This window comes from Notechis scutatus, chromosome 1 (assembly GCF_049901735.1).
Source record: "Notechis scutatus isolate UNSWTSFEM ecotype Mainland chromosome 1, rNotScu1.2, whole genome shotgun sequence".
NCBI classification, from domain to species: Eukaryota; Metazoa; Chordata; class Lepidosauria; order Squamata; family Elapidae; genus Notechis; species Notechis scutatus.
Window position 1 is genome coordinate 41,822,617 of NC_142009.1, and position 67,086 is coordinate 41,889,702.

General features: G+C 37.5%; 3 protein-coding genes across 4 annotated transcripts; all 3 read right to left on the reverse strand.

Annotated features, from left to right (window-relative positions):
• Positions 1 to 4,304: 4,304 nt before the first annotated feature.
• Positions 4,305 to 25,259, reverse strand: MALL (mal, T cell differentiation protein like). Its single transcript, XM_087961976.1, has 5 exons — positions 24,841 to 25,259; positions 20,085 to 20,676; positions 8,039 to 8,206; positions 7,697 to 7,834; positions 4,305 to 5,813 (listed from the first exon to the last, which is right to left on the reverse strand). Exons 2-5 carry the CDS (start codon positions 20,193 to 20,195, stop codon positions 5,751 to 5,753), a joined length of 480 nt encoding a protein of 159 aa, XP_087818102.1. The 5' UTR covers positions 20,196 to 20,676; positions 24,841 to 25,259; the 3' UTR covers positions 4,305 to 5,750.
• A 3,790-nt stretch (positions 25,260 to 29,049) lies between these two features.
• On the reverse strand, positions 29,050 to 60,747 carry NPHP1 (nephrocystin 1). Of its 2 annotated transcripts, none has more exons than XM_087961983.1 (20): positions 60,587 to 60,747; positions 58,965 to 59,038; positions 57,466 to 57,526; positions 55,920 to 56,056; positions 55,002 to 55,237; positions 54,343 to 54,440; positions 53,428 to 53,525; positions 52,952 to 52,994; positions 52,127 to 52,211; positions 51,532 to 51,626; positions 49,562 to 49,690; positions 47,778 to 47,852; positions 45,884 to 45,991; positions 44,811 to 44,893; positions 39,675 to 39,751; positions 39,038 to 39,137; positions 37,096 to 37,208; positions 35,184 to 35,257; positions 34,080 to 34,124; positions 29,050 to 29,548 (listed from the first exon to the last, which is right to left on the reverse strand). In XM_087961983.1, exons 1-20 carry the CDS (start codon positions 60,668 to 60,670, stop codon positions 29,270 to 29,272), a joined length of 2,094 nt encoding a protein of 697 aa, XP_087818109.1. In that variant the 5' UTR covers positions 60,671 to 60,747; the 3' UTR covers positions 29,050 to 29,269. The 2 variants fall into 2 exon arrangements, with proteins under 2 accessions (XP_087818109.1, XP_026540036.1); XM_026684251.2 differs by having other exon boundaries at positions 54,343 to 54,444; positions 55,006 to 55,237; positions 60,587 to 60,746.
• A 1,382-nt stretch (positions 60,748 to 62,129) lies between these two features.
• On the reverse strand, positions 62,130 to 63,486 carry MTLN (mitoregulin). The gene is made up of 2 exons (XM_087961991.1): positions 63,257 to 63,486; positions 62,130 to 62,269 (listed from the first exon to the last, which is right to left on the reverse strand). Exon 1 carries the CDS (start codon positions 63,447 to 63,449, stop codon positions 63,261 to 63,263), a length of 189 nt encoding a protein of 62 aa, XP_087818117.1. The 5' UTR covers positions 63,450 to 63,486; the 3' UTR covers positions 62,130 to 62,269; positions 63,257 to 63,260.
• Between the last annotated feature and the right edge of the window lie 3,600 nt (positions 63,487 to 67,086).

The window sequence follows — 67,086 nt, forward strand, 5'->3', positions numbered from 1 at the left end:
GGAGAAAGCTGAAAGAAAAGTGAAAGTTGCTTCTAACTGGGACAAGACGGGAGAAAGTTATTTGGAACCTTGAAAGCTGTTAAGTATCTATTGTTCCTTGCGAGAGTTACAAGCTGCGAATACCCTAAAGGAAAAGGTTTTTTTTTCTTTGTTCGACTCTCCTTCCTAAAGTGACACCGGAAAAAAAATCCTTTTGGCTGTGAGTGGGAAGGGAGAGTGAAAAAAATCTGAGCAAAATTTGAAAATAAGGAGAAGATTGCCTAGAATTGCAAAGAGTTTAAAAACTTCCAAAAATATATTTGAAAAGGATTTGTGATTACTTTAACCCCAGAAAGAGAAAGTCAAGAAGAAGAAGGTATCTAAAAGAAACAGTCTGTTTGGATTGTTTGGTGATTTTGGAACCTTTGGAAATTATTTCTGATTAAATCATCTGGGTGGTTGTTTGGAAAAACTTTTTCTCTATACAATGGCATCATCTATGGATGAATTGGAACTTATATATCAAAAATTTGAAAGAGAAAAACAAGGAGGTGAAGATGGACTTGGCACTATTTTCCAATACTTAGAAATGGCGGTTTATATTTATGTGAAGCAGAATGAGGATGATGGGGATAAAGAAGAAGGAGAAGCCATCTTTGAGGAGAAAAGGACTTTGATTGGAGAAAGGAAAAAGCGGAGGTCTTTAAGATCTGGAAAAACAGCCCAAAAAGAGAAGAAAAAGGTGGAAAAGGGACATTATGTTAAGAAACAACAGAAAGGGGGAAAGCAGAATAAAAGGGAGGTGGGGAGACAAGGGGTTAAAGAGAACAAGGAGAAGAAGAAGCAAGGGAGAAAGGATGGTGGGGAGCAAGATATTAAGAAGCAAAAGTTTTTCAGAGATAATGGATAAGTCTTATTGTTAATGGGATTCTAGAAGGTACATAAGATTGCATTTTTATATCTGTATTTAGAAGTAATTATAGAAAATTAGAAATAATATGTAGTTTAAAATGTGATAAAATATTTAACATCAAACAAGTGAAATTTTTGTTAAGAAAAAGGGAGTATTGTAATGAAATATGATCCAAGATTGTGATGTGGGGGGTGTAATAATTGTGGAAAGCATAAGTGTTCCCACAAAGGCATGACATTCAATCGAAATGGATAAAATGTTTAAGATATAAATGATTTTCAATATTAATAATTAGAAGATGGTATATTAGCAAACCTTTTGTGAAATGAGATTTGAAGTAGAAGAAGGAGGAACATTTCAATGAAATATTGAGCTATAATATGTGATGTGGGGGGAATAATTTTGAAAAATAGGGCTCTCATAAAAGCATGCAATTTAATTGAAAAGTAATGAGTTAAATATCTAAGATATGAATGAATATCAATATTAATGGATAGATTTGTATTATTTTGATAATATAGTATAATTTTAGAATGTACCAGACAGAATCCCATTGTAGGTTATGTATTTTATATTAAGTACTATAAATATAGGGAAAAAGACAAAGGCATCATACTCCATATAGTGTATAGGAGAAGTATTTCTTCTTTTTTTTAAAGAAGAAAAATAAATGATTGGCTGGAATAGAACAGACAAAGAATAATAAATATTACGATATGAATTGAGAGGAGATAAAAATAAAAATGAAATAAAATTGAGAAAATTTAAAGGAGAGGAGAAGTTATATAGAAAATTGAAAATGTTAAGAAGATATGAAATGGTATGTAAAATGAATATGAAATTGAACTTGTGTCTGTACCAAGAGTTTTAACCCGGACTAAGCAACTTTCAGAAAAGAGATTTTTATACTTTTATGTTTTGTGTTTATGTGTATTTATGTATTGTTTGTCTTGAAAATAAAACTAAAAAAATAAAAATAAAACAGTAGCATTTGTACTGTTTTTATAGATTTATAATACTACAGATATTGGTACTGGCAATTTGGTCATTAAGTGAAGTGGTCTTTAAGTGAAACCATGGTTGTGCTCATGATCTTACTTCAGTGTTCCTTTGCTTTACAGAGAACATTGTAAATGCACGGACTGGTTTCAATATTACTTATTTTAATCACTGTCAAAACTGAAAATAGTCACTGTACAAGACAGTCAATAAACAAGGACTACCTACATTCACAGACAAGGCAATGCATACTAATGTTCTCTTACTAGCCCAATGAAGGTAGAGGTATTCCTCACTTAATGACACTACTTGGGACCCACAACTCCATTGCAAAGCAAAGTAGTCCTTAAACAAGACATCATATGACTGCAACCTGTGACTGTCAACTCATAAAACATTTTGTATACACATTTTATAGTTGTCAACAGAAAGAAGGGGGGAGTTTCAAAGAGCAGGCAGCAGTGTGGAATCAAAAGTATATTCCATTCATATTTTCTTCAGAGACTGATTAGATTTTTTTTTTTTTTTTTTTTTTTTTGTTTTTTGGTTTGTTGTGTTTTTTTTTTGTTTGGTTTGTTGTTTTTTTTTTTTTTTTTTGTTTTTTTTTTTGTTTTTTTTTTTTTTTTGTGTTTTTTTTTTTATAAGATGTATTTTGTTTTTTTTTTTTTTTTTTTTTTTTTTTTTTTTTAATAAAAAAAAAAAAAATAAAAAGTTTTTTTTTTTTTTTTTTTTTTTTTTTTTAATTATTTTATTTTAAAAAAAATTATTAATATTTTTAAAAAAAAGTTTGGCCAAAAAAAAGGGGGGGGGGGGAAAATTTTTTTTTTTGGTTGTTTGGTGGGGGGGTGGGTTGTTGGGAGCTTAAATTAGATGACTGAAGCTTCTGCCCCCAAAAAATCTAATTGGAGAGTATGATTGATGACTCTTGGCTATGGACATGTTTCGTTGTATGATACGCCCAGAGGGGTGGGGGGAAAAGCAGGATCAAGGGTGACAGAGACATATCTCAGAGTTGGCTACGCCCAGACAAATGCCAGCATGTTAACTGCTAAAAATTCCTTTGTAGTTTTGGGAGTGTGGCTCGAGGCTCATGATTTAATTGGAGTAACTGCTGGAATCCTGACAGTGACTACCTGCCAGTTTTCTCATTGACTTTGCTTGCCAGCTAGGAAGACTGCAAATGGTGATCACATGACCGCATGCAACCACAAATGCTGGTAGTGGCCAAGCTCTCAAAATTGCAACTGTAACCACTGGGAGACTTTGTTGGTTGTTAGTCCAAGGACCAGTCATAAGTCGTTTTTTTCAGCGCCATCATAACTTTAGTCAGGTGTAACTTGGAAGAGTCGAACGGTTTACCACTTCAGAAATCAGCAACCCATTCCTCTCGGAAAGAAAGTTGCTTGAAACCTCACTTCAACACTTAATTGCATGTGTTAATGCTAATTTTTCATGGAAAGTATTGATGTAGCGCATGAACTATTATGTTGATTTTGTAAAATTTTGGTAACTTAAAAATATATGTTCTAATTTGAGGGGGGTAGGCATTTTCCACATCAGAAAATATTTTGTAATGTTGATATCATGATGAGAGACTTCATCAGTTGGTGGTATAGCAAAATAAATAAAAAATATCACAACACTTCAAAGCCATAAGCCCAAATTAACTCTTAATTACCTTTAAAAATCTATAAAAGTAATTTCAGTGCTTACATTTCTCCATGTGCAGATATAGAAGGAATCCTCAGTATTCCTCGTGAGCTTAAGGATAAGTTAAACATGTTTTATCTCATAAATCTTGGTGTGCTTGATAAACAGATCCCATGAAAAGGAGGAAGCCCAAACTGAGATTAAGACTTCGCTTGTGCTATCAGACCAAACAGAAGGGCCATCAGGATTGGTGTTAGCATTACTTGTCAGGGAGTAGCAAGGTCTTTGAAGCAGTGGCACCACAGATAGGTCCAAGAGGGCTCCAACTGAAGTCAGAAGCATCTTGACATATTGCAATAGAAGTCACATCCCCAACACATTAACATATATCTCAGAGGAGCAGAATTTGTGGCCCAGTGCTGTTTTAGCCTTCTGACAAAAGTTGGAAGGAACTATTGGACACTGTTATTTTGAATCCAGAGAAAGTTGGGTGAAGTTAAAAATAAATTATGGCCTATGTATTCTGTAACCCCTAACAGTCACACATATTTTCAAATGGGGCAGGAGTGCAGTTTACAGCAAAGTTTTGGCGGGAGTTCCTAAAGCTCCTAAACGTTCAATCTTGACATGTACATCTTCTATAGTTCCTACATTATAGTTTAAAGATTCCTAAAATTATTGATAAATTATGGGCTTAATACATTTTTTGCATCTGCAATGGCACAACCCCACTCATAAAGCAGCAATTAAAACACTTGCATGATTTGGGCAAAGGAGGAAAGTCAGTTATATTCATTGGCAAAAGATAGTTAACTGAAACATCAGTATAAAATAGAAATAAAAATACACAAGTTCACCAATAAGTTACTTCATGTTTTTACATCAAAACAAACATTTTATATATTGTAATAACAAAGAGCAGAATACCTTTACATATATTAACATTACCGAAAGACATACTATTTGCACAGCATCTTCAAATTTAGTTAACATCAGGACAGGATGAGTCGTCTTCAATTCACAGGAGGAATTTTACTTTTTGTGTGCGAGTGTGCACCTCAATAGGTAAACAGATCAGAGGTGGTATTCAGCGGGTTGTGACCAGTTCTGGAGAACCGGTAGCGGAAATTTTGAGTAGTTCGGAGAACTGGAAAATATCACCTCTGACTGGACATTTTACAATATCCTTCCCCTGCCACGCCCACCAAGCCACGCCCACAGAACCAGTAGTAAAAAAATTTGAATGCCACCACTGAAACAGATGGTATTTTGTATTATGTTGCCACTTTAACTTCATACTTACCTAAGCTAGAAATCACACATAAAATTAATGAGATAAAAAATTATTTATATCACAGCTACCATAATGTGTGTGAATTTCTCTTCCCAGACATCTTGATAATTATTCCACAGGCCATTTGGAGGCAACAGATTATTTGCTGTAGCCTAAATGAATAATCTGTTGCCTCCAAATGGGAAATAGTTTTCAAGCAATGTTGTAGAGGAATTCGAAATTCTCTGGAAGCTTTATCGATTAGAAAACAGACACACTTCCCAAGGTTGCCAACCGCTACACAATCTTTCCTGGTTGTGCAAGTACAAGAAATTGGATGATGGGTTTTTAAGGCATACACTGAGTCATGTAGCATTATAATATATACTATACATCAGTGTTTCTCAGTCTTAGCAGCTTAACAATTGTGTGGACTTCAACTTCCAGAATTCCTCAGGCAGTCCACATATCTCCAAATTGCCAATGTTGAGAAACACTGCTATATGCTATTTCATTTATGGTTTGTGTGAATTGGAAACTGGTCACCTCAATATATGAACCGAGAATCTTCTGCCACATGCAAGATACCATAGCAAACCAACAAGAATTCCTTCACAGAAGAGGAAATGTGAAGATAGTTCACTGAAAACAGAAAGTTCAAAAATCCCCCCTATTTTATGTACATTATTTATGAAGGCTTTGATATGAGGGGGGAAAGTAATGATTTGGGATAATTACAAGCATGAGAAAGATTACAGTAAGTTGAGTAGTTTTACATACAGAACTCAGCAGCATGCTACAATACAGGTTTTAAAAAACATGTATTTGCTTCACCTAAAATGAGATGGTGCCAGATGATGGGTGAATTCAGTTGCAACTGAATTATCTTCTTTAAATGTTAACTGTTTGGGGATACAAATTCCAGCTCATGTCATTTCAGTGGTAGTAGTTGCTGAAGGCATGCAAAATATACAGCAGTGTAGTGATGAAGGCAAAGAACTGAAAAAGGGGGAAAATAGCAACGTTATTATTCCCATTCCCAATGCAAGTTAGCATATCAGACTAGGAATAGTTCTAAATTCAGTTTCAAAATGAGTCAAGAACTAACTTTACACTTGTTTCTCTTTCAGCTACCCAGCTTGCGGTGAAGAAAATCTGAGCAAACACAGTAGAAACCAGTTTTGTCACATAGTTTCTAATTTTCCAGGCTCCTGGCCTTCAAAGGTGTTAGCATCATACAACTTCTATTTTTTGTAGTGACATGTAAGCTGTAGTCCCTCCCTCCAAAGAACCCAGATGTCAAAGAGCAGACCTTCCTAATGAACCATGAGTTTCTTTGTATATCTGTTTGGCCTGGGAAGCACATTAAATTTACCATTAACCAAAAGGAACATGTGGGATGAACAAACCATATTATGTTGGAAATGCTTCTCTGATGCTCAGGGCTTTGTCCTCTCCAACATTCAGACTCCTAGTTCTCTTGTTGAGTTAAATTCCTACAGTCTAATGGAGTAGTTTAGCTTGCAAGTCCCTTTCACTGTTTACACTCAAAACCTCCTAATCCCTATCCTGAATTAATTACTTTGTTTATCAGTTTGAGAAGTTATAGAACATCTGACAAGTCTGTATATTTTATCAACTCTTGCTCTGTATTTTCTTGCCTTGTTTAGCCTACAGCCCTATGCTGAAACCCTAGAAACCCTAGGCTTCTTCCCTAGATAAGTGATTATTATAAATCCAATACTAAATAGGTAGAGTTAGACATGCTTAACCCATAAAGCAGGCCATGTGCTATGTAAAAGTTAATACTGCTTTACAACAGGACTTTGTGCATACTTGAGCCATTAAGAGTCACATTTGGCCTTTGATATGCTGGGTCCATATTCCAAAAGATAATAGCTGGAGCCAAACCAAAAGTTGTAATGTAGTTTAATTTAATTTACTCAAATTAGGCTGGGGGGGCCCTCACAGTATAACAAAGATGTTTTTTAAAAATCAACAAAAACAGATGAGAAGAAAGAAAGAAAGAAAGAAAGAAAGAAAGAAAGAAAGAAAGAAAGAAAGAAAGAAAGAAAGAAAGAAAGAAAGAGAAAGAGAGAGGGGGGAGGGAGGGAGGGAGGGAGGGAGGGAGGGAGGGAGGGAGGGAGGGAAGGAAGGAAGGAAAGAAAGAAAGAAAGAAAGAAAGAAAGAAAGAAAGAAAGAAAGAAAGAAAGAAAGAAAGAAAGAAAGACAGGGAGGGAGGGAGGGAGGGAGGGAGGGAGGGAGGAAGGAAGGGACATGTACATATATTCTGACACACGTATTATAAAAATAATATCATTAAGTTTAACTTTTTTTCATTTCAACAAAATTTCATTGATAATTTCATCAACTTTCATCTTAAGGAATATTTTGGGAGATTTACAAATACTTTTTGATACATGTGGAAATCTTTAAGTCAATTTAAATGTCCCTGTTGTGATGGGTAGTGGATTTGTGTGTTGTTTCCCAAAGAAAAAACATTTTTTACCCAGTTTTGGGTAATTTATCCAGCCTCAGGAAGCACTGATTTAATGCAAACAACAGTTCAGAACAAAGATTATCTAGCTTGTGGCCTATGAGTTGACTTGTGTCTATTAGGAGCTTCCTTACAATGGCTGGACTTAAGACTTAGTACTTCCTTCATAAAAACAGCATAGCATGCATTTAAATGAAAGAGTATTAGGATGGGAAACAGATGAAGCATCTGAGTAGATAAAGGAAGACTTTTTGAAATGTTGAGCCTAGCAGGGGCTGCCCTGCTGTTTTCATTCTGGTTCCAGCAATAAAATGTCACCAGCAAGAACTGAAATGTGAGCTTTCAAACAGAAGAGGTAGTTGCTCAGGTGATGTGAGGTTCTTACCGTGGCTGCAACATTGAGCTGATAATAGAGAGGGATATGTTCAGATGGCACTTCAGTCTCTGAATGGATTGTTGCATTTGCCTGCAACACAGCAGCGCTCAGATAAAAAATGCCTGTGGCTCCATGATAAAGACTATCCTAAAAGAAGAGAGAAGTAGATACGGACAGTGTTAAAAAAAAAAACAAGAAGGAAAAGTGGAATTCTTCAAACTCTATTCATTATTATGCAGTAATTGCACATGAAGTACGGACCAAAGCATCCTTGTAAGCAGCCCATTCATGATCTGAGAGTATTTACCCACTTCAAATCTCTTTAAGCTACAGGAGTTGTTGCCACCTTACCAGAATTCTCCAGGATTTAAACTGTTTATGGAAGCCAAATAAGTAACTCAGGAGGAGGAGAAAGGAGATGACAAAGGAGCTGATCGAGACGTACATGACCCATCCTTGCAGCAAAGGGAAATAGACTGTGGTAGCTGCTACAAGGATCCAAACCCAGCAGCCAAAGATCTGTCAGGGTGAAAAATGTTGAAATACAAATGATTAGCATTAAACTTTTTTTTACCCTTCAGAATGGTTTAGTATCTGATTTATGCTTGCATTTATTTATTTGATTGATTGGTTGATTTATACATTTCATTAAAATGTCCTCTGGAGCAAAAGGCTAAAGTAACAAATAATACCACCATGTAAAATGATCTATCTTAAAACAGCACAGTAAACACACTGACAGCAACACATCCATGCACAAAATATCTAACTGAAACTTAATTGGACAAGTGTTGCATATGTAATCTTAAAACAGACGTCTCCAAAGTTAGCAACTTTAAGACTTATCGACTTTAACTCCCAGGCTGGAGAATTCTGGGAGTTGAAATCCACAAGTCTTAAAGTTGCTAAGTTTGGGGACCCCCGTCTTAAAAGTTAGCAGGATGTTGCACCAATCATTGTTGAACCATCTCAGGGTCTGAAAACTGAACGTATATGAAACCAATTCCAGTTGGGCACCTTTCTATATCCTTTTCCAGTATTATATTGGCTACATAAGGAATGGTCCTCAGGAAGAATAAGCATTTATATTATTTAAATAATGAATTGAAAACATGTTTGCAACATCAGCAGGTTCCCCCCCCCCTAAGAAACTTCTAGTCAAAATTAAAAATAATTCCCTTGGGTGAATAATATGTGCATATACTGTGGTTTACATGAAGTGGACAAAGTGCAAAACCACCAATAATTTTTCAAAGAGGGCACAAAAGAGAATCAGTCCTCATCTCTTTCTTTGTTTTTTTTTTCTTTGAACAAAAAAACAACAGAGCAAAAACCTTTTTTTAAGCTAATTCAAGAACAAAATAAAAACAAATGCACGAGAGAGGAGGAAAAATAAACTAGAGAATGACCACAGTGTATTTATATTATATGACTGCACATCCTAAGGAGGAATACGAATATTTTAAACAATGATGTTCAATATTTCCATCCTGAACAACATATAGTACAAACTAAAATAATCCATTAAGAAAACTGTTGTTAAAAAAGTAAAACCTGAAGAAACTACTTTGGGAAAACCCAAAGGTGCTTTTTCAAGAAGCAACAGGATTTTCTAGTTTTTCTTTGAAGAGGTTTCCCCACCATCCAGTCAGAGCTGTAGAAACTTCTTGTATGAGGAGCAAAACGTCTTCAAAGAAAAAAAAGGAAGTCCAGTTGAAAATGCACCTTTGAAAAAACCATGACCTGGATGACTGAGAATCTCCATAGACACTTGGGGAGAAGGGATTGTCCGTTAAATCAGAATGTCTGTTAAATCCAATTTTAAATAAATAAATGTCACTAATTTATGTCACTTGTGCCACTGAGTCATCATTTACACAAGTGACATAAATGGATGCAAATTCCATTGAAACATCAATTATGGAATGGTATTGCATATCAATAGTCCAGTCTGCTTTGGAAATTAAAATGTGAAATAAAACTGAAGAAATGTGCAAAGTAAAATTTTGTCGTTTACATTCAAATTTCCCTAAATGGAAGTCTGAGGACTTGAGACTTTTGGCCTATAGCTAATATTTGGTGACCAACCTGGACTATATGTATTCTTCATTGAAAGGTTTTATCAGTGTTCTGTGCTGTGCTATGTTACCTGCACAACATTCGTTGTTGTGCTTTTTTGATGATATTTTTGATGTTAGGTGTCCATTTTAGGTCTTCAGATATGATAGAATCTAGAAATGTGAAGGTCTCTACTGATGATACTGTGTTGTCTAATATTGTAAGAGGTGGTGATATGGGAGGTTTCTCCTAACGTCTACCACCATTTCTACAGTTTTGAGTGCGTTCAGTTCCAGATTGTTCCAGTCACACCACGAGGCAAATTGTACAACCTCCTGTCTGTATGTGGATTTGTCATCTCGAATGAGATCAATCACTGTTATATCATCTGCAAACTTCAGTATTTTAACAGATGGATCATTTGAGATGGAGTCATTGGTATATAGGGAGAAGTGGAGAAAGCACACAGTCTTGGTGGGGTGAGGGGCTGTGCTAATTGTACAGGTATCAGATCACTGGTGGTATGCTACCAGTTCGGCCCGATTTGGCTGAACCAGTAGTAAAAAAGCCTCCAATGATCAGCTGAGAGAAGGATCAGCTAAGAGGAGAAAGAAGAGAAAAGCACAGGATCGGCACTCCCACCCACCCCTGTGCTTTTCTCTTCTTTTTCTCTAGTGATCCTCTCAGCCAATTGGCGCTGCAGGCCTCAGCTGGTATGTGGAAAGCTGCGTACACACATTAGGTGCACATGCACGTGATCACCGAACCAGTAGTGGAACAGGTAGGATCCCACTGCTGTATCACATGTGATTCTGTCTAGCTTCACCTGCTGCTTCCTGTCTGTTAGGAAGCTTATGATCCACTTACAAGTGTGTTCAGGTACTGCTAGCTGCTTTAGTTGAGTTAGAAGAATGTCTGAAATGATGTGCCAGGGTATATTCATGAACTGGAATAGAGCTTAGTAACAAAGTCAGCCAATGAGTAAGCATGGCAACAGACCAGCCAATGGGAGCTGACAGCCTGGGTGTCTTTAGCTCTGTGTGCTTTGCTGAGAATTGAAAGTGAAACTAGGCTTGCTTGCTAAAAGTGATACCTGCTCTGAGCTGCTGCTGCTTGCTGTTGTGTTATGTTACATTGAAAGTATCTATAAATGATACTGTAAACTTTATTCATATTATTATCTTTATAAATAAGTTAATGATCCTGATGAATTAGTCATCTGTGTGTTTTCTGGACTTGAATTTCTGCTGCAAACTCTAACATGATGGTATTGAATGCTGAACTAAAGTCTACAAAGAGAACCCTTGTGTAGGTTTTTGAGATTCAAGATGTTGTAGGATGTGGTGCAGAGCCCTATTAACAGCATCATCTGTTGATCTATTTGCTCGGTATGCAAACTGCATGGGATCTAACAGCGGATTCGTGATGGTTTCAGGTGGGACAGCACTAGCCTTTCAGAGGTTTTCATAACTACAGATGTTAGAGCAACTGGTCTGCAGTCAATCAGTTCCTTGATGGAGGGCTTCTTTGGCACTGGGATGATAGTAGAGCGTTTGAAGCAAGAAGGAACACATCTCTAGTGATCTATATAAAGATTCAGGTGAAGATGAGGACCAATTGGTCAGCACAGACTTTTAAGCAAGAAGGAGTTCTCTTGTCTGGGCCTGGTGTTTTTCCTGGCTTCTGTCTGTGAAATAGATCTTGCACTTCTTTTTCTGTGATCACTAGTGGTTGTAAACCCAATTGATTGGGGTCAGTTGTGGAGGTCTGGATGTTGTTGGTGTGTCTGAGATGGGAGTTGTGGAGATAGGTGCAGGGGTGGAATTCAAATTTTGTAACAACCAGTTCCATGGGTGTGGCTAGGTGGGCATGGCTAGGTGGGCATGGCCATGTGACTGGGTGGGTGTGGCTTTTTTGCAGCCTCCCCCCAGTTTTTTGGGCCTTCTGGGTCTCAGAGGAGCCTCCTGGGGAGCGTTTTTGCTCCCAGAAGGCTTCCCTGGGGCTCAGGAAGGAAAAAAAAAACAGAGCATGGGGGGGGGGCATGCAGCACCACGCTGTGCTCCATTTTGGGGCCTTCTGGGCCGCAAGGAAGCCTCCTGGGGGGTGTTTTTGCTCCCAGGAAACTTCCCTGGAGCCCAGAAGGCAAAAAAATGGAGGGGGAGCAGGGGGCGTGCTGCGACACCCCCCCTCTCCATTTTTTGCCTTCCTGGACCTTAGGGAAGCACCCTGGGTGAAGCAGTATGTAAGCGAAGGGAATCCTGGCACAGCTGGTCATAGGAACAGCTGATCGTTGGGAGGGGGGGGGAAAGAAATACCTGTCAACTAAAAAGATACTCCTTTGGTCTTTTTAGCTGCCAGAAAAGGGAGTGGGGAAAAACAAGGCGTTCTTGAAATGCCTACATAATCACCCTAGTAGCCCAAATTTGTCCGAGCATAAGAAGGTTATTGGAGAACATGATGGATGACTCTTGGAGATGGATGTGTCCCATTGGAGAAGTCTCATCCAGGGGGAAAGACCAGGGTCAATGAGGAAATGTATGGTGTAATTTAGTATCGGCTGCACCCAGCTATGAGCCAACATGGCAACCTCTAATAAATCGATTTTATTTTCTCTGAGATGCAGCTAGAGGCTTTTGATTTGAAGGAGGGTGGATTTGTTGGAGGCCTGACAATACCTTAAGGAGTGACTGGGTGGGGAAGAATGCAGTCAGCTATGTCGGGCATGCACTCAATGTTGCACATGCACGATAAGGACTGACTGGGTGAGGAGGGGAGGGGTGGGTGGAGAGGAGCGGAGCCCAGCCAGGGGCATGATTTGCCAGTTCTCCAAACTGCACAGAATCATAACAACCAGTTCTATAGAACTGGTCCAAACCAGTAGAATCCCACCCTTGGATAGATGGCTGTAGTTTCCTTTCAAACCTGCAGTAAAACACATTCAGGTCATCTGCTAGTTGTTGGTTTCCTTCTGCCTGGGAAGGAGGTTTGCCATAGCCGGTGATATTTTAAAGAGTTTTCCATATGCTTGCTGGTTTATTTGTTGAGAACTGATTCCTTAACTTTTCAGAGTAGCTTCTTTTTGCTGCTCTGATCTCTCTTGTTAATGCATTTCTGGCCTGATTGTACAGCATTCTATCATCTTTTCTGTGGGCTTCCTCTTTGGAATGACGTAGCTGCTTAAGTTTAGCTGTGAACCAAGGTTTATTGTTATGATATATTTTCAGAGTCCTGGTTGGCACACATAGGTCTTTACAGAAGTTGACATATGAGTTCACCTAGGTCTACAAAGGTATCTTCAAAAACATTCCAATCAGTGTAATCAAGGCAAGCTTTGCCTCCTCAGTCCAAGTCCTCCCTGGTTTAATTGTTGGTTTTGTAGTTTTAAGTCTTTGTCTGTAAGCAGGTACAAGGTGAATCATTTGTAGTAATCATGGAGTTACAACTCCAGTCACCTTTGTCCTTTGTGTGTTCGATAGAAAGTTAGCTTCATGACTAATGTCAAAATGTTTGGTTTGATCTATCTCCTTGATTATGAACAGCAAGACAAATTATGAGGGAGGGGGAAGCGGTATGTCACAAATGTATAAAAAATTGCTTAAAATTGTAATATACTTTATATTTTTTCTAAAAATGTTAAGGCATTATAAATCTTTTATTTAAAAAAATGATAAATATTTAATATGACTTATTCCATAGAGAGTAAAGCAGTCTTGCAAGTATATAAATAATTGTGCTAAACAAAGGGTGGTCTTAGCACCTTAAACAACAAAATCCATCATCCTCATCACCACCATCTTTCACCATATTCTGAGCAGCAGGACAATAGTACATTTTTAGTTCAGTTTTGTGCATATTTATTGTATTCTCCTTTTAGAATTGTGATCTAAATAATCAGCATATTTCATTATATATATATATGGATCTTTGGTTATTCGGGTTTTCTCCCGCGTAAGATTGGAAGTGGGCCAGGGGGCGCGCGCGGGGGTTGAGGGGGGGTGGCGTCGGGGGGGGGGGACGGGGGGGGGGGGGCGCCCCCTTTTTGTGGAGGGGGGGGGGGGGGGGGGGTGGGGGGGGGGTGGGGGTGGGGGCGGGTGGTGTTGGGTGTGGAGGTGTGTTTGGTATAGGGGGGGGGGGGGGGGTGGTTGTGGGGCTGTGGGTTTTGTGGGGTTTTTTCCGGGGTGGGCGGTGGGTGGGGGGGGGGGGGGTGGGTGTGCGGTGGGTGCTTTTTTTGGTTGTGGTTTTTCGTTGTTGTGTGGTGGATGTCGTGTTGTTGTGTGGTGGTTTTTTTTTTTTTTGCCCTTGTGTGGGTTTGGGGGGTGGGTTGCATCACTACCCACTTCAAACCCCTCTGAGCCATACATGAAGCGAACTGACCCCCACCACGAAGATGCAGCACTAGACCACGAACTCGAAGCCAAACAGCAAGATACTTTGAATCTTACGCCAATCAGAACATGGAGAGAACCCCAATGAGAACACAATAACCAAAGATCCACATAGCAAATACCACTCTGAGAAGCACAGAGCTGAAGACAGAGAACTCAGAAAATACATATATATATATATATATATATATATATATATATATGAATAAATTTTTGAATTCCAGTCTCACAAACAGCCTGCTTTATCCTTATTCATTTTCCACTCATCTTGATTGTGATTGGAAGGGTGGACAAATGACATCATAGGCATCAATACATCAGTGCAAATGATGCTATGTCATCATTGTGGCTTATGCTAGACCTCTGGCTGACTTAAAATTGCAATCCTGTCTCTCCGGACAACAGTTGCATGTATTTGCCTTTGTGTACAAATTCTATGTAAACATGCATAAAGTTGTGCTGTAGATGAACCTACCTATAGTTCCCTGCTAAATACACATGTTTCTAAGCTCTCATGCATAGAATTGTGTTACATAGGCACCTATACCACAAACCTAGCCAGATTTAGTATTATAGTTGTTTTGGTGGATGTCACCCATGAGTGATATTGACTGCCTACTTTCCCTTTGTGTCATCAATAAGCCATTTCAACAAATCCACATTAAAATAACGGTCAACTGCAATGGTGATCAATCAGACCAGAAGCCTACCTAGTCCAACATTTTCTTCCTGTTCCAGCATTTCCATAAGAAATAGGACACACTAACATCTTCCTTGTGATTTCCAGCAATTAATATTAAGAAACATGTCACTATTCATTTCATAGAGAGGAAGGGGGAGAGAAAATGTCGGATAAAGATTAAGTCTAGGAAGTCTTCTCCAAGAGTCATGGTGAACATGTGGCAGTCTAAATTGATTGTAGAACAGGACATAAATAACTTGTTTCCCAAAAATAAGACCTGTCCCCAAAATAAGCCTTAGCATGTTTTTAAGTGTGCACTAATATAAATCCTGCCCCCCAAATAAGCCCTACTTAAGAGCCTGCACAGCTGACCCATTCCATCTGGTTGTTCACAGTGCCATGGCCATGAGGCAAGGTGGAGGATGGAGCTGCCCCACGCACCCCAAACCAGCTTACCTCAGGCCCCCTGCAGTCAGGCTACCCATGCCCAATACCTGCCTTGCCTCATGACTGTGGCACCAGAGATGTCACTCGGCCTCCTGCTCTATGCAGCTATGAGCAAATAGAAGAAGTGGGCCAGCGGCCACATTGGGGGAGATAGGACTGCTGGAGCCACCACCGTGAGGTGGGGAAGGTGTCAGGGCATGGGTGGCCTGGCTGCGGGGCCCAGAGATAAATCAGTGTGCAGCACATGGGGCAGCTCCATCCTTTCTGGCCTCACAGCAGTGGCACCAGTGCACCGCATGACCTCCTGCCAGCCGCAAGCAAGCAGAAATGTGTCCCATATATGGAAAAAAATAAGACACCCCCCCCCAAAAAAAATAAGCCCTGGTGCTTATTTTGGGGCCCAAAAGAAAATAAGATCTGGTCTTATTTTCGGGGTAACACAAGTAGATGTGATGTCTCTTTGATCCAATCTTCCCCAATTCCAAGAGGAGATCTGAAGAAAAACTATATTTATAATGGAATTAATGCAAATGCAGTTGTCTCCCTAATACTAGATCCTAATAAAACAGATTCCTGGTATTGATAATGTCCCAAGTCCTGTCACCGGCATCTGTAGGTATAGAAAGAAGAAAAACCTTGCTTGAAATCTTGAAGAAGTCAGTATAAGCCAAATTTTGTGTTGAATAGGAGCAGTAATTTGTTATCTGATTCTGATCTGTTTTGCACAAAACATCAACTTAGAATCAAACAGAGATCCTTAAATGGGACTTCCTGAAATATTGTATGTATAAAGCTAGTCATTATTCAGAGAAAAGATTACGCATCAGACAAGGAAAAACACCTGTGATTACATTTGAAGGATATGAACAGATTGTGTACTTTAAGGGTCATTAATTCCAAAGAACATAATGGCCCTGCAATTCTCTTTGGGTGTCAGGTTCGTGCATACCTTTTTCAGCATACCTTGTAAAGGTATTTCCAGAAGTACCCAACCCTCCCACATCATTTCCAAGAAAGAAAGAAAAACAAAAACTCCATCTGAAGATGTTGAACTCTTTTGATTACCCAGCAACAGGCACACACCCACTGAATGCCAGTGAGCAAGGATCACTGTCAAGAAAGTTAATGCTCCCCCTTGCTGAGAAATTATCAAACAGGTTCTTCAAGATGGAAAGTGTAGGAATATGCACTGAAAATTAAAAGCATTCAAAATGAAACTTCCACATATTATTTTATATAAAGCCATAAAGCCAAACAGTATTATCTGTCTATGTTGTTTTGCTGTTTGTAAACTGCAAGTTCTTTGCATGGGAAGTACAGTTGCAAATATTATAATTGTGGTTTCTATGCATTCTCCCCCCCCAAAATAGCTGGTAAAATATTCACATACAACAAATACTATATTGTACAAAACTACATTATAAACTGAACCAGCCAGGTGCAGGTTTCAGTCTATGCTTAGCTATAGTACTACACTTTGTACCAGTCATTTTTCTAAAGCCAATTTTACTTCCCAGAGTTGTTAGAGTAAATCAGTGTACATAGCCTTGAGCTCCTAGAAGAAAGGTAGGATAACAATTCAATTAAGAGAAAAATCTGTCTTCATTGAGCTGCAAATAGTTTTGAGTGCAGAATATTGCTGCTCTAGTGACATCATCTGAGTTGCTTCTGGCCATACACACAAAAAAGTAAAGAAACATCTGGGATCCAGATGTACTTGAATATTTTAAGGGACAGGAAGAAATAAAAAAAGATTTGGAGTAAAGAAAATCAAAAGGCACGTTCCTGTATTTCATCCTAACTTTGATTCCCACATAAGCAGCCATATTCCAGTTTATACTTAGTTTTTGTCATGGTATCCTTCATGAATAGCCTTCCTTGCCCCAACACTCAAAGAACTACATTTTTAAAAATATACGTATCATGCAGAATTATGCAATTTAAATCAATCTCTTCCCATAAGCCTGTCATTTAAATCAATTCACCAGACTTCCATGTTGCCCTCTCATGAAAACTGTCAGTGATTGTGAAAAATAGAAACCCTCTTCCACTGAGCTGCCCATTTTTTATGCCTGATTGCAATTACTATTATATTCATTGGGTTCTCCTATGCCACCATGGATTTGAAGATGCATTGCCCACATTCAGTAATGGCTTCTGGAACAATATTGCAAAGAAGGCATTATCTAACATGTTGTTGGTTTCTTGCTTGCTTCAATCTTTATTCTAAGCCCTCAGCCCAATTAAGTAGACTAGACAAAAAAAAAAATCAACCCCACAAGAAGGCTAAAACTGCTTTTATAAGATTCACCATGATAACAGAATCTTCAAGTCTGGTTTCAGTGTATGATCCTCACTTTTATACTTCAGTGAATTAGGAAGGTATCTGACTGTGCCAGTGGTGCTAGTTTATCAGTTTGGCCCAGTCCTGGTGTACTGGTAGCGCCAAAGATCAGCTGAGACCGAACCGGTTCTCTCTGACGAGCTGCTGTTGGGCCCACCCGACCCATACTGACCTTTATTCCCAGCTTTTGAAGCACAGCTGCTTTGCGCAGCACAACAAATTGCTGTGAGTCAGCTGTTGAAGCTACAGGGATTGCAGGAGGTGAGTAGGAAAGCCTCTGCGCTTGCGCAAAGTGTGCATTTGGCATGTGCACATGTGCAAAGTGTGTGTGTGCCCACCAAGCCACGGCCACCAAACCAGTGGTAAACCTCTTTGAAACCCACCAAATGTTCCAAATGTTATCTGGGTAGTTTGGACTTAAAATATATTTTACGGCTGGTTGCCTTGGCAACCGAGATTCATATCTCCATCAAGGTAATCTTCCTTACTATTTACACAATCTTTGCTGAATAGTTTTCATATAAATAAAAAATATACGAGCACTACATGCATGCACACACACATACACAAACACACACAAAACTCCAGTTGAGTTAAAATCTATGCCTCATACAATGAGAATGCAATTAACATAAGGAACATAGTCACTCTGCCATGTTTTACAACTCTTGAATTATAACTTCCTGAAAGTTCTCCAAGTGAAGCAAAATACAAAATGGAATGCCGTTACTTCCCAGTGAATTTCATTATCGCACTATGTAATAGTGACCAGTTACTTTGATTTTCTATTTTTAAAAAACGGGACAAATCCCTGAAAGCCAAGTTCCACAGATGGATGTAACCATAGGGAATCTCCAAGACTGACAATACTCAGCACTTAACAATCTGAATTCTACTGCATTTAAACAAGGACATTCTATTAGGGTTTGTTCCCCCACTGAATATATGAAATCCAAGATACCAGCTGAATCTTCAAGAGATAACAGTTCTGCATCTTTGTTACCCAAACCTTGATCAGATTGACATAGTACAATATAATTATTTTTTTGTGGCTCAAATCTAGAAACTTACTAGGAGTAGGAATGGGTGAAAGGGCAGAAGGTCCTATTTCTCTTTCTTCCTCTTTTCGCTTCCCCTCAGCCCTATACAAAGTCTGGAGAATCCTGTTTAATGAACTACACTGAAAGTGGCAATGCTTCCATCTCTCTTCTTTAGGCATGCTATTATTTGGGGTTTTTTTTTTAATGAACTCTTGAATTAATAAATTACTGAATATTCTAAGTTGCTATATAGACCTTCTTGCTGTTGTCCCTGAATTAATCAGCTCTGCTCTTTCTCCCCCGAGAAGCACTTTTAGTTGAATCAATCTTTTTCCAAGAAATCGCATGCCTAGCTACACCTAGCCTGTAAACCAATGCCTTTTGGATTATTGTCTCCACACTTCACTGTTTGAAAAATATTGACCCATATCTTCAGAGAGCAAGTCCTGTGTGAACACAGTATCTTACTCAGCTTCGCAGCAGTCAACCTGAATAATCTGAGAATAATTAGGGAGGGTGGAGGAAAACCAGACTGAATACTGTAATGCAATATTAATATCTCCAAGCTAATCATTCCTTTGCTGAAATAGTTTCTAGCTAGAGTTTTCTGAAAATTAGGAAAAAAGAGTGACACACACCCAAACCACTATCATATGATCAGCTTCATAGTTAGGGTATTATATACTTTACATATATGAATATATAAAGAAGTCTATAAATTTATACTTATGTCCTCATATCTATAAGTCCTCACACTTATGATAATCACTGCATCCCTACAGTCATGTGATCAAAGTTTGCGTGCTTGGCAATCAACATGCATTTATGATAACTGCAGTATTCTGGGGTCTTATGAGCACCGTTTATGACATTCGCAGCTAGCTTCCAACAAGCAAAGTTAATGGAGAAAGTTTGATTCATTTATCAACTGCATGATTCCCTTAACAACCATGGCCCAAAGGTCAGAGAATCAGGTGCAACTTAATACACACCTTGCTTAGCAATAGAAAATATGGTCCCCATCGTGGTTATAAGTCAAGGACTACATGTACTTTAGATTAACGCAAAGATATAACTTTGTGCAGTTAGTATGCTAACTGTGGATAGATGCTTCAACTCCTTTAAATAATTAAAGTGCACATTTTAAGAGCAATGGGAAGCAGATATATGGCATATGCTTTGATGCACAGCAGATCAAAATATGCAATTCTTGATTCATAAAATGCAGTATGGAAAGTTTACCAATCTTCAAATAAACCTTTCATTAACTATGAGCATAATTAGTATAAAAACATATGTGCATAAATCTGCATATATCATACAAGTAGTACCAGGAGTCATCATTATGACTCTATACACTACATAATGTGCAAAACTGCTCAATGTTAAATTGGAGATAAGGATTTCAAAAAATATAACAAAATTAAGTTAATTGACTTACCAGCTCTGGCAAGATTAAGGCATATGGTATTGTTTTAAAAATGGCCAGTCCCGAAGGAATATCTTCAAGTGCTGGGCAGCCAGGCGTTGGTCCTGAAGTTTTGGGATCCATTTCTATTGTCTCTGTGTCACTGTTGTTACGATCTTCTATCCACAATTACTTCTGCTGCAGAACTGTTGGCATGCGCAGCTTAAAATAGTATCCAGTGGCACACCCATACAGACGTCAAAGGTGAAATCAGTTCCAGCCTGGCAGGTAGCTGTAGTCATTGTGGAAGAATTTCATACACCACCAAGACTAAGGTAGCTCATCCATAAGAGATCAGAGGTCAAGTATCCTTGTGGATATATTTGTGTGTGATTAAATATCCTTTGGTATCGGAAGGAGATGAAGTTACAGATTCTGACTCTTTCTAAAAGTGTTCTATTTTGAGGCTCAAGTTCTCCTTTGGTTCCATTCCGAAGCATTGCAACTGGGAAATCTTACATATCCTCTAGTCCAGTGTCACTCAATCTTGGCACCTTTAGACTTCAACTCCCAGAGTTCCCCAGCCACCAGTGTCCAAGGTTGAGAAACATTGTTCTACTCCAACCTAAATGGAAGAATTTGGTAAATCATCCCCCCAAAACTGACTATCCAAGTGAGCCTCTGTTTTAAAATCTCCAGTGGAGCAAGTTGTGTTTTTTATTTTAGGAAGTTACTCCTAATATTGAGCTCATTTTTTCCTTGATTTCTCCCTACTTATGTTCTGCTGCTTCAACAGAGAACAACTTTTTTGTTTTCTCTGAGACTTACGTTTTGCACCCGAAATATGCTCAGCTCATAGAACATACTTGCAGGTCCTCATCTCATCGTATAGCTCTTCTCTCTGACTCCCTCTAACTTCTCTACATCTCTTTTGAAATACAGGACAGAGAACAATACACAGCCTACAAGTGCAATCTAGCTAGTGCTGAATAAAATCAAGCTATTGCTTTCTTACCTGTGTTCTTGTCTTGCAATGTTAAAACTCTGAATTAGTTGGGCTACGTGACCACTCCTACAGAAAAAAAGAATTAAAAATCAAGGTGTTTTTTTTAACTGCTTATTTTGGAAGGTTTTGCTGCTTAAGAGCTACTTACAAGTGAGCACACTGCTAGAAGCCAACAAGGGAGGGGGTTTACAATATTTTAACAGAACAGGCCAAAAGAGGAAGAACCTAAAACCTGCTGTGGAAATAATGCCTGATTTGCTGTTTTGTTCTCAAACCAGTACATGGGGTATGTTCTTGAGCAACTATCATATGGCTTCAGAACAGTGGTGGGATTCAATTTTTATTACTACCAGTTCTGTAGGTGTGGTTTGGTGGATGTGGCAGGGGAAGGATACTGTAAAATCTCCAGTCAGAAGTGGTATTTTCCGGTTCTCTGAACTACTCAAAATATCTGCTACTGGATCTCCAGAACTGGTCAGAACCTGCTGAATACCATCTCTGCTTCAGAAATTGATTGTCAGCACCAGCCTAGAACTCATGTACTCACTGTTGTAAAGAATGCAATTTGTCTTTGGCTCTTACATGGCCTTTCTTTTTAACGGGGAACCGGAAGTAACAGGGAAATTAATTTGTACTACATTTCAGCATCTTTCGCCAATCCTTCAACTAATGCAAAGTAAGAAAATGCCACCAAGTGGGCGTGGGAATGCATTATATAAGGATGATGAAACATACAATTTCACTTGTACAATCTTTCCCAAAGGGTGTCTTGGAAGAAATATCCATCTAGTTCAATGGTGGGATTCAAAAAAATTTACTACCGGTTCTGTGGGTGTGGTTTGGTGGGTGTGGCAGGGGAAGGTTACTGCAAAATCCCATTCCCTCCCCAACCCACTAACCTGCTTTCCAGCTCCGTCCTCCTGTGCAGGGCAATAAAAGAAGACCCAGCAGATCAGCTGGGACTCAAGAGGCAGAGAATAGATGGGGGCGGGGCCAGTTAGAGGTGGTATTTGCCAGTTCTCTGAACTACTCAAAATTTCCGCTACTGGTTCTCCAGAACTGGTCAGAACTGTTGTGGTTTGCCAGCAGCCGGCGCAGACAATAGCAGAATCAGACAGTTGGGAAGAACAGGGACCAGTCAGGGAGTCTGGAGAGGACTCGAACGAGGGTCCTGTGTCCAATGCAGAGATGGGGCCAGGACCACTGGGAGTGGGGTACTGCCTTCGGAGTCTGGCAGCAGCAAGGCAGAGGACTCAGAGGAGCCTGTTCCCAGTGTGCATGTGCACAGAGCTGCTAGAAGGTGAGAGCAGCTGAAACAAAAGGGGTGACTTAGGAGTAAGCCTGGGAGGCGATTGCCCCCTCCCATAAGGGATAAAAATCAGTCCAAGATGATGAAACCTTTGCAGGAAGCAAAGTAGTTCGATCGGTTCCGGGTCATCCTTGAAGCTCTCTGTACTTCGGTTGGTTTTTCTTGTACTTCGATTGGTGTTTTTTTTCTAATTAATTTGATACTTCTGTTTTGGCAGCACTTCACAGAACTGAAAGGTGTGCGCTTATCTTGAGGGACTGTTTGAGCTTAATTCCGGCTGGGAATGAAAACAATTTCCAGCATTGCAATAAAATAGGTTTTGTTTTTAAAACAAGTTTGTGAATAATTACGGTTTACAAAGCCTGGGTCAGAACAAGAACCTACTGAATACCACCTCTGATCTGGTTCAGTTCCAAGCCAGGAGAAAGGCACTGGAGACAAAATAGAGGCTGGAGGCTGATTGGAAAGATGGTTTAATTATGAAGTAGAACCAGATGCATTCTGGGTAACTGACCACATGGAGTTGAGAGTAGGGGGTATTAATACCTTCTCTTGGGTTTTGCACTTGAACTTCCTGTTCCTGTGCAAAAACATGTATTCTATTGGCTGTTGTACGGGTCACAAGATGGTTCAGTAGGTTGTCTGAGCTCCCAGGTTTGGTTGAAGTTTGGACTGCTGATACAATGAAGGGGCGTTGGGCCCAATTCCTATTGTGGCTGTGGGCTAATCCTACCTTTGTTCAGACCTTGCTGCAGGGAATTTTTGCCTATAAATAATTGAGCTATCTAGATACTTGGCTTCCTTCAATAAGCTCTTTATCTCTTAAGTGCTGACATCTGCTGAGGGTTATTAAGAGGGCCGCTTTAAAAAAAACATGTTTCTCCATTTCTCATCCAGGGAAATATAATATTCTGCCTTTTTTAATCTTTCTCAAAATATTTCATTCTTCAGGAGAGGGGTGAGTGCTAACTTTCTACAGGTGGGTAAATAATCACTGAACTGGTTACTGAGCCATAGTACTTTGGTAACAGAGACTTGGTTGTTTTCACCCCTAGTTACTGTCCTCATGTTGCTGATCAAAAGCTTGTTTTTAACGCCAATGCAAATGAAATTGAATCCCATGCCAAGAAGTTAAAGAGTTTAAGGTATTTTGTTTCAGCACATTCTTTCATTTTTCTGAGCATTTTCTCCTTGGGATAGTTCATAGTAAAAGCCTAATAACTGTGTACTAAATTATTCTCAACATTTTAATTATGAAGGTTTATGTTCTTTAAATGAGGATTGCTATGAGGTTTGGTTTATTGGCTGGAGCACATTAGTTCAGGTACCATTCTTCTGTATTTTTGAGAATAGTATAAATGTTTGAAATACAGATTTAACAGATAATCAGTTGGAAGGGACCTTATAGGTCATCTAGTCCAACCCCCCACCCAAGCGGGAGACCCTACACCATTTCTGACAAATGGCAGTCCAATCTCTTCTTGAAAGTCTCAAGTGATGGCGCTCCCACAACTTCCGAGGGCAAGCTGTTCCATTGGTTGATTGTTCTCACTGTCAGAAAGTTTCTCCTTATTTCCAGGTTAAATCTCTCCTTGTTCAGTTTCCATCCATTATTCCTTGTCCGGTCTACAGGCGCTTTAGAAAATAGCTTGACCCCTTCTTCTCTGTGGCAGCCCCTCAAATATTGGAACACTGCTCCCCTGGTCCTTCTCTTTACTAGACTAGCCAAGCCCAGTTCCTGCAACCGTTTTTTGTATGTTTTAGCCTCCAGTCCCCTAATCATCCTGGTTGCTCTTCTCTGTACTTTTTCTAGAGTCTCAACATCTTTTTTATAATGTGGTGAACAAAACTGGATGCAGTACTCTAGGTGTGGTCTTACTAAGGCTTTATAGAGTAGTATTAGTACCTCACTTGTATTAATGAGCAGGTGTCCTTCATTTATACTCATCAGATGTAAACACTCTATAAATCTACTTTGATGTAACTGTTTACAAGCCACTGATTTTCCATATACAAAGATACACCCAGAATAGATGTTTGTCATTAATGCATTAAAAAAGTATGCTTCCCTTCAATAAACATCTATAGATACACCCATAGAGAGAGAAAAACATGCACCTCCAAGAAATACTGTAAACCAGGGATCCCCAACCTTTTCGCGCCGGCCGGTCCGACATCAGCTGGCGCCCCTGCCGTAAGGGCGCCGCCATCTTTTATGACGAAAGCGCTTCGTGCGTCACGAGCGGCATAAAAGATGGCGGCCTACTTCTGGTGAGCTTTTCGGTAGAAATGGCTTTCTCCGGAAAAGCTCACGCCGCCGCCATCTTTTATGAGAAACAGCGCCGTGAGCTTACCGGAAAAGCTCACCAGAAGCGCTTACCAAAAAGATGGCGGCGCCAGCAACCAGCGCCCGGTAAGGCTTGTTCCGCCTGCCGGTCCGGACCGGCGGTTGGGGACCCCTGCTGTAAACCTACCTGGTCATTTTCTACATGTTCCTGCTCTGAGAGGAAGATAAATATACAGTGAAGTGTTTAGCCTAAAGTATGTTTGATTATATACCTATTTTAACTTTGTAGTTTGAGGGAAGGAATTTAAGCCTATTAAATTTAACAGTAACCTACTTTCTAACTATTTTAAGAGCAGCACTGACATGTTTGGTTGAACTGATTCCATTGTCTTGCTGTTAATTGATTGGGAACATCTCCAAAAATATGAGTACTTCTAGCTAGTCTTGTTGAACCAGTTTCTTCTCTACAACTATATTTCTGCCTCGGGATCATTATGCAAATTAAGAAAGGCAATTGTCATTTAATTTAGTGAGGTCTGTACCTGGAGATCAGGGCAAAATCCAAAGGCGAGTTTCTGAAAGAAGTAGTTTATAGGTAATGAAAATCAGCTTTACACAAATGGAAGTTCGTTGTGCATAGTGCTTCTTGTTTTTGCTTGACAGCTTAAACACATTTTTTAAAGCTGTGTCACAGAATTTGAAAGACTCAATGGAGTACATCGTGAAGCACATACTGATTGAAAGGTTTAGAGCAGCAATCCTCAACTTTTTGGCTGGGCAGCCCGGCCCCAGGTAGGGCGGGGGTGGGGGTGGGGAAGGGAATTTGTTCTGTTTGAGGGGCGGGGGTGAGCATGCCCAGCTCCATTTGTGCAAGTGATGCTGTGAGTGTAAGTGTCTGCCACTTGTGCAGCCCAGTTCTGAATGGGATGCGGCCTGGTAGTGGGCTGTGGCCTAGGGGTTGGGGACCCTTTGTGTAGAGGAGAGAGGGAGAAATCACTTCAATTCCACATCATGTGGGAGACTTTCTGAGGTGGCCCATACTGCAAACCAGTCTCATTCCATTCTCAAAAGGCTACACTAGTATCTTTCCTTATCATTCTGGAATAATAAAACGCCTGGCAACACTGAAAAAACAAAAGATGTTGATAAGCCCCACTGAAGTACTAACTTAGCAACATAGATATCAGTCAAGTCTACTTCCATCCTATCAAGCAAAAAGCAACGGAAATAGAGGTCGTTCTTGTTTACAGCCATAATTGGTATGGCAAATTGGTCATTAAAGCAGTCGCTATGTGAAACTGTGCTTATCTTACTTCAGTTTTCCTTTGCTTTACATATACGGTATATATAAAGGTCATAAATACAAGAATTGGCCACAAAGTTACTTTTTCATTATTATTGTAGTGGTGGCTATATGAGGCAGACGCTAATTTAGAACTATCTGTATCAGTTGTGGAATTGTAGATCTTTTGATCAAATCCCAAGAGAATTTTCAGTCACATGCTGGCAACTATGGCAACAAATTACCTTTGGCTCATTATTCAGGATAGCAGCACAATATGGATCTGACAAAGCTCTGAATCTGGCATGCATACCTAAATACCGTATATACTCGGTATAAGCCGAGTTTTTCAGCCCATTTTTGTGCTGAAAAAATCCCCCGGCTTATATTTGAGTCAGATTCCCCTCTGAAAAAAAATGGTGTGGAGCTCCGGAGCTGGGCAGGCGCTTCCTGCTTCCGTGTTTCCTTTGCAACTTTTAAGCATGGGGGTAATCGGAAGCAGAAAAGTTCTTGCATGAGGATATATTTTTCTTTTTTTAACTGTTTTTAGGGGGAAAGACCCACCGTCATGTGAGAATGCTCAGACACGAAATCTATCCGCCCGAAAATAAGTGTGTGTGTGTGTGGGGGGAATTTTAACAGAGGGAAGATGTAGGGAGAAGGCAAAAGCGACGGAAGATCCTTCAGGGGAAACTGAGGAGGAGACTCACCCTTGGTCCAGATGAGCCCCTTCCCCGCCCCTAAGGAAGCAGAGGCAGCCAGCAAGGGCAGGCAAGCCCCACTTCACAGACTCTGTCCGTCCTCGCTCCCACCCAAAGCCACGAAGTCCCCCAATCGCGCAGCCCAGAATCGCCCTCCCTCAGGGGCAGCAACGACAGCCGGTTTTTCCCGAGACAAGAAGCTCCGCCGTGCAATGAAAGCGCCCTGGCTCTAGGCTCGCGGGCTCAGAAAACAACGCAAGCCGAGGTCGCTTCGGCTCCGCTCGGCTTCTCCAACATCCGGCACCGCCCTGTTCTATGTACCGGGCCCGGCAAGTCCGAGCAGCCAGCGCGTGGAGCAGGACGGCGCCGGACATTGGCTGCCTCTTTCGCAGCACGGGAGGCCTCCCCGGCTGGCCAGCTGCTCTCCTCCTTCTCTGCCTGTTTGTTCTGTGTGACCGAGGAGGAGGAGACCGGCCGGCTGGTTGGGGAGGCTTTCTGCGCCGAGGAGGCGGCTGCTGGTGTCCGGCTTTGCTCCGCTTCTCCGATGGTCCGGCGCGGCCCTGTTCTTTACTTGGGCAGCCAGGCGCCGCTGTAGGCGCCCACGGCGGCAACAGGCAGTTCCGCCCGGGCTCCGCTCAGGTGTCCGGCTGGGGCTGTTGGGAGTTGCTGCCGCCGGTGCGGCCCCAGTCCCGCGTCACCTTGGGAAGGGAAGGCAAAGCGCTTTTTGTCTTTCCCTTCCTGGCTGGGGCTGTTAGGAGTTGCTGCCGCCGGTGCGGCCCCAGTCCCGCGTCGCCTCAGGAAGGGAAAGGCAAAAAGCGCTGTTAGGGATAACATTGTTTTACCCTAACTGTTTTGGGTAAAGATAATAAAATGATGAATCATGGTTTGTCAGATAAAGTGTATGTGACTTTAAACTAAAGGAATGTAATTAAGGGTGCAGCTGTAAAAGTACTATATAAGCAGCAAGGCACTCTCTGGTACTTACTGGCTGGCTTATTGAAGACTGCGTTCTTGCTGAAACGGGGAGTGAAGAAGTGTGTTGATATTTCTCAACGGAGAGAAGATTGGACAGATTTATTATATGTGTACTGACACTGGCTATTCGACACGGACTTTGCAATTAGAGTATCCTCGACAAGACTTGACTGAATTTGGTATATGACTAATGGACTGTTTATAATGACTATGCTATAATTCTTAAATGGAATAAATTATAATTTTGATAGCACAAGCGTATCTGTATTTTTACTGCGTGTTAACGAGAAGGCTTATCTCACACATTTACCTGTCTTCCTATCTGACTTCGCTGCACGTTCTGTTTAGTTTGTTTTCCTTAACACCTGTTGGGAATCCAGGCTTAACAAGCGCTTTGCCTTTCCCCTTCCGAGGCGATGCGGGACTGGGGCCGCGGGAGTTGCTGCCGCCAGTGCGGCTCGGTCCCGCTGCCTTGGGAAGGGTGGGGCAAAACCAGGAGCCGCTGAGCCTGAGCCTCCGGTGCCGCTGCTGCTGTTGCAAGCGCTGCCGCGGCTCTTCCTTTTGCCTTTCCCTTCCCGAGGCGACGCGGGACTGGGGTCGCGCCGGCGGTAGCGACTCCTGACTCAGGGGGCCTCCGAGGGAGGGGAAGAGAGTGACTCCTGCCTCCCGCTGTCATCATCATCTTCTTCTTTTGGGTTAATGAATCAATTAAACCTTTCATGATAGTGAGATCGTTTCCCAAATTAATTATTTTTATTTTTGAAATTTACCAGTAGCTGCTGCATTTCCCACCTCGGCTTATACTCGAGTCAATAAGTTTTCCCAGTTTTTGTGTAAAATTAGGTGCCTCGGCTTATATTCAGGTCGACTTATACTCGAGTATATATGGTAATTCAAATTTTAGGATAAATTGGCATTTCTTTTACAATAGATACCTTTATATCTATTCTTAACATTCCAAAAGGGTAATATTAATAAAATGCTACACTCTTGCATTTTTCAGATTTTGCCAGTGATTAAACATCATCATCTTCAGTTAAATCCATTTATAAACATCAAGGCATGTTCAGTTCATATATGTTTAGAGCAGGGCTGTCAAACTTGCAGCCTGCAGACCAAGTGTATCATGCGTTGGCCATGCCCACACCCGATTTAGCGAGGAGGGGAGAAAAGTCCCAATAGGTCACGTGACGCCGCCATGATGACATGAGTTTGATACCCCTGGTTTAGAGCAATGTCTGTAACAGATTCAACTCTCATACTTATTTAAGGTGATTCTTAAGATTTACTATAATTTCTGACATTACTTATTTGTCTCACATTCAGTGTTAGTTAATTGTTTAGATACCAGCATTTCTCAAATGAAATTTGCTTAATGTAAAGAAGTATAAAGGAAATAGGAAAATATTTGAATGAAAAAAGATAAAAACACAATAAATTATCTTTAGTATGCATTTACTTCCTTCATAAATATACAAATCAATAACCAACATGATAGTTGTTTTTTTTAAAGTTTATCAATACATTGCATTTATAAATTTGGTATAAAAGTTTTAGTCAAATGATAAAAATACAACATTTTGGAACACATTATCAGTTCTATTTAATTAGTTCGTGTTGGTTTGGCAATTGGTAGATGAATAACCACAATATGTCTTTCATATTAGAGGACTATTTTTTCTAGCCTCTCCTAAAAAGTCATATGCAGTTTCCATGACATCGAAAGCTTTGTGAGGGCTTTCCAATGATAGTAGAGAAGGTAGACTGCCCCCTTTTTCTCGATTTTTCTTTAGGAATTCAGCTATTATTCGCCAGCGAGTACCTTCAGATTCTTCTTCTGCCCACTTGTACTCTGGAAGTGACACAGACTGAAGAAGCGGATAGACGGTGTCATGGTACACCAGGACAAACACTGATTTCAGAAATTCACTGTCTCTCTAATTAGAAAGAAGAGGAAGCAGAATATTTAAAATGTACTATTCCCAGATGGCATCCTAAAACTTTATATTTTTTACATTAAAGTCATCACTCTTTATCTGATGATACTGCATTAGAAATTACCCATTTTTATATTATATATTACATAAATGTTTGAAAATCAATTGGAAACAGGTCTTGTACTTTTTTCAAGTTCACATCTATAAAAACTGACTACTTCTGACAAATGACAAAGGAAAGATAAATTATCCTTAATTACCCAGTTTCTGAAGTATGAATGGTAAAGAAGCTGAGCCTCAAAGAATTAAAGTCAAAGCTGTGGTAAATTAGATTACAATAAGACAAGAGTTTTCTCTTCCTTCATTTTCACTTGTATTAGAACCACTGGTAATTCAGCTTACCAAGATAATAGAATATTGCGAATTAAACTAATTACACAAAAACACACACTGTTGATATTGTTCTTACAATTGCTCAGCATAGAAACACTTTAACATTGCTGATGTTTTAAACAATACGTTTTGTGTCAGGTTATTGGATCAATAAAAAGAAAACTCAACTGTTTATATGGAATTGGACAAAAAAAGAAAAAGAATGTACATGACAAATAACCAGATTTAACACTGATAAAAACTTTAAGGGATTTTCTTGACAAGAAACAATGAAGATTTAGTCAAGAATAATTATTTGCCAACTGGCAAAAATATAATTAATATTCTTGGAAGGAAGAAACTAAAATTATTCCAGTTAGAAAGGACTACAGCCACTAAATGAATATTCCATCAAAATGTTACTTCCTTTTTCAAATGATTTCAATTGTCATTGAAAATAAGTTAATAAATAACTGGAATAGACATGAATTATATATGGCCTGACATAACACTAAGAACCATTAGGACTTAGGAGAACAAGGTGGAGTTGCAAACCCAAATTTCAGATATTATCATGACAGCTATTTAATATGAATTTCAGAACAGATCATGTCTTATATACTGTATTTTTTGGTGTATGAGATGCACTTCCTCCCTCCAAAAAAGTGGGTAGAAATGTCTGTGCATCTTATACAGCAAATGTTGCCGAAGCCCTTCCTACCCTTTGGCTTCTGCCTCCCAGCAATTTGCTTCCTTGTAGCAAACAACAAACAGCCTGGTCAGCTTCAGCACAGCCTGATTAGCACAAGTTTTTGGCCTCCGTGCGCCCCATTTTTGGCCTGTTCCAATCCCTGCTGCCTGGAACGGGCCCAAAACGGGATGCGGAGGCTGAAAATGGGGCACGCGGAGGCGGCAATAGGGTGATGGTGACCCCTGCAGCCTGAAACAGCTGATCATCGGGAAGCCAATCCAACCGACAATCGCTGCTTGTGCTAATCAGGCTGTGCTGAAGCTGACCAGGCTGTTTGCTGTAAGGAGGCAAATTGTTGGGAGGCAGAGGCAGATTTTTTCTTGGTTCCTCCCCGAAAGCTAAGTGCGTCTTGTACTTGCGCGTCTTATAGTCCAAAAATATGGTAGTTCTATAACCCTTATAGAAGGGCAAGTCTTTCAAAGGGGCTGAATGAATACCAACAGAAAAAATCGTCTTGCTTGCATCTTATAGTCCAAAAAATATGGTAGTTCTATAACCCTTATAGAAGGGCAAGTCTTTCAAAGGGGCTGAATGAATACCAACAGAATAAAAATTATATAATTGGATATGCAATGTTAAGTAATCTACTGAATATTTGAGATAGACACAGCAAAAGAGTAAGTCCAGGCTTTCCCCTTCTTGTGCCATTATTAAATATTTATTTTCATGAAGCTGAATATACTAAGGAATATGTTAAACTGAAAGACAATAATCTGTTTAGATGAAAAGTTTTTACAGATAGTCCTTGCTTAATTATCACAACCAAGACTGAAATCTTGGTCATTGAGTGCAGCAACTGTTAAGCAAGACTCCATCATGATTGCTTTGCTCAACAACAGCAATCCTAGCATTCCGAATCGCAGTCATTAAGCAATCTCTTTAGAAGAAAGGACAGCCTGCTGAAGGATTTGAACTCCACTTTGCTATTTATTTAAAAGATTTGTATATCTTAGAATACAACTCTGGTGTCTCACAATAACAAAAACCCCACAATTCCAAATCTGATCAAATTAAGGGCAATATGATAAATGGATGCAAAACTTGAACACTGTAACAGAGATACAACAGTGGGAAATTCAATAGAAGGAGAATACTAAATTTACTTGGAACATTATACTTACAATTGGTACATTCTACTGTTGGATATTATTCAACTCTTGATTGTTAAAATGAATGCAAATAATCCTTGACTTATGACCACAACTGGGACCAGAATTTTAGTCACTAAGAGAGGCGGTTGTTAAGAGAATCAGCATGTGACCAAACCTGAGTTAAGACCCATTTTTATTGCAGTCATTAAAGAAATCACACAGTTGTTAAGCAAATTTGGCTTTCCCAATGGATGATGTTTGTTGTAAACTGGCTGGGAAGATCACAAATTGCACCCATGGGGCCACAGGAAGTTGCAATTAGTCATAAATGCCAAGCACCCGAATTACAATCTCATGACTGCAAGGATTGTGCAACAGTCCTAAATCACTTTTACACTTTTTAGTAACTTTGAGAAGTGTTTAAATAAATGGTCTTTAAGTCAAGGACTATCTGAAATTACTTTTCTAGAAAATGCTGGAAGTGTACCCAAGATCCTTTTTTATATGTTATTGCAGTGTTGTAAAGCTGAACAATATGGAAAATCACAATTATAAAGAACAATTAAGAGAACGTCGTAATTCCATTGTAGCCTGAGATGTTATTATACAGTATTTCACTAAACCTTTAAAATACATGGAATTAGTATTGTATATGCTAATAACTGAAATAATTTTATATGCTTTTTATTGCAAACTACCTTTGACTTACTCTTCAGAAGAAGGGCTAATTAAATTGTGGAAGTTTGCTTTGATGTCCAGAGTAGCTTCTTACATAAAAAGTCAATCTGATGCGGAATTTAATTCTAATTGGAAATGATTCTTGGATTATGATACATTTGGATCTGTCGCACATATGAAATGTGGGTTTTCTTATCTATAGAATTATATATTATTCTGATTTATAACTTTCAGTGTTGATCTAATGTACTGTTACTGTTTATAATTTGTCAGTTATTAATACTGTGCTAACCAAACATGTTCAATTCAAAGTCCAACAGGAATCCGTATTTTATTTCCTGTTTTTCACATGCTCAATATTTTTCTTATTTATATTCTTCCTACTTCAATTCTTTCAAAATGTTACATCAAATTTCAAATTCAAAAATAATAAATAATGGGGGGAAAAAGAAGTGGAAGGAGCAGGACAGCCCTAACCCAAAGTGGACACACAGTCTTATCTTTATTTTTAATGATTCCTATCACACAGAGTAATATTCTGCTCTAACTTTAACTGAAGTAAAACTATAGCAGTAGATACCCTTATAAATCAGCTGAAGTTTTTCTTATTCATATACTTAATTATAGACAATTAAGTATTCAATCTTGCCTTGCCCTATTACCAAGACAGCTGGAAAAAAAGAAAGGTGTAACTTGAGCTTCAACTTCTTGGTCAGGTCCCACTATGTTCCTCCCTAAAGTAAGCAACTTTTTTCTTTTCATACCTTGTACTGTAGTTATACTTCACTTTAAAGGAGAGAAAACAAAAAAAAAAATGTAGAAAAGGAAGAAGAGATAAAGAAACTGAGAAATTTAAAAACACAGTGTAAAAATTAACAGCAATGCCATCATCACAGGTTACAATATTAGAATAGATTCTACTCTAATCAGTTTACAATAAAAACAGCTGAATGAGATGGCCAAACTAACTTTTTGGCTCACGTGATCACTGAAAATAATTTAGACCTATGCTGCAACATACTGCTGAAAAGATCCTTACATCCAGTTAAAGTCAAAGCTACTTAAACAAAAAGATTTGCTGGACAAGACACTAGAGACTTCTGGAAAAACCCTTCAACATAATGCAATTTCGGCAGGACCAGTGGGTGGATTCAAAAAAAAAATACTACTGGCTCTGTGGGCATGGCTTGGTGGGCGTGGCAGGCCTTGGTGGGCATGGCTTAGTGGGCGTGACAAGGGAAGGATACTGCAAAATCCCCATTCCCTCCCCATCCCACTGACCTGCTTTCCAACTCCGTTCTCCTGTGCAGGGCAACAAAAGGAGACCCAGCCGATCAGCTGGGACTCGGGAGGCAGAGAATAGATGGGGGCAGGGCCAGTCAGAGGTGGTATTTGCCAGTTCTTCAAACTACTCAAAATTTCCGCTACCGGTTCTCCAGAACTGGTCAGAACCTGCTGAATATCACCTCTGTGCAGGACTCTTCCTATCAAGAAGCTGTGGGGTGTGGGTTCCCTGAATGAGCACAAGACGGGACTGAAGCTGTAGTCTTCTTCATTTGAAAGTTTTCTGCACAATGAGACATAGGATCACAATTTCATTATATCTTTAAAGTATTGTCTTCCTATTGAAAAAGTTTACCTTTTCTGATCTCTTCAATGTACTCTCTTTCTCTGCCCAGGAACTCTAAAAATAATAATGTTCAAAACTTTATAGACAGTTGTCAAATTCTCAGTGTTTGTTTATTAGTACAGATGAATTAGGACTGTGGATATGTAATTTTTTTGTGGTTTGTTGTTTTTTGCATTAAACTGACAGAAAATTGGGGGTTATCACAGGAGTTTGAAATCCTGAAAGGAACATGCTATTTCAAAACCTTCTGAAAAGCTCAAAGAAAGAAAAGGCCCTAGTTTCTGATTTACTATAACAGATATGAGGTGAGTATAGTTCCTCAAAATATAATTCAAAACTGTATTTTGAATTATAATCCAGATATTTTCCTTTAAAAAAATAGAGTTAGATCTTGTCAACAAAATTCCATCAATGGGAAATATCTGTTACCTACTTCTGTTATATCCAAGTAGAAAGTATTTCTACCAGTTCCTCTATCTCTTCTGAAAAACTGCATTACAGTACTCTTCAAAAAATTTTATTAAAAAAATCAATTTCTTATTTTAGTGGTAATCTTCCTAGGCTGCATTTTTTCATTAATAAGCAAAACATTTAAAAATCTAATTGAATCACTGAGAATTGGGCAGTATATAAATAATTAAATTATTGTTTTCACATCTAGTTCACTCTTTCCAATATTTGAGCGCTATAAAAATACACCCTCTTAATCTCCTCTCCTTACTTTAGCTAGGCACATGCATATTTTTCAGGTTTTTCTCACTGGAAACAATATTTATATTCAATTTATATCATTGGAGAAGTTATCAGAAATCATTCCTGCTATAATGAAGAATTCAAAATTTAAAAAGTTTCAGAGCTTTCATTTGAACAAGCCATACCCTATCGCTAAATTCCAGCCCCTCTTAAGCCAACCTTCCTAAAGTCTTGGGGCATTTTCCTTCAACGTCTATATACTTTACTTCTATAATATTTCTTGAAATTTAACACCATAGGAGTAGTGTCTCAAAAGAATTGTTGATAGAACATGTAAAGGAACTGAAAGCTGTCATGTTGAATGATACATTTAATCTGAATTCTATTTTCAGATTTAGCAATGCAATACATTTTACCCACCCTGAGCGCATCCATAATATCAGGCTGTTCCATGAGTTTAGGAAAAGTTGACAAAATTGGATTGCTGATCAAATCTGCAGGGGGAACCAAAACATATAACCTATTCATATGGCTGCTTCAATGACATTTTACAGAATGTATGACAAAAGCAATTTAAATAAAACTATAAGCAGTCCTTCAACCCCAGCACAGGCTGTACATGAACTGAAGGAGACCAGGGAGGGCCTGGGTGGGTCAGCAGTGGCTGCATACAGGTGGAGAGATGTGCTATAAGGGGGAACGACTAACCAGAGCAATTTGTAACCTTCCCTACTTAGCTTCCCCATTGACTTTGCTTATGGGAACCTTACAAATAGCAATCATTTAACTGTAGCCACTTGCAACACTGCAATTGTAAAATGGACATCCAAACATCTGCATAGATGACCACAAGAGTGCTATGAGAGCTTGAACTTCAGGGACCAATTGTATGTCCATTTTTTCAGTGACACCATAACTTTGAACAGTTGCTGAACAAATGGACACAAGCCATTTATTACAATTACTCTACGCAAAAACAAAAGGCAATCAAACATGGGATGAAATCTCTACCTATTCGTGATTTAATTAATTGTACAGAATTAGCTGTAAAATGCAGTAGCTGTCACAGCTTTTCTTCCTCACAAGGTTAGTTAGTACATCCCATCCTCCCATTAAGCAAAAGAACCCATTGTCCAAGTGCTGACCCTATGTAAAGAATTGGTGGTACATTATAGTTGACTTTATTGCAATATAACCCGAGTTCGTTCACCAAAATAACAGCAACTGGTAAAATAAGGACAGTACTGACATATGCATTATTTCATACTTGTAGTTCTGTGATAAAATAGATGAAAGAAAAGAGTTGCTATAGAATCATAAGAAACTCTCAAACTGCAAAAACAAATCCCTCCCCTGCCAAAAATGGCACATTGCGTAATAAATGCTGAATCCATGGGCAAGAAAGACAAGCTATACAGTTTAGAAGAAGGGCGGGTATTTTATTTTATTTTATTTTTTGTCTCAGTATTTCTAACTACACTTACTTTAACAGGTCCATTTTATAAAAAAAAAGTTGATGAAATATAAATTCATTTCATTTTATTTTATCATTATCATACCAAAAATGTATTTCAAACATAAAAGAAAGAAAGAAAAAGGATTTCCAGACAGAACATCGTAATTACTAGGTGGTCATCATCCAGACTGCAAGGTGCGTATTTGGTCCAGGCACCGACTTGAAATACATGTTTGGTTTCAGCACAGACTCAAAACATTCATCTTTTAGAAAAAAATGTACTCTGGGATGGGAGACACTGGGGAAAAGGCAATGACATCCATAGCAGCTACAAGGAACAAAGATACTGAGAAGAGTGAGATGGGATGGAGAGGCCAGCCAGGTATGTTGTGCTTGAATTTTAGCAGAGTGGCAAGGCACTGGGCAGATCAAGCAGGTGAGTTGCTGCACAGATCATGCAGAGGAAAAAGTGGAAAAAGAAATGAGACACAACATTCACCCATAAGATACTCCACCCTGGCATTTTTCAAAGGAAACTCAGAACAATTTAAAAGTTCTGGGGTTGAGTTCAGCCAGAGGCCAAGACCCACTACAAGCAATCCAGTCAAAGCTCCAAGGCACAATCTGTATTATGCATAAAACCAAACAGTTTTTAACAAACACAATATATTTTGTAAATGCCTAGCTGAGTTACTGTTACAACTTTGTGTTACAACATTAAAAATAAATGACCCTAACCAACTGAAAGCAAAAGAAACATGTTTTATGAGACTATAAAATATGGGACATCTTTCTAACTTGGATGCATGTCCAATCCAAGCCCGAGTACTGAAAGTATTTCCTGCATTTTCTCCTGTTCAAAGCTCCAACTCTTACCTGCATGTTGCACATTTGGTCTGTCTTTCAGGAGTACATCACCAAGGATCTGACGATAAAACAATATGAGATGCATATAGCACATGCTGCCAATTAATACTTCTGGTAATAGGCTGGTTCAAAAAATGAAAAGAAAATGCAACATTCATTTCCGGCATAATCTCAAATGACATTTGGGCATATCATAATATAAACCATTTTTCTGACCAGATCTGAATTATTGCTCTGACAATCATTTAGTAATTTTGGCATTAAACATTAAACATAAAAACAAAAAAATTCAATTTTTAAAAAGCCCTTTTAATTTAGACAATTCCAAAGCAGTTCTATTAATCAAGATCTAATTATAGTATAACACCTTTTTCTAGACTACCTTTCAAAAAATATAAGCATACACTTATACTTATTATCTTGTAAACAATTGGCAAATCAAATAAATAAATAAATAAATAAATAAATAAATAAATAAATAAGTTAAGTAACATTAAAATTTCTTTCAAGATGTTTAATTTCTTGTGCATGAGAAAAACTGTCATTAAATCTCATCAGGCTAGTATTGTTTATTAAAAGGAATTAGATTTCCATATTTTATTTTATTTAACATATTTAGAGACCAGTCATCTCCCTCAAAGCAACACATATCATCTAATCTAAGAAAGGCATTTTGTTCTTGTACTGTACATATTTGCTTAAAAATTTAAATATGCAAACTTATTTACTAAGGACACATTTTATTAAAATGTTTTAATTATTCAATTAAATTGATTAATTAAATATTTTCTTTTCTGCATTATACTAATTTGGCCTAATTTTATCAGGGAAACTTTCTGTATTTTCTTCTGGTTCACAGTTTGAGATACTTCATTCATTTTCCACTATTGTTTGATAGCACCATTTATTAGGGCTGTACACACTTTGGAAGAAATTTGGAAGAAATATTTTACACTTAGTCAAAACATAACACTCTTCTGTTATTCATTACAGGAACATGAATAGCTGATACTGCTGTAAGATATTCCCCACTCCTAAAAGTTAATACAACTATTAAAACAACAGCACCATTTTCAGAGTTAGCAGAAACTTAAAAAATAAACAGGCTACTTTAAGAAACAGAGACTGATACTACACTCATGAATCACTTTTGAATATTTTAATTGTTTAATTTATACATTTTAATTGCTTTTGTACATTTAGTAACTTTGAGACAGTTGACATTTGAAAACAAAAAACATTTAGTATTTTATATGTAATAATAGAGACAATTACATTCATTGTAGAGCTTTACTTCAAAATTATGAGACTTTCAACATGATCTGAAAATAATCTGAAAACTGATTTTGAAGGTGTGATATTGTAGGCATAACATAGCAGGGGTGGGATTCTACCAGTTCGCACCTATTCGGTAGAACCGGTTGTTAACATTCTAAGCAGTTTGGAGAACTGGTTGTTAGAAGAAATTACTGGCCTAATCCTGTAAGGAAGGCAAGAGGGAAACATTCTGGTGTTACTTACAGAAACTGCCTCTCCATTAACCCTTATTACATTCTTGGCAGGACTAGACTTCCTGTCTCAGGAACGTCTCTGGAGTTTTTTTCCCTTCCTTTGCTGGTACTTTGCTTGTGTGGAGTGACCATTCAAAGTTACAATGGCACTGAAAAAAGTGACTCATGACCGTTTTTCACACTTACGACTGTTGCAGCATCCCCAGTCATGAGAGGCCAGGCGAGGAGATGCATGCCTCGATGTGAGTGATATTGAGTTGGCCACACCCAGCCAATAACATGACCACTAACCCATGTCCACCCAGTCACATGACCACCAAGCCACGCCTACCACCTAAGCCACGTCCACAGAAACGGTTGTTAAAAAATTTGAATCCTACCCCTGTAACATAGGTATCTATTTGCACAATAAAGCCACAAAATAACTAGTGCTCACTTACTTCAGGATGCCTTTCGATCTTGTGCTAATAGACCTCAGTTTCACTAGAAGTTGTGGCTGCTTCCTCAGTGTTATCATATGTTGAAAAACATTGCTGCTGGCTTTAGGAAAAGAAATAATATGTACAGTCAAACATACTGACATAAGAATCCTCATAAATTGGTTTTTTTCTCTGTTTTCAGCAATTTCTCAACCTAGTAACATATTTCATTCTGATTTCATTATCTTCAGGCTTGTTTTGTTTTTAAATTATTCTAGTCATGTGTTTCAGCTCATTTTATCTCTATTGATAGAATACCCTCAAAAACATATACTGCTATTCTCTTCTTTCAAGAAATGACTTTAAATCAGTATTTTCTTCATAGTTTTTGCTGCTTGACATAACTTTGCATTTTCATCTACTCTTTACAAATGGTTCTATTCATTTCAATAATAATTTTCTTTTTTTAATCACCAATATTTCTTGCTGTTAAGTTATGTACAACTGGCAGAGAGTTTGGCTTCCAATTCCCATTTAATCCATGCTTACTGCCACATTTAATGTTTCCAAAGGTCACAATAAAACACAATAGGATTTCTGACTGTGTAAACTGAGACCTTTCATTTGCTTTTTTATTTTGTTATAAAATAAATTATACCTCTCCTTGAAATTGATGGGTCCACTTTTACCCTTTTTTCATATGGAGTCCCACCATTCAAAAACAGCTCGTATGTTCTGCAAAACATTTAAATAAGTATATATGATATAGGGAAATATTAAGTAATTCTTCTATAACTTACATTTCTTCTGAATTAGCGCAGGATTGAAATTATAGGAAAAAATACTGTTTTTTTTTTCTTGCACTAGGAAGATTTAATAAATTATGTTGGCATATACCTGAAGATTCCATAAACATAATTACCGTAACCATATCAAAGATTTTTAATTTTTAAAATCTCTTGTATGTATCCATATATTATTATCTTCCTGATAATCACGCACAGAATTAAACAATATCCTTATTGCATCCTTCCCCTGGCAGACCAGAGCTTCCTTGGGGCTAGGAGAAAAAGGAGATTCCTAAAATCTAGGTAGTGCTGTCACTCACAAAAGCTATCTGATTTTCGGAAATCTCCCATGCTTCTACATCCCACTATCTTCTCTGTTTAGGAAAGGCTATACCCAAATCTAGTGTAATATTTCATTTTTAAAGCCTGTCACATTCACACTCAAAAAGGTGGATTTAAGCCATGTTTTCATTTCCAAAAGTAATTTTTACACTGACATTTCTACTTGGCATGCAATACCTATACAGTTCTCCAAATCATGCCCTGAATCACCAGTTGAATCTTGAAAGGTATATCTGATGACATATACAGACCCTTGGTGATTTATGAGTGACATTTAAGGCAAAGCTCTTTTGAACTGAATTTACTTCTGTTTTTTAATTCTAGTCTAGTCTATTTATTTATGTGCTATTTGTACCAAAATAACTAATCTTATTATCTTCTTTTTTTATAAAACATCCCTGGATTAAAAAACTAGGTATGAAAAGATCAGGTTGATTGTGATAAGGGAAACCTGTAGCTTATATTTTATAAATAGAGTATAAAAGAAGAAAGATCTTCTTTTATTAGCTTCCTAATTCAGGAAAAATTGTGCTAAGTAATCAATTGACCTCAGTAGTGAATTATCCATTTTTATTCTATTTCATCCTATTTTTTGATAAATTGTATAAACTGATTTTAAGTTTAAAAATCTTCTTAAATAATTTTTAAAGTAATTATTTAAAATAAATTAAACATGGATACATATAATATATAAATGCCAATCTAATAATGGTGACTGTGAATTATGTCAGCTTTAAAAAATCCTGTTATATCAGTGCTCCAAACGTGGTGGTAAATGGCAATGAAATCATTTTCTAGTATTCTCAAAGCCTATTTCTGGATTTAAGAGGAGCCACAAACTGAAATTTGTTTGTTAACTTCACCTTCTACTAATCACTTTCTGCTAGGTGGTAGTTAGAACTTTATGTTTAAGTTATGAGCAAGTAGAAAATTTAAAAAAATGGTCACTTTTATTGCACACACAAACATGATGTCACTGGAAATATGGTAGCACTAAATTTAAGCCAATCCCAAAAAGAAGCTTCCTCCTCACAAAAAAGCTCTTTACAGCTGTAATAACTATTATTCTGGTTTTAGGCTTCTTGTTAATATAATGACACCTTATCCAGGAGCATAAGAAAAATGAAATTATTAAAACTGGCAGATAAAAAAAGAGAAAAATATTTCCAAATTATAGAAAATCCAGAAATAAAGCATATTACACCTAACAACCTGGTTTCTCATTTTATCAACCTTGGAAGGATGGAAGGCTGAGCCAACCTTGGGCCAGTCAGGCTCGAACTCCTGGCAGTGGGAAGAGTTAGTCTGCAATACTGCATTCTAACCGCTGCATCACCATGGCTCAGTGGTATATAAAACAATACACACTTATACAGCAGTGCTTTTCTAGGAAGCACATGATCTGGAGCAAGGAAAATTCATTGATGTCATAGGTGTTGGGCATCCAGAATCCACAGGCAGAATCCTGGGTTTATATTGGACTAGGACACGGGTGTCGAATTTGCAGCATCATTTGCTGTCACGTGACATATCATGACATTTTTCCCCTTCACGGAACTGGGATGGGCATGGCCTGTGCATGATGCATCTGGTCTGTGGGTCACCAGTTTGACACCCCTGGGCAAGACTTTAGTTCTTTCTCAACCATATGGCAAACATTACTTTTAAACTCTAAATGAAAACGACAATCTCATTTTCCTAGAACAGGGATCTCCAACCTTGGCAACTTTAAGACTTGTGGACTTCAACTCCCAATTTGTGGACTTCAACTCCCAGCTTTGCTGGCGGAGGAACTCTGGGAGTTGAAGTCCACAAGTCTTAAAGTTGCCAAGGTTGGAGACACCTGTCCTAGAAACTATCAATATGGAATACAATAAAATATTACATTTATCAGCATACTGGTTTTTTTTTCAGAGAAGCCCATACCAACTAAATGTATAAAAATAAAATAATCTAAAATGTTTTATTGTAATCTAGGCTTTTTCACACCATGCACTATAATCAAAATACATAACTTCTATTGTGTGCTATCTGGAAGCAGGATCATAGAACACAGAATTTCCTTTCCCAGAAATGGGAAAATGTAATCTCTATAGCATAAGAATATAACTTAGAGGTGTCTACACTGAAGAATGTAATCAAAATTAACAAACCAGGTTTACAGACTTCAAGGCAGACCTCCCTTATTAGAATACCGTAACTGATAAGACAGATTGTTCCTGTATATCAAAAAAACATTGCTTAATACAGTTATATTTATGACTGCAGCCAATAATATTAAAAATTAGGTATAAAACAAAAATACAGGAAACATTAAAAATAAAGAAATTATTATCTATTTCCATCTGGCATGTTCTCAAACCGTATTATTTTAACATCTTTCAAGCAAGATTAGCAAGATTAACACCCTTAGAAACTATTAAAGGGCTGCAGGCCTATCACATGACATTATTAAAACCAGACCATGCAACACATGCTTAGAAAGAATGTCTTTTGCTGCAATAGCCAAGCCTAGCTCAGGGATCTCTGGTATGGCAATTTCCCTGGACTGAGTTCATGGAATGCAGAAACCATCATCATATTTGGGTGGGAAAACAAAATAATGAAGAAGAATTAGTCAGTTTTAGGGTGTGTGAATGTATGCTTTAATTATATTGAATGTAAAAGAATACTAGATCAATTTGAGTGAAGCTGATTTAATGAGGTTTGTCAGAAGAAAACATAGGACTGCATTCTGATGTATCAGTCATCTTCATACCTCTTGGCAGACGAAAATTGTATATATAAAACATAACTGAGTGAGTGACAAAGAAGAGCAAATAGAACTTGATTAAGAGTTCAGTGGAAAAGGTCAAAGAAGAAGATAAAGATGGAGGGAACTGGTCTCAAGCTGCAAAGGAATATGAACAAGGGCAATACTACGAAGAAATTACACAGGAGACAGAAAAGGTAAAGGGGGGCGGGGAGAGGGAATGGAGGAACATAACACAAAGCACCAAGTTGCCAAGTAGGACTTTTCTGTGGACCTTCAGAACAGAAGTCAGAGACTTCCCATTGCTGATGATTCTAGAACTCTGGGTGAACAGCAGCTGCTATAAGCAGCGAAGTCTACAGGAAATTACTGAGAAAGCTCTGCCAGAAATGGATTCCTATTCTGCACTAAACAAGAGGAAATGACAGATGGCAACACAATGGATTGAATCACTTATCTGTTGTCCTGATTTTGTGTCAAGACAGAGTGCACTAGAGTCATGCCAAAAAAAGTCTGAATGATGTCTTTCTGGACTAGATTATAGATGTCTCTACCAGGAGAGACACAGTAATAATGGGAAACTTCAACTATCTAGTATAGAGAAGTATGGAAATAGCTTTCAACAGTATAAGCAGCAATTATAAGGAAACATGAACTTAGACCAGGAAAACAGGAAAACATGAGAGAGAAACTCAAGATTACCCAACTTTACTTTTCTTTGGTATAAGAGGGGGGAAATGAAAAATGCTGTCAGGTTTGAATAATCTTTTATTATAACTCATATCAATAGAATTCTATTATTTTTTGGTGGCAAATGTTTCCTGACTTGGTCTATCATAAAAGGCTAATACCTACATATTTGCTGAAAAATCACCTCAATCAAAATTCTTCTGTCGTCTTATTCACTTCGTTTCCCAAAAGGCTGAAACAGAAATAAGGGAACTGGCTGCCCTAGATCTGTTCTTAATCTACAAGGATCAGCTTGCTAAGAGATAAAACCACTAGGGGCGACAGGGGAGGTAGTCTGCAAGGCAGCTGAAAGGCAGAAATGGGGGTGAGGGAGAGATAGGGGGAGTTGAACCACACATTGAAGCACATTCTGTCATAAATGTGGATAGACTGCCAAGCACCCAAATTTTGATCACATGAACATAGAGCAAAGCAACAACCATTACTTCTGGTCATAATAACTGGTCATACCTGCCATTTGTTCAGTACCATTGTAACATTAAATGATCACTGAACAAATGGTCATTAAGCAAGGATTATCTGTACCTCTAACTGAAAGTTCTGTTCAATTTTTACTAAACTTTTCCCTTATCCTGCCCCTTTTAGTCAGGTTCAAACCTTAGCACACCTCCCAAAATCTATCTGCTTTCTTTAACAAGAAATATATAGTGGAAATCTAATTTCAAGTAACAACCCATCCAATATGAAGTGGGTATACAGTTATCAAGCCTGTCATAATGTCTACTGCATCATGGCCACAGATCTTCAAATCAATATGTATTTTGTACACTCAAGGTTTTTGCTGCTCATCAATTGGATTTGTTGCATTGATCTCTGTAAAAGAAAAATGCATATCTGCACATATTTCAGTGTCTAATAGCAGGAAACAATTGAGGATTTTCTTCATTCTTGGGCAAAAATCTCCCCATGTATAATATTAGTTAGAAGGTTCCAGGGCACCTAAATAAAGCACAATTCAGTTCCTCCAACCTATGAGCAATAAACATGTGATTTATACTTGTAATATTTGACGTTCTGAATACTGGAATTTCTGGGTTAACTGATGCGAATTTTTTTCATATCTGTCACAGGACTACCAAAAGGAAATCCAACAACATTTATCAACTGAATTGTCTTCTTGTTATGGCTCTACCTTTTTCCACTCATCACAAAGAAAACTTACTTGAAAGGAACTGGAAAGCCACTTGAATCAAAAAGTTTTAGAAATGCCCAACCACAGCTTAATTCTCCACTCTCACCTGTTGACTAGAAAAGAAGTTAGAAGGTAACTTAATTAGACACAATTCAATCTTAGATCTGCAACACTTGCTGTATATTTGTTTATGGCGACAACTCCCAACCCCATTTTGCAGCCCTTAAAATATTTCCAATTACCCCATTAAAAGTAGAAATGCAATTTCCTCATCTTTTGCCCCCCAAAGGTATAAAATATGCTCGCCCTGAATATTAGATTCACAATCTCCCTAAATAGAAAGTTTGTAGAAATCAATGACAGGCTTTCTTTTCTCTCGTCTTACATACCAATGCCAGCCTGTTATTCAATACCATTAACCATGCAAACAAATCATGACCAAAGCGAAAAACTACTCAGGAGACTACTGGCTATTACTGTTAAGAAGGTATTCAGACAGACTATTCATTCATCACACTGTGCCACAAAGTGGTTTGTTTGGTTTTAGCATAGTGAGTTTTGTGAAGCAAACCAATACGGAATGCAGGTTGTGATGCTTAACACAAACCTACAATATTTGTAACCTCACTGCAACCCCAAGTGACTAGTCATTCTAGAAAGAACAAAGTATCAGGTAGAGGGAGTTTCACAAAACACTATAAACAGTATTTGATATTTTACTATCAACAAGAACAAAGGAGGTAACGAGGGTATCTTGATGGTCACTATCATCACTTAATTTTTGTTTACACAGCTAGACTTTTTTTACTCTTATTTGTATCATTTTTTATTATTCTGCTAAAAGCACTGTTTAAGATGATTAATCTCAAGACAAAGCGCCCAAGAAACAAACTGGTTGACCATTCCATGAAAAAAATGACAAATACATATTAAAATATGCCAGCTCCAAAAGAAGTGTTTTGTTTTTTTTAAATATATTGAAATCTACTAGTTTCATTCCTATGGATTATCATGCCAAACGCTTCTCTTGCTAATCCTTTTGCTTCTCCACCCAACAGTCTGCTAATACAGTTTCATACACTGAGTCATCTCTGTGAACTTACATTGTGGTAAGTGATTCCAAGTTCAAACAATAGTCCAATGTCTGGAGATGGATCATTGGATCTAATGAAACAATCACCATCAAGAATACATGGTAAAATGCCACTGACCTACAAACAAACAAAACAAAATGATCTATTTCCTTTTAAATATTTTTAAAATTCTGTATAAATCTGTCTTGTAAACATTTCAAGAAGTTAATGATCAAATTAAATCCTGAAGTAAACTACTCATTTGGGGTCAACAAAATAAGGTTTTTAAGCTATTTAATATGGGTAAAAAAGGGCATGCAAGTAACAGTAACAGCTCACTTGAAAATAATTGACCAAAATGCTTACAAGGTAATTATCATTACATTCTCTCCAGCTTTTCTGAAGGGGCATTCCCTTCAGAACAAATTTTTAGAAGGCACAGAATATCAAAAGGAATGAGAAATAACTCAAAACCAGCTCCTCCCATCCTCTGCAGAAGCATCATCTTATAGGAATTCTGGATATAATCCCTCAGAAAAGATGGCCCAGGTCACAGGATATCTATTGGCTTTCTGAAAACTGAAATATAATAACAATACAAGGGGAAATTTCTAAAGTCAATTCTAAAGTTTTAAGAGAACTCTTTTTAGTATCTTCATGTGTACCTTAATAAGCATCCCTGCTAACACTAAAATAAAGTCAAATCTCTGTAAGGAGGTGCACTTCTGCCACATGAATTATGTTATTTTAGCTTATTCATGTTATCTTGACCTTATAGGATAACCATGACGGCATAGGAAACAAGTCTTGACTTAGATTTAAAACACAACAGCTTGTCAGCCCAGCTTTGACCATGATTGATCATATTAGAGGTTGGTTAATGCTGAACCAATGAGACAATAATATTTAGTGTAACCAAAGTATAACCCCTCTTTTCAGAGCAGATTTTTGCTTATTTGTTTTGCTCTTAGTTTGTCATAAAGTGACCCAGTTTGGTTTAAGGTGTCAGGGTAGAAACTGGAATAGAGTTCTACCCCAGATTTAGGTAACAAACTTTGAGTAAGAAACGTTGGGCCAGTCACTTTTCCAAGCCAAGGAAGAAGGCAACAACATTTTCCAAAAATGTTGTCAATAAAACCGCATGGCATTATCTACATAGTTGCCCTCAGCCAAAACTAATCCAAAGATGCACAAAAACAGTCTCCTAAAGATGGGCCCCATCAAGCTGTCACAAAACCCTAGGGTTCCATTGTTAAATAACCCTGTTTAAGTATATAATATTTGGTCAAACATAACAATGGTTTTAAAAAATATTTAAGACAATAAATCAATAAATACATGTTTAATGATCTGTTCTACTCAGGGCTGTATTGGAGAACCACATTTCCTTAAAAAAAAAACATTCATTTGAGAAGGGAGAACTCCCTGAGTTGTTTTTCTTAATCAAACCACCCTTGAAATTGTGTCTGCTCCTCCTTTCCAATGCTAAATGAAAAAGAAGATATTTAAACAAGAAAACCTTCCAGTTTCCAGTACTATGAACTCTGACCATTGTTGTTTATTTTTCAAGAATAAAACATTAGAAAAACTGATCACTGTTATCTCAAGTCTTATCTAATTATCTCCAGATAGTAAGGTTTGAATAATATAAGCTATGATATAATTAAATGCTATATATTAGTCCATATAATATTTAGGCTCAGTCATCTTGGATATTGAAATAAAGTTGTGATTTTTATATGATTTAGCTTTCCATTTTCTGAATCAGAAATAAACCTAATCAATATTTTTATAAAGATTCATGGGGGATTATCATCAGAGAGTAATAGGAACATGTATAAAATAGACTACAATACTATCACACTTGCTTATTCTTCTAGGCAGGTAAAATACACCTTATTATATCCATCTATAGTATACTTACCCTTGGAGAAAAGGTCCATGTTTTGGGGTTTTTTGGTTGCCATGTAGCTCTTACAGTATGAATGTTGCTCAAAATCTAGAATAAGATAAAGCAAGGGGAAGAATCACTGAATTAACAGTGCATCTAAAAACAATGAAGTGATAAGGAGAACGTAACGTAAAATCAATAGAAGAATTGATGGCAAAATGGTTATAGCTATCCCTTATTTAAAGTTATTAGAAAGATTTAAAGTAGACCACAGTTTATTGTTTTGAACATTGTAAGAATGAATTTGAAATTTTCAATTGTATTCAAATGATGAACATGTAATTGCTAAAATGTATAAACTTTCATTGAACTTTGAAACTGAAGAACAAGTGAAAAAATGTATGATAAAGTAGGCTAAAAATTTTAGTTAAATGGATCAATAGGAAAGTATCTGATAAAAAGGACTAAAATTTATATTATGTTGCAATTTTAAAGAGAACTTTTACAAAATGATGTACCTTGGTATATGTCAACGGAGAAACTGTCTACAATTTATAAAGGCCAAGTTGATATTGGAAATGTGAAAAAGAAAGGACATCATGTTTATGTTTGGTGGACGTATAAAAAAGCCAGAAAATTTTGGATTCATACACTAATTCAAGGGATTTTAAAGATTAATATACAACTGAAAGCAAGGCTTTAATTTGGGATTGGTAATTGGAAAAAAGTGTGGAACTTTGTTTTTCTATTTGATGAGAGCAGCAAGATATTGTATGCATGAGGATGGAAAAGACTTGGCATTATCCACAAAGGAGAAATAGATATTAATGAAGATGATGGAACCTGCCAAGATGGCTAAATTGACATCTTTGATCAGAGAAAAGACAACCACTGTGTTTATTGCGGACTAGAAACCCCTTACGAACTTTTTGCATAAAACAGAAAAAATGAATTTATGATTTACAGTTTTAATGATTAGCGAGGACAGATTACACAAAGAGAGCTATGTTATTATCATAGAGTAAGCAGTAAATTTATGTAATTGTATTTATATCTGATGTAAAGAAGTTTGGAAATTACTTAGGATATCCTTTTTATTTTTTATTTTTTTACTTTTTTACACTTTTAGCTTGCTCTTTTATTTCTTTTTCTTACTTTTTTTTTTAATCCAGTGGTGGGTTTCAAAAAGTTTTCCTACCAGTTCGGTGTGAGCGTGTGCTTTGAGTGCACATGCACGCTTTACATATGCGCAGCATTTGCAACTCTCCTTCTGCTGCAAGCTCTGTGTGTAAAACAGCTGACACGTGGCAATCCGCTGTGCCGCACGAAACAGCTGAGGTTGAAAAGCAGGAAATAAAGGGCAGTATAGAGCCGGGGCAGGTAGGAGGGCCCAGCAGCTGATCGTCGGAGCGAACCAGTTCGCTCACACATGATCTTCAGAGCTACCGGTTCAGCTGAACCGGTCCAAATCGGTAGTATATCATTACTGTTTTAATCTTCCTTTTTAAAAATATATAATAAAAATAAAAATAATGAAGTGGTAATAAATAAGAGACTCCAGTTATTTTCAGTATTGGTTTAGAATATCAGCTTTCTTGATCAGTTCAGTGAATTAGAAGTATGGATCCTATTTAACATAATACGGTGAAAGATCCTTTCAATTATTTTTGTAGTCACTTGATGGATATTTAACTATATAAAGAGTGCCAAATCAGTCACTCAAAACTCTTAATAGAAGGAAAGACTTAAATCTACTCAATGTAACACTCTTGACAGTAGCATGTACGGGGAAAAACTGGTAAATATGTTGAACGTACTCGGTTGCCATCAAAAAGGCAGAGTCGGATATGTCTACTGAGGACCTGTATACTAATGCCAGGAAAAGGAATGCCTTTGCAGTTCCATAAAGTCATAACTAATGATATCCGAGTTGGCCTTGGCTGAATCTGAAACAGATAAAATAGAACCAAACATTTAAAATAATTGGAAAAATAGAAGTGTTGACTAATTGTATTATTGTGTTTAAAAGTTGTACATATAATTTTATATAGTATTCTTATACAACCACTCCTTGTTTACCAATTACTTCTATTAGCGCATAATCATAAATACAATAGTAATTAACGGTAATAAAATTTCATTTTCTGACTAGTATGCACATTTATGACCAAATTTCATACACTTGACAACAGAAACATTCAATATTAAACTGATTAAAGTCTGGTGGGTTATAGGCAGCAGTGACAGCCAAATGGAGAGCTCCAATTAACTAATTAATATCACAGAGCTGAGCCTGTTAACTTGCAGTTAGCACTTAGGGAACTGCAGCTCAGGAAGAAATTACTTGTTTAAGGAATCTTTTCGCCCATCTGGTTGCAACTTCTAAAAAAGACACATGCAAAATTGTAATTAAGCAGGTCAGCCTTCTCTCTGTTGTCCATCATCATCTTACCATCCTTTCCAAACAGCAGACTGACCATTTCCTTTACTTTCTCCTTGTTTCCTTCCTTCCTTCCTTCCTTCCTTCCTTCCTTCCTTCCTTCCTTCCTTCCTTCCTTCCTTCCTTCCTTCCTTCCTTCCTTCCATTCCTTCCATTCATTCATTCATTCATTGAATTTCTGTAACTGCCCATCTCAGTAAATGACTCTGGGCAGCTTACAATTCAAAGAGTCCATTTTGTTATTTTTTCCATTCGTATTCTTTTTGCATTCAAGCATTCCTGACCCCACTTAGATTCAAATTATTTCTTGATATTGTTTTTGTTACATACCCCTTTTTATTTATTTTTGAACTCATTCTCTGTGTTTATCAGAGAGCTCTTTATGCAAGCAGATTGGTTCATCAGCTATCTCCCATGTTTTTTCCTATCTGGTATTGTTTGTATTTGGGCCTTCATTATCTCATTTCAACACTTCTTGAACTGGTTTCCCCTTCAGGATTTTCATGCAACCCTTCATATTTATCCCCTTACTGGGAATTAGCTTTCCCAGTAAGTCTAGAATGCTAATCTGACTACCTTCAGTTCTCCCTGTCTGCAGTATGATTAATTGTAGGATAACATGGTCACTTTCTCCCAAGTTCCTATAATTTCCACTTCCTCAAACTTTTCATCCACATTAATAAGTATTAAATCCAATATAACTAATTCCTTAGTTTCTTTTTCCACCCTTTGTGTGATAAAGTCATCCGAAAGAATCTGCTGGATGTCCTATTTGCCACAGAATTTGTTTTCCAATTGATGTTGGGTAGTTGAAACACATTGCCACAGTTGTATGTTTCATAGAAGTATTATGGCCACCTGATCTGTGATGATTTCATCTATATCTTTGGCTAATTGGGTGATCTGAACTACACACTTACAACAGTATCAATGTTTCTTTTTCCTTAATATTCACCCAGACATTTATGGCAGGGTTTTTCATTCTTGATGTCACAAATTTCCCTACATATATAGTTATTTTTATTGATGCCATCCCCCTTTTTTCTTGGGTCTGATTTTTTCAAACAAATTATATCCTTTCAATACTACATTCAAATTATGAATTCCATTCCACCAGGTTTCCATAATATCAACAATGCATTATTGCTTGTACTAGAATACCCTTTGTTCTCACTCCCTGTACATTCATTTAAAAGCATCTTGAGTCCTTTAGTACAGCCTTAAATTTTATTATATACTTCATGAAATTCTTCCCAGACTTTTGCACCATTACACCCAATTTCTTCATCATCTGTTATCCTGAAGACACTAGCTTTTTAAATGCCTTTTTTAAGAACAAGTACTTACACTGCCTTTTTCAGAGCTCCATACCAGATCTTGGAAAGAAAGATTGGAAGGTGTAAGCACAGGTTGAAGGAATGAAGCTGTCTGAAATTGATTTCCTAAAAATATATATATACACATTTAAGTTTCCCCTTCATTCTTTATGCTTATTGTGTACATAGTTTTTGATAGTTAGAATTTCCAAATATGAAGCTATGCTTTTTTTTTTAATTTATGAGCTAAATAAATATGGCTTGAATCACAGATAATACCTTTATTAATGAAGCTATGGTCTGGAACCAAATTATGAACGGGAACTGACTCAATTACTGAATATATTTAGGTAAATGCCATATATTTTCAAATGTTTTTATTTCATTCATAGTTTATATTGTAAAACATACAGTTTAAAAAAAAATATTTTAATAGGACGGTAGCATTTAAAATTCAATATAAAAATAATAAAATAATTCAAATAGCATTAAAATCAACAATCTATGATGTCATTTTGCAATATCATATTATACAATGCTTAATGTTGTCCTATCAAGCTTCAGTTGTCCTTAGAAGCATTACATCTGATTTAGATTTAGTGGAATAATTTTGTAAAAAAATCTACCTTCATCCAAGAGCTGTGCAAGCGTTGAAGGTCGAAATCCAGCAGGCACTGCTCCCATAGTTGTCAGGGCATCTAAGGCATTATTCTGTTCATTTAGACAGAGATATTTTATTAAGGAAAGCCCTGTCTGAGCCAGTAGAAGGGGAAAGATAGCTTCATGAGCGAACTACAGTTGCTTGCAGGAATGTGGAGTAGACAATCCACTTTATATTGTGGCACTAATTATCTCGATGCCCTCGATGTCAGTCCACTCTGTTTCAGTTCCAGGGAAGATGTCAAGATCTATCCATGATTTGCTGATTTTCAATTTACTTCTGTTCCCAACAGTGGATATGGCAAAAGACACTCAGTAAGGTGTCTGCTAAGGAGAGTTCCTTTCATTCTACCTGTGCGTTCTCCACCTGCTGCCCCATTTTCTCTCTCTAGTGCTATCCTTCTGTTTAATCTGCTATTGGTCTCCCACCACCTTATTTCTCTTGCCCAGACTGCTTTGTTACCCTCTTCTCATTCACTTTCCCAGATAATTAAGGAAGTTGTCCCATTTTCATTTTTTTAACATTTAAAGAAATGTCTGCTGCTAAAAGTTTCAGCTATACTGTTCCAAAGTCATGCTAGAAATTAAGGTGGCAACTGACTCTGAATAAAGACAAAATTGTGCTATGACTATTTATTCCAGTGTAAGTATTTTCAGCTTGCTCACTGTGCATTCAACAGTAGAAATAAAGTCAGATGTTTCCTCTTCAATCAAAATCTTTTGACAAAACAATGGTGATGCATCAAATCATTACTGGCATATAAATGTAACTCTGCAAAATGCAAACTTACCTCTGTGAGGGCCTTTTTGACAGCACTCCAGTGAGAGTCTGTTCTGCAGACAGTACAAACATAAGAAAAAAGTACAATCATATGCTTATGAGAAATATATAGACAAGCAAATTAGTATTCAAAACAGTCTGTTTTATGAGCCCAATCCAAAAGGCTCAATATGGTATCAAAACCTTAAACAGCTTGGACCCAGAACCCTTGAAGGAGGACCTAATCATATACAGGTTTATTCCACACATTTAGATCTTCACTAAGACTCTTTTTGTAAGTCCCACCATGAATACATTTAAAACCAAGAACTAATTTAATGGTAGGTCCCATATTATAGGCAACTTTAGGAATAAGATTGAAGCTATGTTTTTTGGATAGTTTTTTTAAATTTCTTACACATTGCATATAAAGTTGCTTACAAACTGATTAAGTTCTCAAAATATACCAATTGATGATATATGTCTGCATTAAAGTCTGCAGCCTACCTTTTCAGAATATCGGCTCCACCTGCTGTTTCATCTGCCACTTCAATGTCCTCCTCTGTTTCCTCTTCACTTGGCTCTTCTTCTTCCTTGTCTTTTGCCTGGCACAAGAAGTACACTGATCAGCCGAGCTGCATCTTTGTTTTTGTAATGGAAGGGATGTTTTGACAATATGAGGCAGAATAATAGCCTATCACAAGCCTTATATTCTGCATTGAAAATAATAATACTCCATCATAAGCAGAAGTTTCTAATGGACAAAGTGGGAAGAAGTACTTTTCACAAGTTTCCCACATGTCTAAAGCCCATCACACTACTTTCAAAACTGTTTAGAGAGTCTCTGATAAAACAGTAATAGATAACTGGTTGCTGCCTAATAACCTAACTAAAGTAATTTTTCATCTTCATCATCACTATTTCCTTTTTTATCTAAAGAAGTAAATGAATCACTTGTCCACTCAAAAATTAACATTCAGATGGCAGTGCCCTAGTATCACTTGTAAAAATCTGTATCTATTATTGTGTGGTGATAATTGTTGATTTAGAACTGATAAGATGGTGTTTATTTATTTAATCTAGCCTAAGGTTCTTAGAATAGTGCTCAGGCTATAAATATTTCTATAAATAATTACTATAGGTGAACAATTCATACAATTTCCAGAAAATGTTTGTAAAAGGACTGGTTCCAGAGATACCAGCACTGTCTTTCTTTCTTATAGGCATGTACAATCAACAGTTAAGACTCAAATATAGGCAAGTTTTATTTCTATAAAAAATATAGGCTTTACCACAGGCTATGAAAAAATATTTTACTTTTATAAGTGCAATGCTATCAGTCTGCCATCTTACAAAAGAGCACAGGTATCAACAATAATTAAAACAGTTAAAACTGAGTAGAAAGGAAAAATGCATACCAACCATAAGATAGGTTTTAGGCACAAGGCCTTTCTCCCCTTTTAAATTTTTAGCCAACCACCAACCATCAGGCTTTTTCTCAATGATAAGAAGAACTTCTTCTTTCTTCAATAATGAACACAGAGAAAGTAAAAGTGGGTAAGTATATTAACACTGAAAATGTCTAAGTATTCCAATACAATATATGGTGTATGTTTTAATGTAGGTTTAGCATCAAATGTGATTATTCTTCTTATTTTAGCAACCAATGCAAAATGTTACTGAAGATGCCAGACAGAGACAAAAACCAGAGACTGGTTTTTCAGATATTGTAAAGGAACAGAAAATCAAAAAGTTAATTTGAAATCTAAAAATTTATGTTCCATTCAGATTGATACAAATTATTTTTTTAAAAATGAACATTTCAAGTGAACATTGGTAGATTTATATCACTGCACCTATACAAATCTTTTGTTCCACTTGGCCCCTCTGCTGCAATCTAAGACATACTTTAGACAATTCCTACAACTCAGGTCAAAGTTATATAGGTAATGATGATAATGATGGGTTAGTCTCAAGTCTCATGCCACATTAAATGGTATGGGGCACAGATCACAATAAAGAAGACAGGGAGTAAAGGCAAACAAGTGGAACTAGTGGACTCAAGAAATGATATATTTTACTTGCTTTAAATGTCAAATCCCCTTCCTGCTGTGCAGCAAAATCTCCAAGTGCGATGAATTCTGTATTAAGTGAATCATCTAGTTTACTTTCATCATCATCTTCATCATCCTCATCGTCCTCGCTATCTTGCTCTTCTTCATCATCATCATCATTCTGGGTACTTTGTCCTTCTTCCTCATTTTCTGTCTCTTCATTTTTCTGCTGTTCCTCTGGGCTGCCTTTCTTTTTCAAATTCCTAACAACAAAAAACAAAAACAGGACTAACTGGTATTTTGAAAATCACTTATTTTAATCAGTCCTTGGTTTGACTAAACCATGTAGCTTAAACTAGCAGTACACATATACAGGAAATAATAAATGCTTCTGAATTTTTAGGGAAAAAAAACAGGTTGTATTTTGAATGTCCAAAATAAAACTGATTTATTGAACATAATTTTATCTTATTCTTCTTTAAAATTCTGAATGCATTATGAAGATCATTAAAAATATAGTTTAAAAATATATTTAAAACAAAAAAAATTAATGTAATATTTTTAAAGTGTATACATCAAAAATAAAACAACATTTAGAAAATAAACTAAATGAAGCCAGCATTCCAAAAGCCAGCATATCTTTTCCTATTCCTGAAAACTATAACATCTGGCACTAAATGAGGTTAGGCAGCTTCCACAAAATGGAAGCAGATATCAAAAAGATATGCACAATGCATTTTGAATGTATTTAAATTTCTATACCATCATATATCTTAATTTTATGTTATAGGAAAAAAGATATCTATATTTGAAATGCATGCTGTATTTGCTTTCAATCTTGGTAAGAACCATTTATACTGGTTCTGAAACATGTCTATACTTAAATTTAAGCAAACTTGTAATAGTTGGTTATAACAAAAACTTAAATCTCTTAAATTTACCTACATTCTAGAGTCTTTGACTACATTGTCCTGGTTAAGGACTGCAGCAAGTTTTTCCAGTTGCTGAGAAAGCTCAAACAATTGTTTTTCTTCTTCTTCTTTTCTCTGATTATAATTTCCTACTGGTGCAGGCTCATCTGACTGTAAGATAAAAACACAAACATCAGAATTTTGAGAAAATCCATATGTATACCGGTATTAATATTTACCAAGTTTTATCATCTTAGTTTATATTTATAGCTTGTCATTTCTCTGGAAGCTCAAATAATATATACATGAAATTTCCCCTTTATTTTAGTTTTAGAGCACCAAACCAATGAGATAGAAGGATCAAAAACATCCATGAGAGCCATAGTCAAGAGAGGAATTAAACTTGAATTTTTCCAGTGTTAACCTCTGCGTGATACTGGCTTCCAAGTCACATTTAGAAAAGATGTGCTAGTAAGGGGACTGGAGGCTAAAACATACAATGAATGGTTGCAGGAACTGGGCTTGGCTAGTCTAGTAAAGAAAAGGACCAAGGGAGACATGATAAGAGGTATTCCAATATTTGAGGGGCTGCCACAGGGAGGAAGGGGTCAAGTTATTTTCTAAAGCCCCTGTAGGCCAGACAAGGAATAATGGATGGAAACTGAACAAGGAGAGATTTAACCTGGAAATAAGGAGAAACTTTCTGACAGTGAGAACAATCAACCAATGGAACACCTTGCCCTCGGAAGTTGTGGGAGCACCATCGCTTGAGACTTTCAAGAAGAGATTGGACTGCCATTTGTCAGAAATGGTGTAGGCTTGGGCGGGGGGTTGGACTAGATGACCTACAAGGTCCCTTCCAACTCTGATTATCTGTTACATGGAAACATTCACATGGTTCTTTATGCTAAAAAAAGAATACATTTGTTTTTGTGTAGATTATTAGTATTATTTCTATTTTAAAAATGGATTTAATTTAGAATGACAGAATTTCAGAAAGCTATATACCTAGCGTCAACGTGGAAAAAAATAACTTCTAATTTCGGTACTACTTTAGCAAACAATATCTCGATATCTTCACTCTCTTATTTTTGGACAAGTATTCTGCCTCTTTTCAAAAAGATATTCAATGCTGTGATGTCTACAAAGATCAAAATCATAAAAGCCATGGTATTCCCTGTAATACTTTATAGAAGCAAAAGCTGGACTTTGAAGAAGGGTAGAATGTTTTCAATTTTGGTGTTGAAGAAGACACCTAAAATTCTGTGGACAGCCAAAAAAATCAAACAAATAGATAATTGAACAAATCAACTCAGTTCTCACTTGAGGCACAAACAACCAGGCTCAAATTAACCAACTTTGTACACATTATTTGAAGACCTAGCTCACTACAAAAGTCTCTAATGCTGAAAAAGATGAAATGAAAGAGAAGATGACCAGCACCAAGATGGATAGATTCAGTTACTTGAAGAACAGGTTAGAGGTAGATTGCCATGAAGAAAGTATATGTGTGGTTAGAGGGAGTAAAAAATCATTTGTTGTACATAATCAACCAATCAACTATAGCCCTAAATATTTACTTTCTTTAAGTTCTGAAGAGTTAAGGTATTTTCATCCACAGATTTCTTCAGCTCCAAACATCTACAAACAGAAAAAAGTCCACATTTTATATGCTGTCTACCAGCCATCAATTATGCTGACCCTAAAATATTACAAATAATACTGTGCTTAAACAAGTTAATGATCCCAAAGTGAGTAGGTATGTTAATAGCATACTGCCATAATCAGAAAAATTGTGTATGTACATACCCCTAGAGAAGGAATAATATTGATGCTGAATGCTATTAAAGCCTGTTACATTTACCTAGTTGAAGAATAATTAAATGCTTCAGTTGCTCATTCTCCTGCAAGATCTCCTGCAGAACAACAAAAATCTACTTAACCAAAGTAGAGAAATCAAAGGCGAAGCAAAACCACTAGGTACATTCTGGCTACTATCATTTTTGCAAAGAATACTATAGTTCTTTGGTTTTGATCTTATATAGAAAAAAATCATTCTTAAATAAAAAATATCCCTCTGGAAACATGTACTGTAGATAAATACTAATGTGTGTATGGGGGGAGGGGGCATTTCAGTGTTGGGATTCAAAAAAATTTACTACCGATTTTGTGGCCGTGGCTTGGTGAGTGTGGCTTGGCTTGGTGGGTGTGGCTTAATGGGTATGACAGGGGAAGGATACTGCAAAATCTCCATTCCCTCCCCACTCCAGGGGAAGGATACTATAAAATCCCTACTCCCTCCCCACCCCATTAACCTGCTTTCCAGCTCAGTTTTCCTGTGCAGGGCAACAAAAGAAGACCCAGCCAATCAACTGGGACTCGGGAGGCAGAAAAGAGATGGGGGTGGGGCCAGTCAGAGGTGGTATTTGCTGGTTCTCTGAACTACTCAAAATTTCCACTACTGGTTCTCCAGAACTGGTCAGAACCTGCTGAATACCACCTCTGGGGCATTTACTTTACGGTTATCATTCTGAAATATAAGCCACGTGAATTCTTTGGAGTAATTAGCATACAAATTCATGAACAATCCTGAATATTTTGTAAATTGGCCTTGAATCTACTTTCATAGTGAAAGCAATATAAGATGTTTTAAAAATTCATGATAAAATATAGCAGTTAAAGTGGACCAACTCACCTCAGAAAGAATGGTATGTACTGAATGCTAAATATAATGCATTTGAATGTGAAAAATCATGACATTAAACGCTGCACATTACTCCACTGATACTCCACTGAAGAACAGTTCCAAATATTTATATTCATGAATATTCTTCTTCAATTTGTTATTTTATTTGATTGTGTGTTGTAATGAGGAGACTAGACAAATAATATTGCATCACCTCTCATCTTTGAAATAAAATACTCATAGAAATAAGTCTTATTTTTGATAAATTTTCTTCTAAATAAAGTTTTAGTTTCAACTATTTTTAAATCACGTGTTTAATTTCTTTATATTTTAAGTGCTAAAATGTTACATTTGCTTCTATCAAAAGATTACTGTAGCTAAAATGCACATTACCTCTCATTAAGGCTTTTCTTTTTTTCAGAATCCAGAGCCTTCACTGTTTTGCTTTCTTGAAGCAAAGTTTCTACCTGAAATATTTTATAATTAAGACATAATTTGTTGAATAAAAGCAGTCGCACAGCCTCGTATATTTAAGACTTGTATCTATATTGTATATATGGATAAAAAACAACACTCCAAAACAAGTTTCCCATATTCTCTAATATTCACACATATACACATTATCTGCCCAATATTAATAATATTCACCAGTCCAATTGCACTCAACTTCCCCTTTATTACAAACAAGTAACTTCAAAGTAGGGAAATTCACTAAGTTTACAAATCTATACTATACATACATCTAAATCCCATTAAGTTCTGTGTACATGTAAATTTTATTATAGTGCGCTCTGCAGGACCTTATTACTTTAATCAGTCTGGACCACTTGTTCTACTTTATGTGAGATTTAACTGTTGCACTAAGTTAAAGTTAACTAGGATGTCTATATATGTGTAAGAAATACAATATAGAGAAATGCTTATTCTGATATATCATACATATATATTCATCACATTGTCTGCACTCAGAAAAGGAGTATAAAATATAAAGTATAGCTCAGAGTTGCCTTGAACTGCAAAATGCACAAGATATAAATTTAACAAATAATAAAATAATAAACAAAAATGCAATAATATGTAAATCTAATGTCCATCAGCCATACCTTTTGATCCTTGAAAACCATCAAGCCTATTTTGCTAAACCATCAAGTCTCATTTTCTTAATCATTTCAGAACATTGGAACCTTTACTTTCTGTGTTCACTATGTTTCATTTTGTAAACACAAATTCAGTACTGTATATTTTTAAAATAAAAGATAGACATAATCCTATTAGCTTCTTTTTTGCAAAGATCCATTCCAGGCCAGAGACTGTCAGCATTTGCATATCTTAACATTTATCCATTTTTCTTTATTTCATGAACATTCTACTAAGGCTTATAGATTAATCTACTTGCTCTAGTTTTCTGGCTTATATAAAGTATAGAGCCCCTTTTTGAGGGAAATAGGCAGTTTAGAAATATGAAATGTGTCTGTTATCATTTATTCAATTTTCCCTATTGAACACAAGTTCAATATAAAATTTATTTCATCTATTAGATTAGCTTTCCCACTGTTGCTGACAGTTTTGTTGAGAATGTCATTGGGAGAATTGCTTGTCTTACTAAAATGCTTATTTGCAACTGTGTTATTCTATGATAAGAGTAGGATTACAATCTAATGGTTCAATCGAGACTGTAACATTTTGGATTCTTACTCGCTGGGGCGTGCATATACATCTCTCCCCACCCCCCGCCCCTTTAAGATGCACGCGCATCTTCTAAATACTTAAGCCATAAACTTCAGACTAGTCTGTACGGGTTCATATAATTCAACAATGAAAACGGAGGCATCACATTTGGGGAGCCACGTCAGGTTTGTACTAAAACAAGATCATACACGAACTCCACTTACTGAGGTTTGGGGGGGATTTTTTTTCAGTCAAGGGTCACAACAGTTGAGTAGCATTGGAAATTTGTCCTTTGCAACCCCAGCTGGCTCTCTCTCCGAAGAAGAAAGCGCCAAAAGATACTTTACCTGTTCCCGGAGCTCTCGGCCCCGACGCAAAGCGCTCTGCAGTGGGCCCCTTCGGCTCCGACGTCCGGTCATTTGTGTAGACATCGCCGAAGTTGCTTTGAGCAAAGAGAGCAGCCACCACTGTCGCTAAGGAGACCCACGCTGCGGCGCTTAACTAAAACGTCATCAATCGGCGTTCCAAAGACCCGAAGTATGATTTAGGAGAGAATTGTGCTAACAGCTTTACGCGTCTCCGCAGGTAACAAAGCCGAAGGAATGGGATAAAGGGAACAGCTGAGTGGGAACTCCCAATTTTGCTCTGCTCCAGTAACAAAAGGAATAGGCGATAAAATAGGCGATAACATTATTTCTCATAATTCGATGGTTTTAAGAATTCTTACAGCCCCATCCAATGACGCCAAGAATATGGGAAATATGAAAATGGGAGTTTACGGTCGGTTTTGTTAAATATATGCCTGGTACATCAGCCTATAAAATCCTCCCTCCTCCAATTTTATTCTCCAAGTCTCCTAGAATCTATTCTAGAGTAAACTCGAACCTGATTCTCTGGAATTCTAACCCAGCATTGATTCAAAACCCAAGTCTTCTACTCTATGAGACACTTGGGCAGGATAAACAGCAATTACATATCCGATAAATGTATACCCCAGCTTTTTACTTGAAAGCTCAAGGTGCCCAACAATAAATTGAAATTAAAAAGAAAGTTTTAACTACTATATATAAACTTGATAAACTAAACAATAAAATTAACTTTATCATTGTTTCAACCTGGGCACAAACATCCCAGAATGAATGATTCACTAAACTGAATATATAAACAGATTATCTTTTTGCTTGTTGTACTCATTCAATTGGGTTGGATTTTTACCTTATTTTTTTAAAAAATACCAGTAATAAGAAACATTTCAGTAAGAGTTAATTGGTACATTGACTCTCATAGCTGCACTAGAAAATCAGTCTAAGAATTTATAGCAAAGAATTCATCATGTACTGCATCTCAACCCCCATTCATAAATACCATTTCTAGTCATTTGTTTCTTTATACAGTTGATTAGGCAGATTGTTTCTTATAAAATATCACACCAAAATAAATAGTTCAGGTTTAAAATCACATTCAATATAGGTTTTAGTTTACACATTGCTCTAGGCTTAAATATGATTTATTAAATAAGCTAAATGTACCTTGATATAATATTGTAAGCCCAAACAAAACAAACCACATTAAGGTTTAGCATGTTTTGTGAATCAGGCCAATAAATTTAGGACTAACCTTTAATGTTTATAAGTTGGTCATTACATATTAGGATATAAAATAAGCATGGTTATCTTCATTTTCACAGCCAAGAACTTTTTTTAAAAAAACTAGCACAGAATATATTGCATTGCACTTGTTTATTTTCTATTTAAATTTTGTTAAGAAGATCCAATTCATAAACATCCTTAAGTTATTATTTGTCCAAGTAGGGAATGTTAAGCTGTTCATATAGACACGTTTCAACAGACGACTTCTTTCTTCAGATGTCAAACTTTTTTGTAAATACCAGTCCCATGAAATGAGATGGCAATTTCATAGATGTCTCCAAACCAAGTTTATGCATGAAGATTTTTTAAAGAAGTCCATTAATATACATCAAATATGGAAACTTGATTGTAGTTCTTTTTGAGGCTTCTATTTGCATTCAGCTATTGATAGGTGAAAAAAAATGAAATTCAGTTCCATATAACCTTTAAAGTTTTCTCAAAATTTAAAATATAAAACAAAATACAGGTTAAAATATATAGTAAAGGATATAATTTTAGTATTTGAGAACAGCATTAAAGAAATCGGACACAGACCCATCAACCAATAAGTACAACTGTCAACTGAAATTTATTTGATTTATATTGCCGCCTATTCGCCCATGGCGACTCAAGGCGGCTTACACAATGTAAAATATTTAAAATTAAAATAAAAACAATAAATGTTGCAGGAACCCTGATAAAATGTCTATATATACGGTAAAGTATTTAAAAATCCCTAAATTTAGAGAAATCCCTAAATTTAAAAATCAGCATATTTTTAATAAAAAACTAACAAAAAATAAATTAAAAATAGGCCTGCAATAAGTTCAGCTGCTCTAAAAAAAACTATGATTGTAATCCAGTAAACAAGGTTGAAACGGTAACCCCAAAGTAATTTCAACCACTTTTGAAAAAAACATGTATTTCCAGACTGTTATTAAATTATTGCAAAATGAGTAGTTTGTGGTAACTATTCTACCTTCCCAAAAGTCTCCTAGAAGCATTCAATAAGCAAAAATGATACAGAAATTGGTCGTCTCTGCCTAAAATAATAATGGCCAAGGTGTCCTCAGAATCTGCGACTAGTATTAAAACACAAAAACCCTTCAAGGAAAATTGAAACATTAATTAAGGCTTTGTGCCTTTGTTTTGATACAAAGGATCACAACGTGATTTGGTCTTTTTTTTTTTTTTTCAAGCAAAGTAAAACACAGCAAAAATTAAGCGCAAAATTATTTGGCCTATTTCTCTCGATACCAGCTTTAAAACGCAGGGGTCACCGCTTGAACGTTTCATTGCCCCAGCTTCGGGTTGGCATAAAAGACCGGTGCCAGTCAGCGTGACCCCCTCCCGGTCACCATTCTTGGGCTACTGCGGCGGCTTTCTCACCGCTTCACGCGAGTTCCAACTTATTCTGAGTTGCTGCAAGTTGGTCCTGCAGCCGTCGCTTCCGCCACGTGAGGTAATACCTCCGCGCTCTGTTCGCCTGCCATCCCACCACCACTCCCGAAGCGAAGGCTAGTAACACCGCTAGCTTGACCGAGCGATCCGAGAAGGGCTCCGAGCTCAGCGCCATTGCCATTCGCCTTCAGCCTGGTATGGCGCCCACTAGGGGACAATCTGCTTTTATCGCGTTCTCGCGCCGGCGTAAAAAGGAGCGAAGAATGTTCTTGGCGCAGCATCTAGCGGTCGCGGCTGTTAGGCTGCAGTAATCCCTGACGCGGGCAATTGTTATCGAAATCGGTGAGGTTTTCCTTTGAGTAACACGTCGCTTTAGATCGTTGTCTTTCAAAATTGGCAACTAAAGATGTGTGGACTTCAACTCCCAGAGTTCTCCAATTAGCATGCTGGTTAATGAATTCTGGGACTTGAAGTCCACATATCTTAATCTTGTTAAGTTTAAACAGCACTAAATTAAATATAGCATGCTTGCTTCAGCATATTGTAGTTTGAGATGTGATTCCAATTAGTGATTTATGAACCACAATTTGATAAAGGATAGGCATTGCTGTTTGGTGCCAACTAAAAGTTCTCTGTCTGATCCCTCTTTTTTTTTCAAATAACTATTACATTACAAATCAGTTGGTTGTAAGACGAAGTACCAGCCCCTAGCCTATTTATTTATAAAAATATTTTTAAATCTATAGAGATTCCTCTGGAGCATTTGGGACTGTCTGTGGCAGCTATCTTGTGAATAAACAAGTCAATGTATTGCAATTATATTATGAATATGACCCCCCATGTACTTTCAAAACCCCAAGTGTTACCCATGATTCAAAACAGTTACTGCCTGACTCATCATTTTATGTGAATCCAGTATTTGGGAATGGAGTTTGTTAATCATAGTTAAATTGGATTTTGTTAATAATGACTTAGCACAATGCCTCAAAGAAGAAGAATTTGAAGACTGATCAAATGGGACAATTAAGTTTGTTGGAATTTATATCTGAGAAAATATGTACAAGTTCTTCACTCCATAGCAAGAACGTATTGGTGTAAAAGTTGAGGTCAACTTTCCTTGATTTCATGAACATGTTTATTTGCAAAAATATAGAAGTGGCCTTTTTGCTTTCTTCCAGAATATCTTTTAAACTGCCCAGTGTAACTTATGACCCTATTTTTCTCTGATATTTTCCCCACCACATATTAACTCAAACCTACCTGGCTTAGTGTCTGTCACAGTCAGCTGCTTTCTTTTGAACTGTGAACCTGATTTCAACCCTGTTTGAGTATGTTTAAAATAACTGTAGTGAGTATGAACTAACTGTATGAGTATGATGCTTAATGTCTAACAAGGTCAGCCCGGCACTGCTATGAACCTGATTTAAACCCTGTTTGAGTATGTTTAACATAACTGCAGATCTGAAAACTATCCAAAAAATGATATATTTTTTCAAAAGCAGATCTGAAAAGGTAGGGGGTTAGACTAGACCTACAAGATCCCTTCCAACTCTGTTAATCTGTTTAAACTGAGTCCAGATTGTGAGTCCTCATTGAGCTTAGAGACTAACCAACCATATTTTTCCTAATGTGTTGTGCAAATCCAATCCATATGGTTAGTTTGTGGTTCAATGTCACATGCAAACTCAGAAAATTAGTTTTATAATTTATTATGTAAGATATGGTTAAATAGGTCCTGTAACCACAACTGTTACATTTTTCTAAGTTTTGGAGTACTAAGATACTTGGCCTCACCTTGCAATAATACTGTTTTTCTCCATACCACAAAAGATATAACTTAGCGAAATGCATTTTAAGAATAATTAATATTAATTTTTATTAAAAAATTAGTCCTATATTCTTAGATTTATTTATTTATTTATTTATTTGGTTTGTCAATTGCTTACAAGATAATAGGTATAAGTAAAACAGTTATGAATACAGGGATACATATAAGAAAAATAAAAATAAATAAAAGAAACAATAGGACAGGGATGGTAGGCACGTTGGTGCGCTTATGCACGCCCCCTACAGACCTCTTAGGAAAGGGGTGAGGTCAATCGTAGACAGTCTAAGGTTAAAGTTTTTGGGGTTTGGGGAAAAAACCACAGAGTCAGGTAGAGTATTCCAGACATTGACCACTCTGTTGCTGAACTCGTATTTCCTGCAATCAAGTTTGGTGCGATTAACCTTAAGTTTATATCTATTGTTTGCTCTTGTATTGTTATGGTTGAAGCTGAAGTTTTGACAGGTAGGACATTGCAATGTATAATAGAATTTCAAGTCTGGTGGCATAAGTAGAGCATTTCAAGTCTGGTGGCATAAGTAGTCTGCAATGAGTAGAGGAGTGGAGAACTCTTCTTGTGAAATATTTCTGGGCTTTCTCAACTGTGTTAATATCAGATACGTAATGTGGGTTCCAGACTGATGAGCTGTATTCATATGATCAGTTGAATAAGATCAGGAATAATCTACAGCAGTGGTTCCTAAACTTTTTCAGTCCACCGCCCCCTTGTTGCTACAAACTCATCCTCAATGCCCCCCACCCAGGGGTGGGATTCAAATTTTGTGGGCATGGCTTAATCTGAGGGTGTAGTTTGCTGGTCATGTGACTGGGTGGGCGTGGTTTGCTAGTCATGTGACTGGGTGAGTGTGGCTTGCTGGTCACATGACTGGGTGGGCGGGGTTTGGTGACTGTTAAGCCAAATACAAGTGGTCCTCACTTAATGGCCGGCTGCTTAGCAAGTGTTCTAATTTATGACTGGCCTCCCCAGAACTACTTGACCTGTTTTTGTAGTTTTGACAGCCATGCGCACACACACACACACACACACACACAAACACTCCCTTCTAACCTTGCTGGAGCTGGTCATTGGACTAGAATTGGCAAAGCATCTCTGATTAAATTCTACTAGTGAATAGAATCTAATCAGAGATGCTTTGCCAATTCTTATTGATTTGTTTTATTTGTATTTCTTTATTTTATGTTGCTGAATTGCATTGACATGTGTGTCCCTTCTTGTGCACAGCCCGGAAGCTTTTGTGATTCTTTTTCTTTCTGTCCCTTTTCTCTTTCTCTTCTTCCTTCTCTCTTTCTCTCTCTCTCTCTCATTCCCTCTCTCAGGCTCACCCCATTGTCTTCGTGCACTGCTCCCTTCGGACTTGCTTGGGCAGGTGCCTCCGGTGCAAGGGGCTCAATGGGGTGATCCAGCGGGGCCTCACCCCGAACGGGGCAGCAGCGGGATGTTTGAAAAAGAGAGCAAAGCCACTCTGGTTTGCTCTCCTTTCCCAACGCTGCGTTCGGGGCAAGGCTCTGCAGGATCACTCCATTGAGCCCCTTGCACCAGAGTGTGCAAGTCAATGGGGTGATCCAGCGGGGCCTCGCCCAGAATGCCGCGTCAGCAGGATGTTTGAAAAGGAGAGCAAAGCCACTCTGGTTTGCCCTCCTTTCCCAACGCTGCGTTCAGGGTAAGGCTCCGCAGGATCACCCCATTGAGCCCCTTGCACCGGAGTGTGCAAGTCAGTGGGGTGATCCAGCGGGGCTTCGGCAGGGGGATTTTTTCTCACCCCTGAATTTTGCCCTGTAAGGGGCCCACCTCCAGTGCCCCCCTGCTGCTTCTTAGCGCCCCCCTGCCGGCCCCCTTGCCTCTTAGCACCCCCCTAAGGCATCCCACCGCCCCCCAGGGTGCAGTACCACCCACTTTGGGAACCACTGATCTACAGTAATCAGGGAGAGGATTTACTGTCTTTAAATACAACTAAGTAAACATTTTGGTACT

What these genes read in the sequence shown, in the direction of transcription:
- MALL (XM_087961976.1), bottom strand. Translation starts at nt 20,195, where the DNA reads ATGGATCCCAAAACTTCAGGACCAACGCCTGGCTGCCCAGCACTTGAA. An exon ending in CCTTAATCTTGCCAGAGCTG is followed by an intron (nt 8,207 to 20,084) that starts GTAAGTCAATTA and finishes TCACCCTGACAG; the next exon opens with ATCTTTGGCTGCTGGGTTTG. An exon ending in TTAAATCCTGGAGAATTCTG is followed by an intron (nt 7,835 to 8,038) that starts GTAAGGTGGCAA and finishes CTCTTCTTTTAG; the next exon opens with GATAGTCTTTATCATGGAGC.
- NPHP1 (XM_087961983.1), bottom strand. Translation starts at nt 60,670, where the DNA reads ATGTCTACACAAATGACCGGACGTCGGAGCCGAAGGGGCCCACTGCAG. An exon ending in GTAGTCAAAGACTCTAGAAT is followed by an intron (nt 55,238 to 55,919) that starts GTAGGTAAATTT and finishes TTTTGTTGTTAG; the next exon opens with GAATTTGAAAAAGAAAGGCA. An exon ending in GGATTTGACATTTAAAGCAA is followed by an intron (nt 54,441 to 55,001) that starts GTAAAATATATC and finishes TATTGAAGAAAG; the next exon opens with AAGAAGTTCTTCTTATCATT.
- MTLN (XM_087961991.1), bottom strand. Translation starts at nt 63,449, where the DNA reads ATGGCAATGGCGCTGAGCTCGGAGCCCTTCTCGGATCGCTCGGTCAAG.